Source organism: Glycine max, chromosome 17, assembly GCF_000004515.6.
Source record: "Glycine max cultivar Williams 82 chromosome 17, Glycine_max_v4.0, whole genome shotgun sequence".
NCBI lineage: Eukaryota > Viridiplantae > Streptophyta > Magnoliopsida > Fabales > Fabaceae > Glycine > Glycine max.
Window position 1 is genome coordinate 26,738,472 of NC_038253.2, and position 72,089 is coordinate 26,810,560.

General features: G+C 37.2%; 2 protein-coding genes and 1 non-coding gene across 4 annotated transcripts; all 3 read right to left on the reverse strand.

Annotated features, from left to right (window-relative positions):
* Positions 1-13,286: 13,286 nt before the first annotated feature.
* LOC100794026 (D-amino-acid transaminase, chloroplastic) lies at positions 13,287-17,186 on the reverse strand. The gene is made up of 5 exons (XM_003551070.4): positions 16,961-17,186; positions 16,810-16,856; positions 15,271-15,449; positions 14,508-15,187; positions 13,287-13,708 (listed from the first exon to the last, which is right to left on the reverse strand). The coding sequence occupies exons 1-5, from the start codon at positions 17,106-17,108 to the stop codon at positions 13,614-13,616; spliced, it is 1,149 nt and encodes a 382-aa protein (XP_003551118.1). The 5' UTR covers positions 17,109-17,186; the 3' UTR covers positions 13,287-13,613.
* MIR9741 (microRNA MIR9741) lies at positions 16,332-16,442 on the reverse strand. The gene has a single exon (NR_126778.1). It is a non-coding gene; the product is annotated as a microRNA MIR9741 (primary transcript).
* A 3,696-nt stretch (positions 17,187-20,882) lies between the features above and the next one.
* LOC100794559 (transcription factor MYB3R-1) lies at positions 20,883-30,177 on the reverse strand. 2 transcript variants are annotated; one of them, XM_041010978.1, is made up of 12 exons: positions 29,937-30,177; positions 28,649-28,850; positions 27,903-27,957; positions 27,636-27,693; positions 27,114-27,208; positions 26,782-26,885; positions 24,733-24,861; positions 22,588-24,400; positions 22,135-22,466; positions 21,915-22,017; positions 21,591-21,824; positions 20,883-21,151 (listed from the first exon to the last, which is right to left on the reverse strand). In XM_041010978.1, exons 2-12 carry the CDS (start codon positions 28,723-28,725, stop codon positions 21,032-21,034), a joined length of 3,120 nt encoding a protein of 1,039 aa, XP_040866912.1. In that variant the 5' UTR covers positions 28,726-28,850; positions 29,937-30,177; the 3' UTR covers positions 20,883-21,031. The 2 variants fall into 2 exon arrangements, with proteins under 2 accessions (XP_040866912.1, XP_040866911.1); XM_041010977.1 differs by having other exon boundaries at positions 28,649-28,854.
* Positions 30,178-72,089: the final 41,912 nt, after the last annotated feature.

Here is a 72,089-nt window from a genome sequence, read left to right on the forward strand (position 1 = left end):
ATAAGTGAGTCAGGTTGGACTGGCCTGTTTAAGGGGTGGGTCAAGCCTAACGGGTCAAGCCAACCCGTTTTGACAACTCTAGTTCTCGCAATGAATTGTTGTTTAATCCCGTCGACGATTTGTACAAAGATTTCAAAATAAGTTACATCTTCCATTGTCCTACTAAAGCAACACATGATATTCTTTTCAATAGGGATTAAGACGAAATTATTCAATCTCGTTTTCCCTTTATTGTAGTCTTGGACACTACAGTCGAGATAAATCTTATTACGTTACTCTGAAAGAAGATATTTCTTCATAAACACTTTCTTTAGCTGAACGGACTAAGGAAGTTGTTAAATCAGAAGGCGAGTCGGGGATGGATTTGGTTTTCTTTGTCCCCGCAAAAGGAGGGATGGGAATGGGTTCGGGTAAAAAAGAAGTTGGTTTAAAATTTTAGTACCCATCCCCATCCTTGTCAGGTTTTATTGGGTTCGGACACTGCACTCTTTTTTATAATTTAATTTACTTATATTTTTTAAATAAACTATATATATATATATATATATATTAAGTTTTAAATTATTTTAATTCAAACAATATATAAATATAATGAATAACAAAGAAATTAAAGATAAAAAATAAGAATTCAATTATACTTTTAACTTTGTTATTTAATTATTTAAAAAATTATAACAATAAAATATTCAAGATATATTCTGTAAATATATGTTGTGACAAAAAAATTATAAAAAAAATGTAATGGTGGCAGGTATGGCTATAAGTATAATTTGATACACGTCCTCATCCCCATCCCCATCCCCATCCACGCTTAAAATTTTCGGGTAATACCCATACCTATACTCGACCAAAACAGGCACTCCTCGTAAAAGTCAGGATGGGTTCGGGCCAATACCCACGGGAATTGGGATATTTGTCATGTGTCTTTTATTGTTTTTTTATGATTTTATTGCATATCTTTAATGCCTTGATATGAGCTAATTTTTGTGGCCCATTTCTTATCAAGTTTTTATTTTGCTATGTTCAGTTTGAAATAACAAATATCACACTAGAAGTGGGATTGAATACTATGTTAGATAAATCTTAAAGCTTCTTGAAAGATACAGAGTTTGACAAAACACATATATCAGGTTTGAAAAGAATGCTTCTAATAAAAGCATCCAAACTTTAAAAATAGATTTTCACAAGGACAGTTTTTATAAAATTTTGTGCGTACAAAGATAAGTCTGAAGCAATGCAAAATAAGCAAGTTATGACATAAGCTACTGTAAAAACACAATGTTCATACTAGTTCACTCAACATGAGTTACATCTCGTTCTCTTTCTCAAGTTCCACTAATCACAATTGATTAGAAAGGAGATTTTACTCTATCACTCTTGGCTACAACAAGTATTGTCTATGTCACTTCTGATACACTCTTAATCTCCCCTTGAGATTAAAAACACCCAAGTATTCTTTTATCACCAAGCCACTTCTGACTTTCCAAACAACAGTTTGAATGAATACAATATTCAAATATCTCAAAGAGAGGATATACAATTAAACTTGAATAAGCAAAGGATAGACTTTATGTTCTGATGTTTTGAATGTCCAATACTTTTGACAAAGTTTCAGCACTTCTGAATTTTGATTTAAGTTTCATGCTTTGTGTTGATCCTTGAGGTAGCTTTTATAGGTTTTAGGAACATACTTGTGGGATTTGTGCCTTCCTCAAATAATTATGTTATCAACTTGTTTTTTATGCTACATGGCATCTTGTTGAGGAGAAAGATAGGGGACAAAGGTACAATACTTTTGTACAATACTTGAAGTTCAAATGTTAGAATAATTTCACAACATACATCAAGAAGGAAAATTTAAATATTAGAATGTTCTATTGAGAGAATCAATCTCGAGATGCTTTCACATGTAGGCAAAACATGTGGATGTTAACTAATTGAGTATAAATGTTTGGTGTAAGTTAGTTATGTCCTTTTGGATGTGTAAAGGCACTCGGTACATAAGTACTAGTTTTCACAAAACATTAGACGCTTGTTTTATAATTGTGTGTTGGACACTAAATAAGATAGTTAATAAAAACAAATTCCTATAGCCTTTGTATGAAAACATGTGAAAGCATAAGGATAAGGATTTTTACCATTTGAGGGTATACCAAGTATGTCATGTTTCACTTCATATAAACCATTAGTCCATTAACAATTTATATATTTCTTATCATCAAAAACTTGGATTTAGCTTCTAGAGTTTGCAACATGCTGAAAAAGAATGGTTTTGATTCATTTAAACCATATTCTTTTGTTGTTTCAGAAGGGCATGTTTCCAATACCAAACCAAAAGCAAAACCCCAAATAGTAAAGCTACCCCCTATTTTTGAAGGTGAAACTACACATGTTGAAGCTAACAAGGTTACTCAAGATGATGTTTTAGTTGTTCAAAAAAAATCTTTCTACTGCGAAAATTGTACAAAATGAGGTTGACACACTTGAGTAATTGTTTCTCACAAGGATGTGGTTACCTCTACTCATGATAAGCCTACACAAAAGGAACCACCCTCCAAAAAGGCAAAGTTTACTTTTCCTCTAATAACTCCAAAAAGGCAAAGTTAATTGGGATTGGGAATTTATTGAAATGAAGAATTTTGATGATCTTATTGTTGATGGTCAATGGAAGAATGTCAGTAGTGAATCAAAGCATTAAGTAGTTATTCTATGAATGTTACTTTCAACTTAAGGACCCTTGACGAGAGAATGTAGTCGACTTATGAACAAGTTTTTCACTATAGAAGAGCTTATGGCTGCAAAACACCTTATGATCTTTTGAAGCAGGAGAATGCCAAGATCAAGAAACGTAAGTTGCTTATGGTGGACATTACCAAGGATGTCATTTTAAAGAAATCTTGAGTATCATATAGCTAAATATGCCAAGAAGGTTGAAATGATTGCAAAAATAACTTCATTGAAGGATCAATGAAAGACTTGTTTTTTTGAAATAGCAGCTACGTTCTCGTAATTGGAACATTTAAGCATAATGAAAGGCACTTAAAGTGGAAAACGAGAAGTTGTAGGCAGATAACAAGAAATTGAAAACTGACTGCAAAAGTTGGGTTTTTGCAAATGAGCAGCTAAAGAGTGATTGTAGAGCTTTAAAGTCTTCAAATGATAATCTTAAGGCCAAATTTGATGCTCTTAAGTTTTCTATCCAAAAATCAGTAGATGATGTTGATGCTTAAGCAGAGAAACTTTTGCAAATTGAGATTGAATTTCAAATGTTGAAGGAAAAGTATGATGATTTAAATGCAAATTATACTAATTTTGGTAATAAATCCTTCAACAATGCTCTTAACCAGGTGCGGTATTTACTTAGCCTAAATATGAGGCTTGAGTATGTCACCTTAACAAATGAAGTGGGTGAAGATGGAATCTGGAAGAGTTATAATGGTGTGGTTGTTGAAGAGTCTCCACCCCTTTCTCCAATTGCTGAAGAAATTTCAAACCTTTTTACATTTGTCAAAGATACTCAACACCCTTCTCCTAATGGAGAAGATGCAAAATCCATGGCAAATGACTTTATTTCTTCTCCCCTTATAGAGAACCAAGTTGTTGAGTCGATAATTGAAGTTGTCACTTTAACTGAAAATGTTCACCAGGTAAAGGCTGATGGAGTTTCTTAACTATAGTCTTTAAGTCATAATTCTTTAAGGGTCGGTATACTAGTTTTGATTGTTACATTTTGACAGTCTCACTATTCAATTTCCCTTTTTGTTTAAAATTTTTTCGCTTGTTACATTCTTTGCTTTTTAACTCAGTTTATTAAATGTCTAAATTTACATTTTCATTACTTATCTTATTTGATTTCAGGATTTATATTACGATTATTACAATGATATTTTTTATTGGAATGAAGCAATGACGTATATTCAATCGTTGCCTTGCTGGAGCGATCTTATGATTGGCTTAAGAGTGAGTATGACTTTTTCAAAAAGTCTAATTTGTTAAAGATGAGTCTTTAAAACAAAAGCTTGAAGATGTTAAAGAGGACACTGCAAAAGCGGTGTTTTTAAAGGTGGTTGAGTTTGTGGAACAAATTAAACAACATAGAAGGAATGTTTATTATTATCACATGGAGGGTTGCCAAAAAGAGAGAACTATTACTTAGTTGACGCAAGATTTGGAAGACATTTGGCAGATTGAATGTTAAAATGTAGGCTAATTGTGATAAAGCAAATGTTGTGTTAATTGTTGTCGATGTACCACCTATAGATGATACATCGTCTTTAGAGTGAATTGTTACTCAATGTCATTATTGCCTTATGTTATTTTAACTTTTCCCTCATTTAATGTTTCTTTTGTTGTACTTACCAAGAACAATAATATATGCTCATGTCTTTTCTGTATCCAATCTTTTATGACATCTTCATTATGATCTTATTTTTCCCTTTTGCAAGTGTAATCTAACTATTTCAAATTTGAATTAAATCTTATCGTAACTAACGCCCTCGCTTTTAGCTTGTATTGCATGTCAACATAATCCTTTGGCTTTGTACGTATTTCATTTATTATTCTTCAATTGTTTTTCGTTATTTCCCCTATAAATAGGGTTCTTGGTTATACCTATTCTCAACCTGAAGCCTCGAGTGTTTTTCTATGAATTAGATATTCAATGGATCTTGATTTGTTTTGTTTGCAACACCAAAGACCTTGAATTTCTAATTTTTAAAATGCATCTACCTTGCTTTATGGGTATTTCCTTTTCTTTTGTCGGTTTTCTTGTCCAAAGCACTTCTTCTTTGGAATGAATCCTGCTCAAAACTCATTAAGTGTCTCAAATGTGTTGTTGGCAATAAGAATGGGATTCTACATCAGCACTTCTTCCTCCCAAGGTCTTTTTGGCCTTGAGTTCTCTCAAGTGTGCACCTGCTCTAACAATGTGTAGCATCCCTTATTAGAGCTCAATGAACTTTTCTTGTCCATCCTCTTGTTTCTTCCAGTCTCCTTGAGAAGAGGCAACTTCATGGTTCTTGAATCATAGTTCTTGTTGTATTTTTGTCTTCTATTCTTGTTCGAAAAAGATTATGAATAGTGAATAAGATTATTGCCATTATTTTTCTTTTGCATTCTTTGATGTAAGCTCCATTGGAGCTTATAGGCCTAGGATCTTCTTCATCAATGAATGGAAGATGAATGGTAGCGGAATGGAGAAGGAAGAGAGAGAGGAGACACCACTTCAAGGAGAAGATGAGTCTAGAAGAAGCTCACCACCATAGGAGGTCATGGATAAGATCTTGGAGGAAGAAGGAGATAAATGAAGGGAGAGGAAGAAAAGAGCACGAAATTTTGTGTTCTAAAAGAGCTCTGAAATCTGAAGTTTAATTCTCAAATGATCAAAATTGAAAAAAATGCACACACATGACTTTTATTTATAGCCTAAGTGTCACACAAAATTGGAGGGAAATTTGAATTTCAATTCAAATTTCACTTGAATTTGAAATTGAATTTGTGGAGCCAAAATTTCACTAATTATGATTAGTGAATTTTAGTTATGGTTCAGCCCACTAATCCAAGATCAATTCAGAGATTCTCCACTAAGTGTTCTTAGGTGTCAATAGGCATGTAAAGCATGAAGGACATGCACAAAGTGTGACTATATGATGTGACAATGGGGTGTAGTAAGCAAATGCTCACCTCCCCCTCTAAAATTTAATTGGATTGGGCTTCTACCAATTCAATTAAATTTATTTCCCAACACGCATCAAATATTCACTTAGTGCATGTGAAATTACAAAACTACCCCTAATACAAAAATTAGTCTAGGTGCCCTAAAATACAAGGGCTGAAAAATCTTATATTTCTAGGATACCCTACCTACATTATGGAGTCCTAAATACAAGGACCAAATATAATGACATCCTGATCTAATATGTACAAAGATAATTGGACCCAACCTTGGCTCATGGGCTCAGAAATCTACCCTAAGGTTCATGAGAACCCTAGGGCCTTCTTCGGCAGCTCTAGCCCAATCCTCTTGGAGCCTCTTGCTCATGGATCTAGTGACTGGTCCCTTCCTAGGGAGGATTGCATCATTCTTGCAAATCTATCAAACTTATTATAATCTCGTGACCTGCTACTGTGTTGGAAGAACTCGTCTTCATAACTTGTATTGAATAATATTACCCCGCACCTTGTACTTTTACTCTATATATTCTATATGGTTTGTTTGTTTATTACGAGTGAATACCAATTTAATACTGATGATATACTAATTTGCTACCGGCTTTAGTCAAATGAAATTCTTTGTCCATTTGCCAAACTCAGTTTTATCTTCTAAATCGCATTCGTTGCAAACTTTGTGCAAATTAGACTCTATAATGAACTTCTTTGTTCCATTTCTTAGTGCAGTGACACTGGCTTAAGTCAAATTGAATTCTTTGTCCATTTGCTTAAATCATTTTTATCTTCTAAATTGCCTTTGTTGCAAACTTTGTGCAACTTGAACTCTAGAATGGACTTATTTGTTCCATTTCTTAGAGCAACGGCATCGGCTTAAGTAAAATGGAAATCTCCATCCGTTTGCGTAAGTTGGTTTTATCTTCTAAATTGCATTTGTTGCAAACTTTGTGCAACTCAAACTCAAGAATGCACTTCTTCGTTCCATTTCTTAGGGCAATGACACTAACTTAAGTCAAATGGAATTCTTCATCCATTTTCCTAAGCCAGTTTTATCTTCTAAATCACATTTGTTGCAAACTTTGTGCAACTCAAACTCTAGAATGAAATTTTCCATTTCGTTTCTTAAAGCAGTGACACCAACTTAAGTTAAATGGAATTCTTTGTCCATATGTTCAAGTCAGTTTTATCTTATCTTTCGTTGATTATTTACTTTGCTTAATAAAAAATTGCCTTCTTTGGAAGAACGTTGACTTTATTTATTAGAATAGTTGTCTTGATACATCCCTTTTTGGGAGAGAAAATTTCCTATAATAATTCTCCTATAACAGTTTATATAATTTGCATGACAAATGGTTTGTTATCATTAAAACTAGAGATGTGGATTCAAAACAATGATCCTATCAGTAGCTGACCTTAGGTTGAGGCCACTATCAATCCCCTTTTTTACCTAATTCTTCTACCTTTTTTGTTTTTGAAAGGCAAAAAAAACCATCTTATTAGAAACAAGTGCCACACACCAAACACAGAGTGTTTAAGTCTGCACACAAAAACAAATACGGAACAAAGAGAGTACAAAGGTAAGAAAACATGTGTCCCATTACAAAACCATAACCCCAAAAAAATATAAACAAGACCCCAAGAAACAAAGACAACTAACAACATAAAAAAAACCATACAACTTTCATTGCAGCCCCTTTGATCTGGTTACCCAACACTCCAACCTGTAACATTGGCCTGCAACTCCTTGAGTCTAAACACTTAAAATGTGTTCCCCAACTTAGATAGAAACAATGTTGAAGATTGTGCAAATCTTACCATGCAGTTGTTGGCAATGTTGCCCCATGCATAGTAGCGGATTTGAGAAACAGTTTGACAGAAAGTTGCCAAACTGTGGTTTACGAGCTTTGATCCAACACCATGACCAAATTTTCACATTTTCAACCAATTAAGTCTAATGCACAAATTTTTACTTGAATATGTTACCATTCCTTGCCAACCATATAGTCCATATGATAGCAAACCATATAGTTGACCCCATAATCTATCTATCTTCAACCGTTGCAGATCCCTTTGAAAATGCCAAAATTGATTAACAATATCTCTATGGATAACTAAAGAGAATCCTAGCCATTTGAGAATCACACACCACACCTTGTAGCTTACATCACAAGTGAGAAATAAATGAAGCGAAGATTCCATTTCAGCTTCACAAAAAACATATTTCAGATGTTCTTGTGAGATTATTCCCCTTCGGTATAAGTTGTCACAAGATGGTATACGATTTTGAAGCAACCTCCATGCAAAAGAAGTCACCTTCAAAGGAACCAATTTGTTCCAAACTTTTCTTATACCCTCCTCCACCCTCCTATCCTTCATCATTCTTAATAATTTATAAGCATATTTAACACGATACACTCCCCCACTACTCCCTTTTCACTACCATTTATCCTCCCTTTCTTGACTAATATGTAATTGTTGCACTTTTGTCAATAAACCCTCAAAAACCTCCAACTCCCATTGAAAAAAGCTTCACCTCCAGTCCTAGACCCCCTCCCAACAACCCTTCCCCCATCTCCCACATTCAACAACTACTACATTTGTCTTATTTGCCAAAGAAAATAACCTTGGGAATTTTTCACAGAATCTCTCCCTTCACCCATGAAGATCATTTCCTATAATGTTAGAGGTTTGGGGAGCTGAGTCAAATGGAAGGAGATCAAAGAACTTATCGCAAAGGAAAAGCTAAATATAGTATGCCTACAAGAGATGAAGATGGAGGTGTTAAATGAGAAAGTGTGTTGGGCAATATAGGGTGATACACATGTTGATTAGAGATGTGCACTGGCAATCCATTTATCCTTTGGTCTATTATGCCTTTGGGAGAAAGGTGTGTTTCAATTACTTGACCATCAAGTGAATATGAGCTTCCTTTTCATTCAAGGTATATGGAAGGGTATGGATAAGGCCATTAATCTTGTGAACGTATATTCACATTGTGCATTTAATGAGAAGCTGGCCTTGTGGGAGGAGTTGTTGCAATTAAGGAGGACGGTGGGAGAGGGACTATGGTGTGTGGTTGGTGATTTTAATGTGATTAGGTGTTTGGAGAGAGTGGGCAACAATGGAGGTATTCAACAAAGGGGAAGGGAAATTTTGGAGTTCAATAATTTCATAGAAAATATGGAGTTGGTGGAATTACCTTCGGTGGGAAGAAAGTTTTCTCGGATTAAGGAAGCGGGTAATGCAATGAGTAGATTGGAAAGGGCTTTGGTATTAATTAAATGGCTTAACCTTTGGCCCAATGCAACACAATATGTCTTGGATAGATCTATTTCTGATCATTTCCCATTTCTAGTGAACCATATAAATGTTGATTGAGGACCTAAGCCATTCAAGGTGTTCAATCATTGGATTGAGAAACCGGGCTTTGTTGACTATGTAAGACAAATGTTCACATCATACGATGTCCGAGGGTGGGGTGCAATCATACTCAAAGAAATCAAGCTTCTAAAGAAAGGTATAAGGAAATGTTGTGTGGAAAAATTGGGAGGCTTCCAAGCTATTGTGGATGGAAACATGGCACGGGTGAACTTGTTAGATGGAAAGGAAGAGCTAGGAATGATTACTCTTGATGAAGTATATGAAAGGGAAGAATTGCTATAGGAGTATTGGAGGTTCTCTAGAATTCTAGAGTCTACACTATAGCAAAAATCAAGAATCAAATGGCTCAAAGATGGAGACTTGAACACTGAGTTCTTTCATGCCATGGTGTATTGGAGGAAAAGGGTGAATTGTATCAAAGGAATAGAGGTTAGGGGGGAATGATGTGAAGAACCAAAGAAAGTCAAGCAAGAATTTAAAGATCACTTCAAGATTAGATTCTTAAAGAAAGGAAGGATGGTGGCTAGGTTGGATAGGGTGCATTTTAAATCAATTTTGGAGGAGGCCAAAGTCTCACTTGAGGCTCGTTTTTCCAAAGTGGAGTTAAAATGTTGTATGGGAATGTGATGGAAATAAAAGTCCCGGCCCAAATGGCTCGAATTTTAAATTTATCAAAGCATGTTGGGAAACACTCAAAGGGGATGTTGTGAGAGTAGTAGAAAAATTCCACACTTACGAAAGACTACCAAGAGGTGCAAAATGCATCTTTTTTAGCTCTTATTCCCATAAAGAAGAATCAACAAGGCTTGGGTGATTATAGGCCTATTTCCCTCATAGGATGCCTATACAAAATTATTGCAAAAATCTTGGCTACAAGGATGAGTAAAGTTTTGCAAGAGGTGGTGGACACTAGACAATCGCCTTTATAGGTGGAAGGAACGTCCTCGAGGGGGTGTTGGTGGTTAATGAAGTGGTTCATGAGGCGAAACCAAAGAAGTTACCATGTTTGGTGTTTAAAGCCGATTTTAAAAAGGCATACAATTCAATAAGGTGGGATTTTCTAGCATATAAGCATTTTAGATTGGGCTTTGGTGCTAAGTGGATTAAATGGATTTGGAGGTGTTTGCACTCATCCTCTATATCCGTTCTTGTCAATGGAAGCCCAATGGAGGAGTTTTGCATGAAAAAATGAATAAGACAAGGTGATTTGTTGGCTTATTTCTTATTCCTTGTGGTGGCAGAAGGTTTGAGCAGCTTGGTGAGGGAAGCCGAAGATAAAGATTTACTTGCGGGGGTGAAAGTTAGCAATGGGAACTTGAAGTTGCCATTACTCCAATATGTGGACGATGCAATATTCTTCTTTAGAAAAGGCATTAAAGATACTATCACCCTCAAAACAATATTGAGATGCTTTGAATTGGTGACCGGTTTGAAAGTTAACTTCTCCAAAAGTAGCTTGGTGAGTATCAATGTGGATCAAAGGGATTGCTTGTCTTGTGCTAGAATCCTAAATTGTAATACCATGAGCTTCCCTTTTACATACTTGGGATTACCGGTGGGAGCGGATACTAGGAAGATCTCTACTTGGCAACCAGTCATTGATAAATTGAAGAAGAAATTGGCACAATGGAGGAGGAGACATTTGTCTTTTGGTGGAAGAATTTGTCTTATGAGATGGGTACTATCCTCTATACCCTTTTATTTTTTATCATTATTCAAGATTCCTAGGAAAGTGATTATTGTTATTAATGGGATTAAAAAAAATTCTTTGGAGAGCTAGAGGGGAGAAGAGGAAAGCGGCTTGGGTAAAATGGGAGGATGTGTGCACCTTTAGAAAAAGGGGGGTTGGGAAAAAAAAAAAAAACATTGAGGCTTTTAATAGAGCTTTGTTAGGGAAATGGGTTTGGATGCTTGTGAGTGAGAGAGTAGGGCTGTGGAGAGAGGTTTTGATGGAAAAATATGGGTTTAGGGACTTCGATAAGTTCATAGGTGGTTATTATGACCACAAAGGGTCACATTACGAGAGAAACAGAGGGTTGGGTTCAAAAGAGTCTTGTTCGAGTCGTAGGGGATGGGGAAAATATGAGCTTTTGGTTTTCAAAGTTGGAGGGCGAAGTGAGGTTGTGTGCCAAATATCCTAGGCTATACTTAATTTCTGAACAAAAACATTGTAATTTGAAGGAGGTGGGAGGTTGGTGTGGGGATGCTTGGAGGTGGAACCTAGTGTGACAAAGGGATCGATTTCAATGGGAGCAACATATGGCGCCAAGGATGATGGAGGATTTGGTGAGGCTCGTCCCAAGGAACAATATAGACGATGGTTGGACCTGGAGGGGGAGTGCAACAAAAATGTTTGTGGTCAGGGAAGTATATGATGCGCTTCATACTACGGGAAGTATATGTTGGTGGTTCCTTCAAAAGTAAAAGGGATCGTGTGGAAATTGAAGTTGGATAGAATACAAACAAAGGAGAACTTGCAAAAGAGAAATATTCTATCACAGGAGAGCAATAATCTGTGTGTGTTCTGTAATTTATTTATGTAAACCTCTGCACATATGTTTTTTCATTGTCATTTTGCTGTTGAAGTGTGGAATAGATGCTATGCATGGCTTGGGGAAGTGAGAGTGTTTGTTGCCAGGGGATCTCATTAACCATTTTTGGCAACACGAGGGGTACATCATGAATCTAAAAGCGAAAATGAGTTGGAGGATAGTATGGATGGCTACTGTATGGTCCTTATGGAGGCATAGAAATGATATATTGTTCAATAAGAAACACTGTCTAAGGCACATCACGTGAAGAGGAAATGGATCTGGATAATAATGGACTTCAGCAACTTGGGATAGAAATAATATAACACCCACATGGATGTATCAGCGGGTTTTCTCTAGTAAAGGGAAGGTAATGTGTATGCGGGTCTCTATTAATTTGTTGTTTATGACATGTCCAGTGGCATTCTTGTGACCATGAACTTTTGCTTTCTCATATTAATATTATTTTGCTGTTAAAAAAAAAAGGTAAACGTGAAGAAAAATGGTAACACTTGTTCCAAAGAAAGTGTTTTGGGTAACAACGGTAAAACAAAGTTAAGTTAATTTTCTCTACTTGTTTATGTAATGAAAATCAGTTCGGTCAGATACTAAATTAGTGGGTTAGATGTCAAAATAATAGGTAATTTATTGGTTTAGTTGACCATATATATATATATATATATATATATATATATATATGGTCAACTAAACCAATAAATTGTAAAGAAAGTGTTTTGGGTAACAAAATGTAATCAATTTATATTTTTATACTCCAAAAATAAATTCATTGTAATGATCAAATTATAAATATTATATAATCATTTATTATTATGAATTATCTTGTTGGATATTATCATTAAATTAGTAAGCAAACTCTTATTTTACAGGATTAAATACAAGAAGAATCAGATGATCATAAACAAGTTGGGTGAAAATGTATAAAACACATAAATTTAAATCATATCATGAACAATATGATAATATTTAGTTATTTTAAATTTTTATCAAGATAAAAAATAATATTATAGGAATATGTTATATATTGTTCAATAATTAGCTATTAGCCATTTGACATCTTAAAGGAACTAGGAAAAAAAAAACTTCTCAATCAGATTTAGTTCAAGTCATTGAGTTGACCAAACATCAAATCCGATCAGATCAAATGACATCACTTACATTTCCAATCCTATATCTTAATCGGACCATCTGGGACATTGAGTTCTGGTCGAATTAATCCAACCTGCCAGGCCAGTTTTAAAAACTATGATCAATATTTTAACCATGAAAAGTATAAGTTTAAAGTGCCGTTTAAGTACGTACCATCAAATACGAAGATAAGCTATTGGTGGTAAAGAACTATTCTAATTTATTTAAAATTCTGGAGTTTGAGTCTTTATGTAGTTATATTTTAAAAATTAAAAGGAAAAGCATTGACAAAATCTTACTCAACTTGACTCAAATTAGTTAGAGCCCTATGTAATGTTTAGATACATATGATATTAGAAGAAAGCGTCATTCCATTTTGTCACCAATTGAATTTTATCATGGAATTTTTTAGTTGATTTACAAATTTGTGATGGAAAATCTTCAGCGTGGAGTTTTACACGGTTTGTCTGTAATGAACTTTGAAACTTTTTCTGTTCCCTCTTCGTTAGTTAAATCTTATTTGTGAAACGGCTTTTGCACTACAGTGTAACAGTATCATTGTACATAAACTCATGCTTCACAAATTTCCAACAACAAAGTCAAAGTACACACGTATTAGCAGCAGCAAGTTGTCCCTTCATAAGATACGGAAAGAAGAATGAGTCAAATTTTTCACTAACAACTAGCAAGTCTCAAAAAAAAAGTTCATGAGACCACAAAAACATTTGAAAACTAAGCTCCATGGAATAGAGTTTCTTATAACACTACAAGCTCTAAAAACCATTAGACAATGAAGTTATTAATAGTCATTCCTCCCTGTAGAAGTAGGGGCATCACAACTACTGATTAATCTTCATTACAAAATGAAGAGAAGGAAATAAAGTTGTGTCAATAAGGAACAGGTATACGAACAGTGGAGGGACCTGATTTCATGTCCTCAACAATTAGATTTAAGAGAGCCTGCGTTATAGGGCCTTCTTTGCCTACAAGGAATGCATGACAAAACCAATCAGCCCATGAAAAGGTAAATAACATTTAATCAAATAAGGATTACAAAAATGACATTTCTGATGGACCAAGCAAACTATAAATCAAGAGAGCAAATGTTAATTAAAAGGCCCCATAGACAAGAAATGCACAATGCAAGTTATCAACAATTCGTAAAAACAAGCAACATTGAATCTGTTAATGATTAAAATATTGCATGTCAAAAGACCTCGACCAAACAACATACCATGATCAGTTTTTAAGTTTAGCTACAAAGGACCAAGAAACGAATGTGTAACTTTTGGAGATTAAAATTCTGTGGAGAGAAACAAAGTAAATATCCATTAGGATTCCTTAGAATGATCAAACCGTCAACATGACACGAATATGAGGCAAAGCGAACTTGACAGACATTCCCTTAACCTTAACCCTAGCAGGTCAGGAGCCAATTCTATTACTTATTTACCAATTTGGAAAGTAGAATGCTACAGTTACAATTATTATCAACAGCACCCAAATTAGCAGTAAAATGAAAACAAGTCGGTTTAAAAAATACTGACAGGAAAGAATATGCATCTCAGTCACTATTTTAAAGAACAAAATGACAAAACAAAAAGAATACAATTGTCTAAACTCCGGTAAGAAGTTCCTATCATTTGAGTTAACTCAAGCCTTAAAAAAAACTTTGAAAAGCATACACAGAATTTACTTGAGTGCATATTTTTTTGGTACAGTTTACTTGAGTGCATATATTAAATCATATCATTTTTTGCTGCAAGTAGTAAAAGCACTTACCATCACCAATAACCTGCTCATCCCATTGCACTACAGGGCAAACAAGAACTCCGCTGCCAAGAAGCATCATTTCATCTGCTTGCTTACCTTCCTCGACAGTCACAGTTTTCACCCTTATCCCTTTAAGCTTACCCTCCCTTAACAAGCTCTCAGCAAGGGTTAAAACTCTCTTAGCTGTGCAGCCACTTAGAATTTTGTCAAAGTGTGGCATTATAAGTTCCTTATCTTTAGTGACAAAGGCCACATTCATATTAGGCCCTTCAGCAACAAAACCTTCACCATCAAGCCAAATGCCTACAAAAGCACCAGCTTCTTCAGCTTCCACCTTTGAGAGCACATTTGGAAGATAGTTCACACTCTTAGTGATAGCAAACTTGGGGTGTTTAATGGGAATAGATGAAGTGACAACTTTAACGCCCCTGAAATTAGGTGAGGATGGTGACAGATCCTGTATTACTATCGCATACAGACTTGATCGGTGGCAACAAGAGGGAGATAACTGAAAGTCGCCAGGTCCTGCCGAGAGCCAATATCTTAGTGATCCTTTTCTACACTTGGAAGCACTTACAGTTTGTATGAGTATTCTTCTTATGCTTCCTCGATCAAATGGGGGATCTATTTTAGACATGGATGCTGACCTTAAAAAGCGATCAAGGTGTTGATCTAGCTCATATAGGTATCTATAATGCACAAAATACATCATTTGACTGCTTTAAAAGGCAGAAAACAAAAGAGTAGTTATTATGAGGTGAAAATCACTGACCCATCCATTATTGCTGCAGTATCAAAGACACCGTGGCCTCTGTGGACCATGTGGTCATCCATAGGAATAACCATAGCAGCTGGGTCTGTTGTTATCCCACCAAAAATACTAGAATACATGGCAAGGAATTGTTGCTTGCCCTTTATATTTTCTCTAAATGTTTTTAGCTTTTCATAGGCCTTATAAATTCAAGAGGAAAAAAAAAGGATACGATTAGAAACACCATAGTTACATATTCAAAATAAATAATTGTCCTTTCTGATTCCCCCCTCTCTTTGGTTACAAAAAACAATTTTATGTGAGTTCCATTACTTTAGGAATGGAACTCATCAAATGGGAATGAGACCCACATAATTAGTGGAATACACAAAAATTTCATCAAATATGAGTGTTACAAAGACAGTATTAGAGAGTGTTTTACTAACACTTCTTTTAAGGAAAACCATATATATATATAGAAAGAGAGAGAGCAAGAAGTGTTAAAATATTTTTTAACATTCTCTTTGGAATACCATCACTTGATGGTTGAAATTTATGAGTCCCACATCCCAAAAAATTGACAATGGGACCCATCAAATGAAAAATGGGACCCAAAGTAGAGTCTAATGACTATGCAAAGTCAATGTAAAAACTTTTACATTGTTAACCAATTAGAGATCACGGTTGGTATGAGTTTTATGGTTGTTATTTGTAAGTCAATAAACTTATCATATATGATTTCTGATCAAATGACAATGTAAAATTAATTTACATTATTAGTGTTGTTAGTATTTTTCACACACATCATATGATATCAACGTGAAAATAATTGATATTGCCTGTATGGATATAGATATACAGATATAATCTTACATAAACTTAATCTTAAGTGAGGGGAATTTGACCAATATAGGTACTTTTTTTAAACTAAATACCACCTTCGGGTGGTTTTCAAACAATTTACCAAACTAGATGATTCTTGCCACCTAGAAAATTGGTGGTGTCAATCAACTCAACTCTATCCGGTGGCACTACTTTGAAGAGTGTAACTAGTTCAGGTGTGTAAAAGACTTGGTGGCGTCACACTGAGTGTCTTCACTCAGTTCAACACATTTTTCAACTAAGTGCAGTCATCCATGCACGTTTGACTAGTTTGGAAAAACGTGTTTGAATGGGTGAAGTCACTCAAGGTAGCGTCACCAAGTTATTCACACTTGAACTAGTGACACTCTTCAAAGTGATGTCACTAGGTGGAGTTGAGTTGACTAGTGCCACCAATTTCCTACGTGCTGGGTCAGCTCAAGAAGTGGAAGGGCGGATGAAACGATGACCCTAACTAAAGTTAGTTTTGAATCTTGCTTTATCCGAAGTGCTCAGCGGTAGAAATCACTCAGTAAATTGTTTGAAGATCACCCCAAAGTGATATTTAGCTTTAAAAAAATACCTATATCGTTCAAATTCCCCTTAAGTGAGAGTGAATTGTTATTTATTGATGTATAATCAAAATATTTCCCAACCCAATGCACAAAGAAAAAGTGTAGGTCAAAAGAGATGCTAGACCTGAGTGGAAGTCAAAAGCGGAACACGAGACACTTGAGTTTTGGAATCTGCAAAGTCAACGCCACCATATTATTAGTTTCAATCATTAGCATAAACTTAACGATGCCAATTGAATTGAACCATAACAGAGGCGAAGCCAGCAGCAGCGTACCACAAAGCGAGGGTCCGGATTGGTGGGAACTGCTGAGAGTGGTGGGGCAGTGGCGGTGGAAGCGGCGGTGGCCGTGGCGCTTTAAGGAAAGAGAATGGTCAAGCAGTTTAGAGGAAGTGTGTGGAAGGAATTGTTGGAGAGAGAACATGATGATGAGTTTTCACTTTTCAGGTGTGAGAGAAAGTGAGAACGGAAGCAGAGTGCGATTGGGAAGTGGTAATAGTAGTAGTAGTTGGCTTCGTTTTGTGCTTTACAATTAAATATACATTAATTTATTTATTATTATTATTCTCTCAATTATTATTTATATGACTGAAATTTAAAATAAAATTTACTTTTTTATAAGATTTTATCTATAATGCTTATTGTATTAATTATCTTTGGACTAAATATATTATAAAAAAAGATGAGTATTAATGATAAATTAGAAGAGAAATGAATATTAAAGACAAATATTTAAAAAGGGTAAATAGTCACTTTTGTATTTACACGTGTAAGATAGATCTGTCCTAAAAGATGAAAATATAAAATTTAGTTCTCGAAATTGTAAAAAGTGCGACAAATATACATGGGCGTTAACTTTCGTTCGTTACCATTAATAAAATCACCTATGTGGCACAAGGGACGAATTTGTTATTGAAATGATTATTAACTTGATCATCTCTAATTGTCAACACAGAAACATATTTGTCATATACTATTTTTCTTAACTTTTCGTTTGTCCACTCTCTCCGAATATGAATGGTAAATAGTCACTTTTGTCTTTGAATGTGTAATTTATTGACAAATGTATTCCTGAGAGATAAAAATATAAAATTTAGTCCTTGAAAGTGTAAAAAGTGGGTCAAATATATTCGGTCATTAACTTTCGTCTGTCACTATTAATAAAATAGTCAAGATTTGAATAAGTGAAATATGAGATATATTTATCTATTAGGGTAATTTGAAAAATTTGTAATGATTGATATACTATTACAATGTTTTATTTTGATAAACTGGTACATTGTTTATTTTGGATAATTTCTATTGTGATAGACAAATTATGGTTGATAATCAATATTATCGTTATTATTATGTTTGTTTTAAATTATGTTTGACAATATATTTTAAGCGATTATTGTAATGTTATGCTTGTAACGATAAAAAAATAATGAAAATTTATCCTAGAATTATATTTTACCCTTAAATAAAACGAAATTTTGGGTCTAATAAATTAGTCTAATAAAAATATACTGATATTTAGGTCCAATAAAAAAACTACTAACTCGTTCAATAATGGTAACTTATTAATATTTTTGGTCCAATGAAACATACTAACATTTAGGTCCAAAGAAATTACTAACATTTTCCTCCTATAAAAAAATAGACACTTTTGTCCAACAAAAATTATTGACATTTATGTCCAAAAATAATATCTTACTGACATTTTTATCCAATATAGTTAGCATGATTACGTTGGCAATCATTTCAATAACAAATTTATCATTCTGTACCACGTAAGTTGTTCTATTAACGGTGACGACAGAAGTTAACGACCAGATATATTTGTTGCACTTTTTACACTTTCAATGACTAAATTTTGTATTTTTATCTTTGAGAAACGTATTTGTTAACGAATTACACATCCAAAGATAAAAGTGATTATTTAGCCTTTAAAAAGAAAGGAGTATTCATGATAACGATAGTTTTGAAAAAATTATAAATTTAAGACAAATTTACTATTATCAACTAAATTAATCATTTTTTTTAATCTTGATTGAGTCTTATACTTCCTTTATTTTTTATAAGATTCAAATTTAAAATAATGTTGGTTCTTTTTTAGAAGACTCAATTTATAATGTTATTTATATTAATTATTTTTATATTAAAAATATCATTCGAAGAGAGATAATATATTAATAAATAATGAGAAAAGAGAAAAATATTAATGAAATTGATACTTTGAAAAGAATTATAAATTCATGATAAATTTATTTTTATAAATAAAATTAAGTATTTTTTAATCTTAATAAATTGAGTAATTAAGATGCAAAAGAGGATATACAAATGGAGGGAGTATTCATAATTGATGTTTTGGCTGTATATTCGGAAGAATCTAGTTAGCGCGGATGTAGACAAGGGAATCCACTTAAAAGAAAGATATATTCTGAAGTCTAGACTACAAGGATTTACTTTCTTCTTCTTCTTCTTTTTTCACTAAAAGAGGGCTCACAAGGGATGATAGGAAATAAAATACCTTGATCAATTCCTCAATTGATGCATAAAATATTGGTAAATATTTTTATAAGAATTTCCAAGAACGAATAACAAAGGCTTAATATTATTTTTGGTTAATTATTTTATTTAAATATGTTAAGTTTTAAAAGTTTTATTTTTTATGTTTTTGAAAATTTTATTTTGATTTTTTTTTCATTTGTTGTTAAAGTATTTATTAAAGCGTTATTGCTACGTTAACTTTTGTATTTTGAAATATTTAATTTAAAACAGTGAAGAACAAAGCCATCGCTATATGTTTTTTCTTTTTAAAAAAATATTTTATTTTTTTCTCTTCTTTTTTCATTTTACCCTCCTATTGTTTGCAACCAACAGTACTGTCTCTCAAGAGTGCCCACATAGGACAAAAAGCCCTTTTGTTCTGCACCTGAAGAAAATGAGGGAAGTTTCGTGACTCTAATCCTTTTTTATTCATATAAACAATTATGATGTTTTAAAAAATTTCATTTCATTCTTTTTTTTTTACAATTGGAAGAAATTCAATTTGTTTAATAAAATTCTCCATCTCTCTTTTTATTTGTTCACTAAGTATTATATGCAATAAAATATTATAGGGGAGAAGTATTCTAAGTTAAAAAAAAAAAAAGAAACTAAGATATGAGATTTTTTGGGAAGGGGTTAAAATATTTTTAGAATATTTATATTTCGACAAAAAACAAAAGAATAGGACTAGGGCTTTAGGAAAAGACAAATAATCTCTCCGTTTTTGTCTAACTTGTTCCCCTTTTATTTTATCTTGTTACAAGCTTAACTTTGGAATAAACATCTGGATGATATTGCAGATCGGGATGTGGTTGAAGAAGATTAACCGGGGAAGATGGGGTTTTTTTTTATAATTTTTAGTCGTTATTATGTTAATTAATTATTTTAAAATTTAAATATTAATGTGATATTAATATTTCAAACAAAAAATTGAAAAAAAAAAAACTCAAAACAACACTTTAAAAACTTTAAAAAAATGAAATAATTATGAATCATAGATTAAAAATGATATTAAGCCGATAAGAAACTGAAAAACCACATTGACAATGTTCTAAACAAAAGATGTGGTATGGATAATCAATTTTATCTTAATGATAAAGTCAATGAGAATATAAAGAACTTAGTCTAGTCCATGCAAGATACACCAAAATAAGTCCATGCAAGGTTTTTTTTTTTTTTACCTATGTAGTATTTCTAAATATTATGAATTCCTATTTAATTTTTTATTCTTCAGAGATTGCCGAAGCCAAAATCATATTTAAACTATAAATAAACAGGAGTTATGAACACGTGTAAATCAAGATTCAAATAATAAAAAACACAAAAGGGCGTTTTGGTTCGAAGACCACTAAATAAATTGACTACAAATCCACTAAATAAGTTGTATCTAATCGTCCAGTGAGCAAATTATAGTATTATAGTATTTTTTTTTGGGAAAAATATAAATTATATTAAATCCAAAATGATAGTAAATTATAGTATTTTTTTTTCCTATTATTCGGTTTCAACTTACCTTTGCTTTTTACCGTCGATCCCTTCTTCTGACTTCAGAGTCATTTTCTTTCAAAACTTTCCCAAAAATGGTGCTAGGATTCAAGCTTATTGGATCAGAAGTCTAAATCTTTTCATCTAATTGTAATTCCCTTTATTAAGAAGCATCACCGAATGAAAGGAACATTTTTATTTCAATCAGCTTTGATTGCTGAGGTGCTTCATACAAAAAATCTATTCATAAAAATGGTATACTATACACATCATATATTCATAACTCAAGATACCAAACTCTAACAGGTTTTATTTAGCCTTATTAGACAATCATCTACAACCTTTCATCAAATACGAAGAAGGGCTTGAGAAGCTCATAGCTGAGGATTTGCTGTTTTCATCTCTGCCTGGTGTTTCACATTCACTAAAGTCAAGTGTGCGTCGCTCTATCTGCAAACAAAAAATTCCATTCAACCATAAGAATCCACAAGAAAAAATTGAAGAGTCATTTAGTTTGAGAAAAATGTTCTCTATTTTCATTTTCTGAATAACAAAAAATGTCGGGTTTTTTTTTCACTTTGTTCATATTTTCAAAATTTTGCATAGAGAACAGTAAAAACAGAAAACAACATTCACTATTTTCTGAAAGTGAAAATAGAAAACATTTTCTCAAACCGATTTATCTGGAATCATCTATGTAATTCAGTGAAAATGCATAATATTCGGATAGGGATTGTCTCTTGCATGATCACAGGAGAGAGACACAACAAAATCACTTCCAACTTTAACAGATATAAAACTGTCTTTTACTCTTTCAAATAGATTTTTGTCATGTAAAATTAAAATATCCAACTATAATGCATAAGGTGATCATTAAATCCAGCTTTACCAAAGCATTTGAAGGCAACTGAGAATGGTTCCCAGACTGATTGACAGGATAATTATTTTCATGGTCCTTATCCTTGTCGTTTTCAGATGCATCTTTTGGTAATGCTTTGGGAGTTTCATTTCCTAAAATCTCCTGAGCATTGGCATATGTGGCAGCAGTTTGTTCACTGATATGTTTCAACAATCCGAGTGCATCATAGCTTCTATCACCTGGACTCATAAAATACCCAAAATCCTGTAAACATGTTCACGGATTTTAGCACAGTGAAAAACTGAAACCTAGCACAAGACCAAGAAAGTAGTTATCAAACAAAACCTACAGTACCTCAATTGTAATTTCAGTATCAAGTCTGGGGCTAGATAGAAAAGTGTTGAAGAACCAAGGGGATTTCCACGCAGAAGGTGTTCCAAAAGGTGTTCCACCAAAGCTACCATCAAACAAACAAGCAGACAGTCAATTGCAGTGAGAGAATAACTTGTGAAAATGCGAAAAAATTCCAAGAGTATTAATGCAAAAGAAGAACAAGAAATGTAAAGAATTTTACATGCTACATGTTTCAAAACCACCATCTTTTCTGGTTTGTTCCCCTGAATTGTCCCCTGGAGCTTGAACACGAGTAACAGCAACTGAAAGTCCTTCATGCTCTTTAGCGCGAACACAAGGAGAACAAGAATTAACCCTTGGGCATGGATTTTTAGAAGATAATTTCAAATGGCCACTCTGATTTGAAGCTGCTTCCAAGGACTTGTTCAAGCCTTTTGTAATTTTAGCACTTGAATCCAGACCTCTATCTGATTTTAAACCAACTTGATCAGGAGAAGACAGTGACAGGTCATTCATATCATGTTCGACCAAAATTCCAGATTGTTGTTGCTCCTGATAAATAGAATAGAATAAAGCGAAAAGTAATTTATCAATGAAAAGAGTAAATATTTCTAAATTCCACATAATAATTAATTACACCAACAAAAGATGAAGAAGAGTACCAAGAACTTACAATCTCAGTAGTCTTCATTTTAGAATCAAGAGGTCGTTGCTTGACATTATGCTGAGAATTGCCGTCAACAGTATCTCTTTGAGAGTTCTTTTCATCCAAAGTTGCAGATTTAATTGGGGAACAATTCATTAATTGTTCCCATTTATAAGTGTGTCCACAATTTTCTTTATTATCATCATCAACAGATGCCCTGCTGTTCTGTTTTTGCAATGGATATGAATATGAAGGCATATCTGCTTTTCGAGTCTCATTGTCACCAAATGCAGCAACCAAACTGGAAAAGTTTCTGGTAAACGTAGATGATGCCATGTCAGTCTCAAGTTTCTTATCCATTCTTTTATCTGAGAGTGGTGACAACAAATCTCGGGGTCGTTTCTTTAATATGGATGGTGTACCAGTAAAAGTTTTAGCAGCACTTTTTAACAGTGCATCTGGACTATCATCACAAGAGGGTGAGTCCCACAACCTAAAAGGAGTAAGACAGTTCATAGATGACATCATAAACTGGCGGATACCCAATGGACTAAACTCTTGCTGCATATCACTCCCAGATTGTACAAGATCACAACTGAAGAAAGGAATATCCAAACTTGGAAAGCGGGGAGGTTCATAACATAGAGATCCTGAGCCCTCCTTTTCTGTATGCACATTTGTTTTTTCAGCTGTTGGATTACAAGTTTGCTTAGCATCTGATCCACAGCCAAAATTATTTACAGGGACCAATTTTGAAGTACCCTTCAGAATATCATGTGGCTCTTCCATTACTGCACTACCTACCCCATCAACACAAGAACTGGATATGTTGTTGACATAAGTGAAGTTAGCACATGCTCTGGAGACAAAGTGGTGATCCTCCATCCCAAATAATTGATTGCCGTTGGCAGTAGGCCCCAACCTATCATCACTAGCAGAAAGTACTAGAGGGACAGATTGGGAGGATGAAATTCCTTTATAATTATTAGAACACTGAGGACAAGTTAGCTGTGAAGTTGAGGTTCCACCAGTTTCAGATATCTGGATATTACAAGATTGACAAAATGAAGTGCATCCAGAAAATTCAACTATATCATCACGTTTATTATAATCTACACGAGGGAAACACCCATCATTCATTGCGTCTGAAAACAGGACTCTGCAGCATTCATCATCAGATATCAACATGTGCTCTGGTTTTAGAGAATCCATAGATGCAGGTCCCATGGACGTTGAAACACCTAACTCCACTGAAGTCTGAAATGGAGCATTCACCATGTCACAGATTTCACAAGGAGCTATAAAATCTCTTTGCAACTCCGAGGATTCCTGCCCCAAGACCATTGATGAAACATTGGGTAAGGAATGTAAATTGAACTGGCAATCCCCACAAATGGAATTTCCAGGTTCATGTGACTGTTGCTCAATGAATTGAGAAGTGCAAGCCTCTTGGTGAGCAATTTCTGGGATGCATATAGTAACATCATCAATTGATACATAATATGGCTCTGAACAAGCTCGACTCGGACTATGATCCTTTCCAAGACTACATTCTTCATTTGGCCTATATGCCTCTCCAGTTTGTAAGTCAACACTGCTCGGACCTGTAGCAGATGGAAAGTAAACAGCATTAGCTGAACCTTGGCTGCAATCTGAAACTTCCTCTCCTTCAGTCGACTTGGGACCATTATCATCTCTACTACACTGCAACCTTGTTGGTTGATTCAAATTTCCAGCATGAGGAACAGATTCAAACTGAGTAAGCAGGCCTGATGCCAAATAAGAATCCAATTTCTTTTTGACAGAACTGTTCCAGTGATTTTTAATAGCATTGTCTGTCCTGTTTCAACAAAAGCACAAGTATGTCACAACTTTACACAGACGATTAAGAATGAACTAAAATTGTACTTGAAAAAAACAGGCACACCGATGCTATAATTTGGATCCTCAACAGTTACTACAGATATCCTTTTAGGAGAGACAAAAGATAAGAACTAACTGAAAAAGTTTAATTTAAATTTTTTATTGTCTTTCTCATGACCTACAATACTTTGGGGATCCAAATCCCTGGTGAAAGCCTTAACATTAATAAAATAGAATTACAACTCCACATGGAAGTGGCTTGACAGCATGTTCGCTCTTTAATAGAAAAATAAATTAATATGTAGATACCTTCCAGGAATGACCTTCGACAATTCGGCCCATTTGTTCCCAAAACTCTGATGATAATGTATTAGAGCCAACTCCTCTTCCTGAGTCCACGCTTCCTTTTTTATAGTAGGATCAAGATGATTAACCCACCTACCAAGATTTTACAAATTATATTAGTAAAAATGAACATCAACAATAACAACAATAACATATCCCAATAGATGAGGTTGGCTACATAGATCCCACAATGTCATTCGGATCAGTTAAAAACCAAATGAATGAACATCAACCCTCCAAAATTACTTCAAGAAGATAGACACTCCATCCAACATGAATTATGAATGAGACTTGTTGACAATTATTGGTTTAGGGCTGGGTTAGGTTAGGGACAAAGAAAAGAGAGAAGGTGGCTGGCTCAACTTGACAATACTAAAGATATTATAGACCAAAGCATTAACCCTTTTATATTAGTACTGAACTCTTGATCAAATAAGGAAACAAATTATGAAAAATATTCCTTAGTATAAAATACTCTATTATTTATATTATTAAAATGAGCATCAAGAACAATAGTAGTCTTATCCAAGATTCTTAAAATATTCTTAACTCGAGATTCCTACACACTTCCAAACCTCAATAGTAGTCTTATCCAAGATTCTTAAAATATTCTTAACTCGAGATTCCTACACACTTCCAAACCTCAATAGGAATACCATCTAGACCAATCATTTCACCACTATCCATCCATCATCCTCTTAAGGACCTATTTTACCACTCCAATCTGAATTCTACGGTGGTAAGCCAAATTCTGTTTGTCCTCCTACATTACTAGTCCTTCCCTATTACAAAGTCAATCCCAGTCCATCATCAAAATGCTTATAAAAATATTAAAATAACTCTTAGATCTCTTTTTTATATCTTGATTTGTGACCAAAACTTTCCCTACTTCATCCTTATTCCTTAATACATCTCACTTGATTCAAATCTCCCATTTTTCATTCTTTATTTTTGGCAAGCTTATATATCTTAATCAAGATCTTTGTAAAACTCTTTAAAACCTTTATATCATGCTTCATCCATAACTCATCTCATTTCTCGCATTTGATACCTTGACCATTTTTTTAGCATTTTTTGTTTCTAACCTTGCCTTAATACTTTCATTCCATCACCATGATTTCTTATATCTTAGCCAAAAGCCCCAAGACTGCTCTAGCAACCTTCCTAATCTTCTAAGACATCTCATCACAAATAAGGTTAGCATTAACTTGTAATTTCCAATTACCTTCCTCCAATAATTTCATCTTAAAACTCAAATGATCTCCCTTGATTCCTGAAATTGTAACTTGTTGGTTTTTCTGTTTGACTTTTGAATGAAAATGAACCTCATCCCTCTAAAATTACCTCAAGAAGATAGATCCTCCAATATGATTTATGGATGAGGCTTGTTGAGAATTATAAGTTTAGGGTTAGGGAAGAAAGAAATGATAGACGATGGCTAAAGTTGATAAACTGGAATTATTATTGATAGATAATATGTGATACACAAAATCAAAGCACTAAACCTTTTATATTTTTTTTTTTGATCAGCAAAGATAAATATATTAATAAAATTTTATATTAGTACTAGACTCTTAAAGAAAATATTTCTAGATATTCAAAAACTATCCCCACAAGCTAAAGCCGCTTACTGAGCTGAAAGCATCTCAGAGATAAACATTTTTAAAAAGGTATTGGCAGGGTGGATGGAATGAACATCAGCCTGAAGAGCTTGTTGGAATGGTGCTGCTAGAGATTAGAACCCACAGCTTATGAGGAGCAAATCCAAGTATTCAAGGGGGTCCAAAGTATTTGGTGGTACAACAATGTAGGTATTGAGAAAAGGACAATGATGTAAACTTAACAACTAGTTACATACATAAAATTCTCTTAAAAGATACAATAACGATATAATGAGATATTTTCTAGATATTCTAACAATGAGGATAAAATGATCTAAAGAGAAAAAATTATTTGTGAACAAAGATACTCCAATGAATACAGGAAAGAATTAGTAGAAATCCAATCCAATACCTTTCTCGACATTGCTTACCAATACGTCCAGGTAAATGTTGTGCTATAGTTGACCACTTTTTAGGCCCATGTTTCTTCACCAATTCAATAATTATTTCATCTTCCTGTTTATATTTGGATTAAACAAGCATGTTAATAGTAGATATCTAGCTAGAAAGTTGATAAGAATGGAGGCAACAATGATTGAATTCTAGACAATATGATCAAATAGGTTCCAATACCATGTTGATAATTATCCGTTTAGGGTTAAGAAAGGAAGGAAAAGGGAAAAAGAATAACTTCAATATGTAGAGATAAAATTAGCACAAAAAGAAATGGAAAGAAGAGAATACCTCTTTAGACCATGGACCTTTAACAAGTTCAGGATTTAAAACTTTCTGCCACCTATGTAGGCATTGCACATCAGTTCTATCCTTGAAACATTCAGCTACAAACACGTATATTTGGCAATTAGACAGGCAAACAAAAAACATTATGAAAAACTTGGATAAGCTAAAAATCAGTGTGACCACCGCGACATTGAGGTGTGACGCGACGCACCCTTCAAGAGCGGCGGCACACCTCCGCAATCATGCACGATAGCGGCACTATTAACTACTATGGGATTAGGAGAGAGTTGATATTAGAAACTGACCAGGGAAAATAAAGTGAATCCCTCCCCATAGAATACATAGGTTTTTATTTCATTTAAATCAACTCAACAAATGTCTAATTGAAGAAAGCTCATTTCAGGTATATAAAGTAAGTATTGGAGACATCCAAATTGATTTAAGCACACACTGGATGCTAGTGGCAGTGAGTCAAGAATAATTATATGTACAATCGAAAAGTACAAATTGAAATCAATATATTACCAATTTTTTTCCAATTTTTTCCTTTGAATCTCTCAACAGCATTCCGTAAGGTATCATCCTGCAGGACAAAAAATAACATGACTTACACTTTTATTTTATGTATAATTATCATTAAAGTTTAAAATCTTCAAAATTAAAAGGAAAAAGAAAGGAAAACATTACCAACCAAGCTATAGAGGGATAAGCTTAGCTACATATTTTCTAGCATAAGTAAACCATTTCCAAACTTAAGAAAAACTAATTAGATTAAACTATCCAAAAAATTACCTCCTCCGGTGTCCATTGCCCTTTTGTAGAACGCCTTGTAGGGCCAGTAGTCCTCCTACAAATAGATATTTTATGGTTGGCAAAAACTCACTTAACCTCACCATTAGTGTCTCAAAGAAGAAATAACCTAGTGTTTTTACCAACTTAACTGAACATTTTCAATTCAACAGAAAGAACAGTATAAAAAAGGCATGAAGGTAAACTAGAATTTTGAAAGTATTTCAATTTCAAACCCCAGTCGATAAATAATGTAGTAATTTTGAATCTAGAAAATAACATTTTGATAAATCTTACCCACAAAACATCCCTTTAGAAGGAATATAACTCTCTAAAGATAAACATGTCAACAGTTAAAAGGTTGAAAAGCACCAATCATTGACAAAAATTGCCTTATAGCGATAGAGACACAAAAGGAGCATCAATAATAACCTCTCACTCTAATTTTTATTGCCAAGGGTATAATTGGAGGGGAAATATAATTTATTTTATTTCTTATCGAGAGAATCCTAAAACATTACAAAATAATTTCAATCAAAATAATCTCTCAAAAGGAATGGTTGAAAGGCTGCATAATAGTCATTAGTCTCTCAATTAAAATAGTCTCAATTCAAAATGAAAGTTTTCTCCTTCCCCTCCAAACTCCCTCATCTAGACAAATCCTACTAGTTTTTGTTGTGTCCTAAGCTCAAAAGAACAAATGTATTATAAAATAGTGTAAGATTTTGAGACAGGTTTTTCAAAATTACCCATGTAATGCTCTAACTTTCTGAGCACCATCAACTTGCCCATGAGATGGAGCAGCCATGCTCTGCTCACCGTCCATAGGTTGTTGGCATAAAAATAAAAGCACATACCCCAATTCTCACGGGATTGCAACTCTCTTCAAAGTTGGTTCTCCAAATCATTATAATCCCTTTCCAAGGGGCCGCAGGAATAAACTGCACAAAACTAACTGAAGAGAAAAATCAGAACATATCTTCTACAAAATAAACTAGCCAAAAAGTAATTCAGAAATTAAAAAAATATATAAATAGATACTGGTGTCCTAATACTTGGACTGTACTAGATATTGGTGTCCTAATACTTGGACTATACTAGATATTTGAGTTAACTGAATTTTTTGTCAAACACATAATTTAGAATTTTAAAAACAAAAGAAACTTCAACCTCAACTATGAAAAGAGAAACAGTGCAAGAGTTTTTTTTTTTTCAGCAAAGGTTAGTTTGTTAGAATGTTAATTTTTGTTAGCAGAGGGGATCGAACCCACAACCTTTCCCTTCTTTCCTTCTCCCATAACCATCCAACCCACATTTACCTTATATGTCCCAACAGTGCAAGAGTTTAAACCCAAAAGGGAACAATTGACCCAAGAAGGTGAAAACAAATCCAACCTCACACCAAATTCCAGGAATTGTACCTCTCCATCACCACCAGTCACCTCTCTCTCTCTCTCTCTCTCTCTCTCTCTCTCTCTCTCTCTCTCTCTCTCTCTCTCTCTCTCTCTCTCTCTCCCCTTTTCTCTTTTCATTTTTTCTCTCACTCTCTTTCTAGGTTTTTACAATCTATCCTCAAACCCTCTTTGATTCCCCTGGTTCAATCAGAAAGTCCTCAAACAATACACAAACGGAGACGAAGTCCATTCAAAACAATACACGCAAGAAACAAAAAAGAACAAATAAAACACATTCAAACGGAAATAATCAGAAAACAGAAGAAAAGAATCGTGCAAAATGAACTCTAAAAAACTCCTAATCACAAATTCATTTTCCTACAATACCCCACATCTTTATAACAGATTAGATAGTCCAATTATTTTTTCAAAGTTTCCATAAACCCATTTCCAAGAACTAGTTAACAAAATTAGTAGTGTTCCAAGTTTCTACTTACTCCTCTCTCTGTCATCTAATAAGTTTCAAGAATCTAAAGCCCATTTATACAATACCCAGAAGAAGAAGAAAAAGAACAAATAAAACACATTCAAACGGAAGTAATCGGAAAAAAGAGGAAACGAATAAAGCGAGGCGGAGACTCACCTTAGCGAAGGATCGAAGATCGAAGCGGTAGGCATTTGCAGATCCAAGAAGAAGGTTTGAAGAGTGAACTGTTGCAACGCTCAGAAATGGAAGAAATGCTTAAGAGAGAGACAAGAGAGACAGAGAAATGGTAACGTTAGAGTGCTTTCGTTTCTATCTATTCAAACGTGAACGGGCGGACTCGCGAAGTTTCAAACCCTATGCGATGCGATATTGTTGTTGCCTCGAACAAACATAATGCTATGGTTCGTTTCGTTCCATTAATTTAAGAATAAAAGATGTTACATTTGTCGTCATGCGAGAAAATAGGTTATTTTCTGAATATTTTTATAATTATAAGGGTCAATTTTACCATGGACCACATTTATTCAGAACCATTGGATCAATCTAAGCTGTATTATTTTATTATGCACCATTTGCATCAAATTTTTCCGTTTCTCTTCCTCTCCGACAATCCCTTCATCTCAAAGTTCCCTCGCTTCTGGCAAGCCTCCACCTCCTCCAACGACACTCCACAGTTTTCCTCAATCCCCCGTCGATCCTATTGTCATCTTCGATGTTGTCACCTTCCTCACCTTCACCGTGAAGAATGACATTAATGTTTTGCCACAAAGAACGGGGAGCAACTCTAACTATAGGATTCTAAGATTCCTAAAGAAATCATAGAACACTATGCTCGTAGAATTGTCTATACCCACTAATAACTTATGTACCTCCTTGTTATTAATGAAAGTTTTCACCAATATGGGATTATCATGGTTTGGAACAACTATCTATGTCTTTGTCGTCAAATATCAAGGGCAGAGGTCATCTTTTGATCAACTCATGGTTTCTTCCACCATGTGCAACAGTCAAGATTTCTCTCGCATGCCTTTACAAGCATTGTCTGACGGTCCTCCTGTTAGAGATAGGGGGAGCAACATGAAGATCGAGATTAAGAAGAGTTTAAACTTTTACATACCCAACTCCAGATTGAGGAATTTGTATTGCTTATTATTATCCTTAGTCAATTTGTGTGCACATCATGCATCATCATATAGAAATAGGAAAATAGTTTCTAAAATAAGAAAAATCATATGTGCTATATAACTCATTGGTTTAATCGATTACCACATGCGTATAATCGATTACATAAGTCTTTGATAACTTGTAGAGAAATCATGTCTCTAGTTTAATCGATTATCATATATTCATAGTCAATTACACAACTCAAATTGAGATCATGATTGTTTTTCGAGTTTCTGGTTTAATCGATTGCGAGGATATAGTAATCGATTACATCATTCTTGAAAGTGTTCCCAAAAGTGATCAAGAACACTTAATCGATTAAATCAAGAGTGTAATCAATTACATTGTTTCTTGAATGTTTTCCAGGAACCCCTCGTCGTCCCTGTACCCGAAATAGATGGGCTGCGCTACACAGCGCATAAGCTTGTCTCCCCTACTCCTCTTTCTGGTTATGCCATTACCAATCACGGGTAACCCCCGGGCCGGCCGCCCCTGACCTAATCAGATAAGAACTATTATCCTTATGACCAAACAACAATAGTTTCACGATCCCGACCAATAACTTGATTGGAGTAGGGGCATCCAAGCTTGCCCAACCTAGACATTGTAATTGAAAGTCCTACCTATTTGTAGGCTTAGGGCAGTCCTTGGAAACCTTGTTCTTTTACTGGCCTGGGAAAGACCCGTAGGCTATGGATCCCACTAATGGAATGGGACTATAAAAGTATTTCAATGGTCTAGGTTCAAGGACAATCATGATGGAGGCTTGGAGTATCTAAGGCTTCATGGACACAATTTTTAGGGATTTTAAGGACGTCTATATGCTTTAAGAAAAAAGTTAAATGGCAAGGGTTTTCTTATGTGTTTAAATATAACTTTTGTTTCTTAATTTTAGGTTTTGAGCACTCCATATATGAAAAACAACAGAGCTCTCATTCAACACCAGCAGGTACTCCATAATATTCGTGTTTGAAGACTCTAGTTACACACATGTACTAGGCATCTTGATTAATTCATTGCAGCTGTCAAAGTCACCACAGTGAAAATGTCATGTGAGCAGTACAATAAGTCATATGAGAAGCAAGATAGAACTGAATAAATGATGCAATGCTATCAGGGTTCTTTGCCTCCATTTCCTTATTAGGCGAGTCAGACTGTGCCTTAGAGAGACGACGCAGAAGATCAAAATGTAGTTGGGCCCGAGTTGTTAGTAATGTATCCACGGCCTCGACCGGAGATGAATTGACCGAGTGTCTTGGGATAGGTGGAGGGGGCCTGTTGTAGGTGGCTTTGAATGGCGACACTTCGATGGCAGAGTGGACAACTGTATTATAAGACCATTCCGCTAAAGAAAGAAAAGAGTGCCACTGGGTGGGTTTATTGTGGATAAAGGCCTGAAGATATTGTTAAAGGACACGATTGAGTACCTCGGTCTAGCCGTCAGTTTTTGGGTGATACGAGGTGCTCATTCTCAGCTTAGTTCTGTAGAGACGAAATAATTCTCACCAGAAATGACTGATAAATATCAAGTCACAGTCAGAAATGAGGCTTCAAGGGAAGTCGTGGAGCTTACAAATGAGATCCATGAAGAGTAAAGCCACTTTGTGAGTTGTGTATGTGTATTGTTAGGCTCAGAAATGAGCGCCTTTAGTGAACCGATCAACCACGACGAGAATGGTAGAAAACCCATGCGATAGGGGCAATCAAGTAATGAAATCCAGGGAAAGATCTTCCCAAATGGTGACAAGAATGGGAAAAGGTACGAGCAATCCCGTAGGCTTCTTGGTCTCATATTTGGTTAGTTGGCAAACAAGGCATTGTGAGGTGAACTGACGGGCATCTTTCTTCATGGAAGGCCAAAACACAATTGTCCTGTAAAAGGCAAAGTGTTTAGGCTGAGCCCAGGTGACCTACCACAGGTGTAAAATGAAATTCTTCAAGTGATTCGTCGCGAGGAACAAATCTTGTGCTTAAAGAAAATTAGACCATGTTGAACTATGAACTCATGGTGGTTCATCAGAGTGTCGTTGATGCTTTGTAGGAGATCGCGAAACTCCTAGTTTTCATGAAGAGATCAACAGAGACGATCCAAGAATTGGAAATGAGGGATGGATAAAGAGAAATTATGGCCTAAAGTGACATCGATACACAAGGCATCCATCGTGACGTTGTCGGAGCCTGGCCTGTATTGAATGGAATAGTTGTATCCCAAAAGCTTGGCCAGATAATGTTGATGTTCCGACGTTTGTATGACTTGACATATGAGGTCTTTGAGGCTCTTTGTGATCAATGATGATAATGAAGTGGTAACCAAGGAGATAATGTCTCCATTTGCATATTGTCGTCGTAATAGCATGTAACTCCTTAATGTATGTCGAAGCAGTTTTCAGTCATGGGAAAAGACCTTGTTAAAGAAGGCAATGGGATGCGATTGTTGTTAGAGAATAACCCCCATGGCATTACCAGAGGCATCAGTCTCTAAAGTGAATGATATTGCGAAGTTTGTGGGCACCAATACAAGGGCTTCTGTCGTAGCCTTTTTTAGGTGAGCGAAGGCTTGTTGGGCTTCCTTAGATTAAATGAACTGGTCTTTACGCAGGAGATTGGTCAATAAGCTGGCAATTGTGGCATAGTGCCGAATAAAACTTCGGTAGAAATCAATGAGGCCCAAAAAACCTCGTAAGGATGTGGTGGAGGTAGGGGAAGGCTAGTCGAGCATGGCATTGATCTTGGATGGATCTGGGGCAACACCATTGGCAGAGACGACATGACCTAGATACTGAAGTTCATGTTGGACGAACAAGCACTTATTCTTATGCAAGTGAAATTTGTTTTGTTCTAGTAATTCGAGGACCTTGTCCAAATGAAGGAGGTGTAATTCCAATGTCGGGCTATAGATGAAGATGTCATCAAAGAACACAACCATGAACTTCTGCAGATACAGCTGAAGCACTTTATTCATGGTTGCTTGGAATGTTGTCGGAGCATTGCATAGGCCAAATGACGTTACTCTATATTCATAATGCCCCTGATAAGTTCTAAAAACAGTTTTTGGCACATCCTTGGCCAGCATACAAATTTGGTGGAACCCCTGATAGTCCACACATCACTTCCAACTGCCATCCTTCTTCTTCACTAGAAGAACATGGGAGAAGAATGGAGATGGAGATGGATGTGGTGGGAGATGAGGCATGGAGGAGGTAATTTTGTTGGCTCTTGAAATAGTGATGTGTAATGGGAAAGGAGCTGAGTTAGAGGGTATGGGTTGGTAGGGGAAGATGGGGGTGGTAGTGATTGGGTTGGTTTGGGTATGTGGGTGAGTTGGCACAGAGCCAAAACTCCATTGGTTTGGACCAGACGATGCATCTCATGGGTGGAGGCAGGGCTGGGCTGGAATGGAGCATCAGCGCGCAATAGAATCTAGCGGCCCAAAAGAGAGAACGACCTTATGAGGGAGGTGTAATCAGTGATTACATGGCCGAAGTCCTGTAACCATTGGACACCAGGGATGATTTCTATGCCACTAGGGCCCAAGATAAATAGGTTTGGCGTAAATGAGTGACCCTATATGGTGAGTGGGGTATTAGGGCAGGCACGATTGCATAGAAGGGTTGCATTGTCGCCAACCATGGCCTTAATCGGGTTGATGGTGGTGGGAGGAAGAATGAGAAATTGCACAACTTGAGCCTATATGAAATTATGAGTACTCCTACCATCCATCAGTATCGTGACTTGGCAATGGGTGAAGGTCCCATAAATGTGAAATGCGGTCGAAGCTGGCATGCCCGACATTGCATGAAGGCTTAGGAGAGGGGGGCTGTCGGCTACGATTTCCGAGAGAGTGGTGGGGAAGTCAAGGGAGGCAAGGGGTGGTGCCAGCTCCAAGTCTTCATTGGCGATGAACGAATGTAAATGGGGTTTACACTGACAGCCTATTACCCATTTCTCGTCACAATGGAAACAAAGGCCTCAATCTCGGTGGACGACCAACTCCTCAGGTGACAAGCGGCAACAAGTAACTTGGGTGAGGGCTCGGACAGGAACCATTGGAGAAGAAGTAGGTGCTAATGGTGGAGGAATTCAGGGGGCCTATCGACGGTTAAGAAGTTTGTCTTCTTGGAGTTTGGCAAGCGCTATAGCTTGCGGCAAGGACAATGGTTGTAATGCCTGCACCTCCCGGTAAAGATTTGGAAGAAGACCTGATACGAAGCATCTCAGGAGAAAGGCATGAGCTAGGCCCACCGTCCGATTGGCTAGACGCTAAAACTCCAAGAGATAGTCGTTTATGGTTCCCTTCTGTTGGAGTTTGAACGAGGCTCTATGAGGGTCATTGTAGAAGGATGGCATGAAACGCGACTCGAGGACTTGTAACATCACCGACCAAGAGGTCAAAAGATCGTTTCGTGACATCCACTGATACCAACAGAGTGTTGGGCCCTCCATGTAAAATGACGGCACCGTTAAGCGTTTATTATCCAATACTGCTTGGTAGTCAAAGAATTGAGTGATTTTAAAAACCCACCCAAGGGGATCCTGTCCATCGAAGCATGGAACGTCCAGTTTCATGTATGGACGAGATGGTGGAGGAGTTGGGGTAGTATTAGAGGGGATGAGCACTAGGGAGTGCGGGTGATTGTGACGGTGGCAAGATGCTCCAAAACGGAGTCAATCTTGCTGTCCATGGTGGGTTGGGCCTGGGAAAGGTTCACGTGGTTCTAGGCAAGAGAGTGTTAGCTTTGAGTAAGGCGAAGAACAGCCTCCTCAAGGTGTTCGATAGAGGCTTGCCGAGTGTTATGCTCAGGCATGGTAGCAAGCCCAAGGGCAGGTCAAACCAAATTGGTAGAGCTAACTATTGACTATAGAGAACAACTAGAGAGAAATATGGATGAATTCATCTTTGCCTTATTTCCATTTCTATTTAGTATTTATAATCATTCTACTAGGGACATAGATTGGCACTGTTGGCCATAGCAGACAACATAACAGAAATACAAAACAAATAAGTAATGGGTGCTGCAAGGTTGTTATAACTGTGAGATATTTGTTAGCAAGGTAATATCCTAAAGGGTTGAATTTAAACATAGTCCTGGAGGTGTGTTGGTGGTTTGTGCACCCTCCTGGGTCTAGGATTGCTATCAGAATATATAATCAACGGGTCCACCACAAAACCTAAGTTCAAATGTTATTAAAATACACGTAGATGCATGCTTTGTTAGGGTCATTCAACAGTGGAAACTGGTCTGATTCTAAAGTCCTTGATAGTACGGGACTAAGTTGTTGTGCTATCACGAGGAATCGGGGTACAAGAACTTAGTTGTGTATGTGTGTCTTAATGTGGTCTTGGTTGAGTTTAGTCTTACAAGAGGAATCTGCGGATGAGGCTTGATCAGGACTAGGCTAGGCTATCATGAGGAATCGAGGTCTAGCAGTCCAGGAGACAACATAGGAACACATGAGCATTGTTAAATAGAGAATATCCTTTTTAGCATCAGGAACCTATGAGGATGACCAACACATTCTCTACTTGTTTTTACACAGTATTTCTCTTGCGTGATTTTCTTTCTTTTTGCCTAGATAGTTTAAATACCTGTTCATAACTACAGTCATATTTTCATACCAAACAACTATTTATCAAAATAGCTTGCCAGATAACACAAGTTCCCCGAGAGTTCGATACTCGGTTCTTACTGTTTTATACTACTTGTGCGATCCGGTACACTTGTTGGTTGCGAACAAGTTTTTGGCACCGTTGCCGGGGAACTTCTTTTTATTTGGGAAGTTAGCTCGTTTTTAGGTGTCTATTCTTTATTTGTTATTCTTTGATTGCTTCTTTGAATATTTTTTCTTTAATTTATATTATCTTTTCTACTTGAAGTGGATAACCACTGCTCTGTTAGTACTGTTTATGCATAGATCTCCTATAGGCACTTTATTTCCTTTGGACTTAGAAATAAAAGCTACACTAAGAAGGAACAGGGCTGAGAGGAGAAGGAAACTATTGCAAGACAGAACAGTTGCGTCCATTCTTGAGGAGGAGACTCATTTTTCTGATTCATTATCACCTGATTCACCCTTGAGGACTATTCAAGTGGCTCTGTACCACAATTTTTCACTAGCATTGCACGTCCTTAAGTGCAAGCGCACAACATCACCTACCCACATTCTTTGATCCATCTGATACAAGGGAATTTATTTCAAGGATTACCCAATGAAGATCCCTATACACACTTGGCAACATGTATAGAGATTTGCAATACTGTTAAGATTACTGGTGTACCAGATAAAGCTATCAGACACAACCTTTTCTCATTTTCACTGGCAGGAGAGGCCAAGAGGTGGCTCCACTCATTCAAAGGCAACAATCTTAAAACCTGGGAAGAAGTGGTGGAAAAATTCCTAAAGAAGCACTTTCCAAAATCTACGACTGCTGAAGGGAAGGCAACAATATCTTTATTTCATCAGTTCCCTGATGAATCCTTGAGTGAGGCATTGGAGAGATTCAGAGACTTATTGAGAAGAACTCCCATCCATGGATTCTCCGAGCCAATCCAACTGAATATGTTCATAGATGGGCTGAGATCACAAACCAAGCAATTACTAGATGCTTCTACTGGAGGGAAAAATAAAGCTGAAAACCCCAAAAGAAGCAACTAAGCTCATAGAGAACATGTTAGCCAATGATCATGCCATCCAGAGGGACAGAACCCATCAACCCACAAAGAAGAGCCTATTGGAACTAACATCACACGATGCCTTGTTGGCACAGAACAAGTTGCTATCTAAGCAACTTGAGATCCTAAAGGAAACACTTGGTAAGTTGCCAACTAAACTGTCGATTGGACAACCTACACATTCTTCTATTTTGTAGGTAACAGGTTGTAGCATTTATGGTGAAGCTCATGAGATAGGCCAATGCAATCCCGCTGACGATAACACTCAAGAAATTCATTTCATGGGGAATCAGCAGAGGCAAGGGTACACTCAAGGAGGGTTTTCAGGCTTCCAGCAAGGTCCTTATAATCAGCAAGGATAATGGAGGACACACCCTAACAACCAGTTCAATAAAGACCAAGGTGGGTCTTCAAACAGGCCAATTCAACAAGGGCCTAACATCTTTCAGAGGACAACTAAGTTGGAAGAGACCTTGACTCAGTTTATGCAGGTAACAATGTCGAATCATAAGAGTACTGAGTCAGCACTAAAGACCCTTGAAGTACAGATGGGACAACTGGCCAAGCAGATAGCTGACAAGTCATCAAACAACTTTGGAGCACATACAGAAAATAATCCTAAGGAGGAATGCAAGGCTGTGATGACCAGGAGTAAAAGGTTTGTGGAAGCTGAGGATGAAGAAAATCTGGTAGACAAGGAACAATTGAGTGAAAAGACAGGTGCTGAGGTTAAGAAAAATGATGTGAAGGATAAAGAGAATCAGGAAAAAAGGAAGAAAATAATGGTCCATAATAAAGATATGGAGGACCAAGCAAAAGAAAAAGAAATAGAAAATGAGAAAAATGAAAATGAAAAAAATAAGGTTGTAGAAAAAGAGTAGATATGGAAAGGCTGTGGAAGAAAGTGTGGAAGTACCATATCCTATGGTGCCTTCCAAGAAAGAAAAAGATTGTCATTTGGCAAGGTTTTTGGATATTTTCAGGAAACTAGAAATAACCATGCCCTTTGACGAAGCTCTACAGCAGATGTCACTCTACTCTAAATTTTTGAAAGATATGTTGACAAGGAAGCACATGTACATTCATCAGGAAAACATCATAGTGGAAGGAAATTATAGTGTTGTAATCCAAAAGATTCTTCCACCCAGGCACAAAGATCCTGGTAGTGTAACCATTCCTTGTTCAATAGGAGAAGTCAATGTGGGAAAGGCTCTGATTGATCTGGGAGCCAGCATTAATTTGGTGTCACTCTCCATGTGCAGAAGACTGGGAGAGTTGGAGATTATGCCCACTCGAATGACTTTGCAATTAGATGACCGCTCCATTACCAGGCCCTATGGAGTGATTGAAGACGTGTTGGTCAAGGTAAAACATTTTATCTTCCCAACAGACTTTGTGGTCATGGATATCTCTGAAGATATTGACATCCCTGTAATCTTGGGAAGGTCGTTCATGTTAACTGCAAGCTGCATAGTTGACATGGGGAAGATAAAGCTGGAGTTAGGTTTTGAAGACCAGAAAATTGATTTCGACTTGTTTGTGGAAGACAAGCCTGCTCTAGAACACAATGTTTGCTTGCAGGTAATGGGAGAAGGTCAAGAGGTTCTGAAGGTGAGAACCAAAACATGAGATTGCCCAGAGAGGTAAAAGTGTCAAGCTAATGACGTTAATGAAGTGCTTTCTGGGAGGCAACCCAATTTTAATCTTTGTTGTGTTTGTTTTTCATGAATTTGATCATTAGGAACTTGCTTAATAATCTTTACATGGAGCATACCAACCTCTCTTTGAATGTGAAATTAAGGGTTTTAATTTCTTGGGAAAGGAATAAGTTATAACTTAGAAAAAAATCTTTTTGAAAATTAGTCCTTTCGCTAAGCGCCTGCTTCTCGCTAAGCGCATAATCACTCATGCGCTAAGCCACGAGTTCAAGTGCTTAGCGCACCACCCTGACACCTGAGGTTGATTATTTCCTCTAAGCCAGCCAAGGTTTAGCTAAGCCAAAATCAATTCAAGTTGAATTCCGCTAAGTGACAAACTGATCGCTGAGCGATGGCTTCACCTTGGCTAAGCGAGACCCTATGTCGCCAAGCGCTATTCATTGCGGTCAGAATTGAGGGCCATGGGGCTGAGCGTGTAATCTGCTGGCTAAGCGGATATTCATGCGGTTTAAACTAGATTCACTGTAGCTTAGCGCCACTCATGGTCGCTGAGCTCAATCGCTTGTGGTAGTATATGCGCTAAGCGATGCTATTGACTGCTCAGCGCCAACTTCTCTGTACCTAAATTGCATAATTTTAGCTAAGCGGACTAAAGCCTGGCTTAGCAGGAATTGCAGGTTTTCTAATCTGCATATCTCGCTAAGCGAAAACATTCTCACGCTAAGCCAAATTTTGTGTGCTATATAAAAAAATCCAAACGACTCTCCTACTTAGAGCGAGCCCCGCTAAGCGGCTGGCCTTGGAGAACCAAATGACTCTCCTGCTTAGCAAAGCGTTTGCTAAGCGGGAGCGTCGAAAAAGCATTGGTTAAGTGTAACTTCATCACAATGACAAGTGTTGAGTGTAGGGACAGCTGGAGAATTCTGCATAAACCATATCATGTCTTTCTCCCTCTCTCATCTAATCCAGCATCTGCATTGGGTCAACTGTATCAGTGATTCAAGTAAGTTCCTCATGATCCTTATCTTTGTTATTTTGCTCAACCTTAGGATATACAACTTTTAAAACTAGCTTTATGAATTATAGGATTGTAGTACGTGTAGGAGTAGCTTAAGTTTAGGTGTCTATATAGGGTGTCTGTTGATAGGTATGTTGGAAACTTTGCATGCGTAATCTACCTATTAGAGGTTTCAATTTTAGAAGAATATGAACTGTGTTTTCTACTGTTTTCTAGAAATTTGCAATGAACTCGCTCAGCGAGCCTTCAGTGCTCAGCGAGTTCATCTATACTCATTGCATACATGCATTTTCGATAGAATTCGTTGAGCGTATTTGTCACGCTAAGAGATCAGATTTGTAGAGGATGAATACTCATCCTCTGGATAAGTACTTGTGGCTAAGCGAGGATGATTTGCCAAGCCCAAGTAACTTAGAATTTTTTTTATCATGATAGTCGCACTGAGCCAATAGCCTTGCGCCACGCGAAGTTCTTTACGACAGTGACTGAGTTGAGCAACCCATTTCGCTAAGTTCCCATAACTCAGTAGAATTTGTGAAAATTTTACTGTGTAATACCGCTAAGCGTGGCTCAGGGAGAGCTAAGCGCACATCATTACGACAAGTTTTAGGCTTAGCGAGATCTATAGGCGCCAAACGGGTATAGTGTTTTCTGTGAAGACTCGCTAAGCGAACCCTTTTTCGCTAAGCGGTCTATATTGTTTTGTAAGGACCGCTAAGCGAATGTTGTTTTGCTAAGAGACCTTTATCTTTCTTCTAAATTGATTTTCTTTCCAATGTTCACATTCTTTTCTTACAGATGGCCTCAAGAAAGAGAGCAAGAGCTAAAGACATCCCTTCATTATCCAACCCACCTCCTCCAAAAGCAACCATGGAACCAAATGGCCTACAAGCACAACCTATAGTTCCTATGTTGCAGAGCCTATTCCGGGGGCAGCTGATTATTGTCTACAACCAGCAGCAGTTGGCTCATAATAGGCCAATAGTATCCATGGAGCAATTTTTAGATAAAGTGGCCTGGCCTGAAGCTCAGCTGCCGTTAGGAAGATCTCCCGAGGTTGTGCCCCCAGTCCCATACCAACAAGGATAGAGCCTGCACCAGCTGAGCTGCAACCACCAATAGTAGACCCACCGGCTTCCCCGAAGGTTGAGATTCTACCACCTCCACTAGCTCCACCGGCACCACCTTTGATACTCATTCCCGATGACTCAGATAATGAAGTTGCAGCTCTTCCTGACTCACCAGCCTACTACCTAGAGGATGGTTAAGCATTTTCTGACTGGATGGACTAGTGAGGAAGTTGTGGTCCATCTTGACAAGAATGTGGATATTTCTGGAGATTTTATGCTTCTTTTTGTGTTTTTGAATTATTAGTATAACTTTGATGTTAGTACATTAGTTACTTTTTGTTAGTCTTGTGCATGAGTAGTATAGTTGCTCATCTTGAAGCATCGTGAATAGTTTAACTTAACTTTTGATGGTTGTATGCCTTGTTTTAAATTGAATGCATGCTTATGATGAAATGTGTGTTTCCTTTCATGAATTTGAGCAAATGTGCATGTTGAACAAAGAAAGAATAAGAGTGTGAACTTATAATAGAATGGTTAGTCACTAGACAGACTGATTGTGAAAGAAAAGCTTGAACCAAAAACCGGTGAGAGTGTGACCTTACTCTGTGAGTGAACGACTAACTGTGAATAATGATCTTTGCATAAATCTATGAATTTTAGAATGATTTGTATAACTCAGAACATGATGAAGGCCATGAATTGTATAGACATAAGCTCTTTTGACCAAATAGCTTACCTTGAATGATACTTGTATCTTTTGCTCCCTTGTATAAGGCTTATTGATTTGTCATGAATTGAACCCTGAACTTTAAATGATTATCTCCTAATACCTTGTTTAGATTCTAGGAGAGCATATGGTTCAAGGCAAACTTACTCTAAATTTGGGGGAGAAAAGTTGAAAAGAATGAAAAGAAAAAGGTTAAGCATCAGAACACACAACAAATAAGTTGTATGTTAAAAAAAAGAGAAAATAAGTTGTGTTGTTAGAATAAGTTCAAAAGCAACTTAAGAAAAGGGAATAGTGAGAATGCTATTTGTACAAAACAAGAAAAGATCATTGGGATTAGTCTAGGACTTGTGCTCTCTTAGAATCTAAACTTTTGAATCCTAGAAAAACCAATGAAATTTTTGTAGCCACAACCTCACTACAAGCCAGAAAAAGTCCTTCTGATTTTGTTTATATATTTATGACTTGATGACATGAGATGAAATGCAAAGATTGGACCTCCTGTTAGTTATTATCAATAAATAGCTTAAACACTTGTGCTTGAGTGAGACAGTAGCCGTGAGACTGTGGTTTGAGCTACTTTCCTTGAATCTGTCTTATGATTAACCTCATCTAATTGTATTGTTCACATTTTGTTCTCCTCTTTGTATAGCTGCATATTCTGTGAAAACAAGGGATAGGTACACATTGCTTCATCTTTATCATCATGCAATCAATGAATTTTGATGCATACACTCCTGTACATAATCACTGCATGTTTTACCACTTGAGGACAAGTGAGTTGTTCTCTTTTGCTTGAGGACAAGCAAAACTGTAAATTTGGAGTGTTAGTCGATGAATACGACTAACTTTTGTGTATAAAACCTGTGTATAATGTATCAAACTTTCCCAATTTATGGTTGTTTTGTAATACTATAAGTACTTTTTGTTAAATATAGGTAATAGATAATTTATACTTTTGTTTTGTGCGTGTAATAATCAATTTCTCTCAATTTCAGGTTAAATAGGCAACTTTGGCAAAGTGTTGTTTTTCACTCTTTCGCAAAGCCAAGCTGCTGGCTTAGTGAGAATTCGCTAAGCGTAACCTTCAGTGGCTAAGCGCGAGGAAGAATCCAAAAGAAGATGAGCTGTCAAGTTCGCTAAGCGCACCGGTCCAGGTCATCAAGCGCACTGCTTCAGCTCATCCGCTAAGCGAAACAAGCACGTTAAGCCAAAATCCACTTATGCGCGCTAAGCGATCCAGATCTGCGCTAAGCCCATGAGCACAAACAAGACCACCTATTTAAGCCTGAAATCAGATTTGCAAAGGGAGTTTGGCACTCTTCTTGAGAAGCTCTGCATGCACGAAGGTTCTTGAGAGAGAAAGGTCGAAGTTCCAAAGAGTTCTGAGAGATTTTGTTATGTGAAGATCTGCAGAGACGCGAGTTCGAAGCGGAAGCCATTTTGAGAGCTTGAGATGAGTTGTGAGTGATTGTGAGATCCTAGAGGTGAAGGAGACATCCTCACCACTTGTGTTTTTGCAGTCTTTCATCTTGTTCTTCTCTTTGTTGTAAAGGAGGTTTCCAGACTATGGAAAGCTAAATCCTCTGTTGGATCTTCCCTGTAGGTACCTTATGTAAATATATTCCTATCTATGTAATGATGTTTTGTGTGTTCTCTGTGCTATCTACTTTTCATTCCAGTGTGATTTTACCTTGATCACGTAGATGCATGCTTTGTTAGGGTTATTCAATAGTGGAAACTGGTCTGATTCTAAAGTCCTTGATAGTACAGGACTAAGTTGTTGTGCTATTACAAGGAATCGGGGTACAAGAACTTAGTTGTGTATGTGTGTCTTAATGTGGTCTTGGTTGAGTTTAGTCTTACAAGAGGAATCTACGGACGAGGCTTGATCAGGACTAGGCTAGGCTATCATGAGGAATTGGGGTCTAGCAGTCCAGGAGACAACATAGGAACACATGAGCATTGTTAAATAGAGAACATCCTTTTTAGCATCAGGAACCTATGAGGAAGACCAACACATTCTCTACTTGTTTTTACACAGTATTTCTCTTGCGTGATTTTCTTTCTTTTTGTCTAGATAGTTTAAATACATGTTTATAACTACAATCATATTTTCATACCAGACGCCTATTTTTTGAAATAGCTTGCCAGATAACACAAGTTCCCCAAGAGTTTAATACTCGATTCTTATCGTTTTAGACTACTTGTGCGATCCAGTACACTTGCTGGTTGTGAACAACTTTTCACTACTATATTTATTTGGAAAACTGAATTCAGCTCCCAATAAATTGCAAGTTTAAACACTTATATGTATACTTTTGGAGTTTTATTGAGAAGATTCAAAATTATGATCCCCACAAAGGGTCTTGTTAACTACTATTCTAAATTACATAGTATATAGCATACTTTTTCAAGTTAATTATTAAAAGGTTTTAAATAAATTTTGTATTTTTTATATGATGCTTTTTTTTTCATTTTTAGTTTTTCCTTAATTAGCATTTGTATTTTTTTCGTAATTAACACGAAGGACAATTAAGAAAATTTAGGATTTGCATATAGATCCACATACATGACCAGTGTGATGTTGGTTTCCTAACGACTTGTTTCACAAGGAAAAAAGGGGAAAAGGTTTCAATTCTCATAATTGTTACAATGCCAAGAAATATCGCATCTAACAAATTAGACATTTAAGTCAAGAAATATTTTATCAACTAAAAATTAAGTATTTCATACCCTTGTTTGACTAAGGAATTCGAGATACGAGTGAATTCTTCCAACCAAACTTCCTTACATGCACAAGATATATGTACTGACAACTTTTTCGCGGAGGAAGAGGGTTTGGGGTTGGGATTGGATGAGGGAGGTGAGATGGAGAATTATGGATGCATGGCTTCTTGCAGAGCTCCATTACTCTGTCGAGTTCGGGCACTCTGTGGTACGTTTTCTTCTTCGGCCTTCTTTCGCCGCTCGATTTCCGCCTTATGGAGAAACTAGCGTTTTTAGAGTGGCGAAACGAAACACTGTGGCGAAGCATCGCATAGAAATGCAAGACCTTGTAGTGAGGTGTAGTGTCCGATAACCTCATATAGGAAAATAATAATAAATGAATGATGTAATATCCAATATGGTGAAACTATGTTGTCACTGGTCAAGAGTTAAGATTACGAGAATAAACAAAGTCTTAGAATTGCGTAGGTTTTGAAGACATTACTAGGTGGAGATATTTTTTTATAAATTTATTATATGTTTATTTTTCCGGATGATGATTGTTTTGTTTAACATATGGCATTGATTATATTTATGATATTTATACAAATATAACTTTAAGCATATAAATCAAATAATGGATAGTTATTATTGTAACTTTGTGGAAAGATATAAACATTTTCCCTTTCAACAAGATGTTTTCAACATTATATGTGGAGAATGTTAAAGGGAATTGTCACAAACTTTTAACATTTAGATGAAAGATAGATCATGCCTTCTATCATCTTATATATAATCATACAATTTATGGTTCTAATATTTTTTTATTATCATTTTAAATATGTCCATTATTTTTAAAATGATTTATAACTAAATAATTATAATTTTTGTGTAATATATATTTTATTAATAATAAAAAATTATTAATATATTATTATTTTTTAAATTAAATACACAAAATGTTTTATCAATTTAATTATGAAAATTGATTAAACCAAGCATATTTTCCATGTTTTCATTTTCCGAAGATAAAGAATAAGAAGTAAAAAAAACACACACACACAGACACATTTTTTAAATCTTAAAAAATGTGAAAATAAAAACTATTTTCAGGAGATGTAAAGAGGATATATATTTTTAGGTGTGCAAAGTTAAGCAAATTAAAGAGATCAGATCTTGAAGCAGCATATCTAATTGTAGCTTTTTGTTACTCTACACCGTATCCTAAAACCCTAAAGCCTACAAGAAGTGGTCAAAGCTAGATTATAGAAGCTCAATTTAAAAAAAGAAGGTATATATCAATCATCATAATAGAAAAAGATCATCAAACTTGCAATTTAATAACAACTAATTAGTTGTCTGCATGAAACATGACTTGACAGAACTAAGCTAAGAAAAACATGAATTAATTAAAGAGCTACTCCTCCATTAATTAAAGATCTCTAGCCTGCTTAAGCCTTATAATACAAGGTTGAAGCAAGTCTACAAGCCCATCATCCACTTGGGTAAACCTATCTACCTCCCCTTGGCAAAGCTCATGAAGATTGTTTTCCAATTTCCAGTATTCATTCATTCCAAGCAGTATTGAGCACATTATTTTGCAACACATTTACCAACGTGCTTATCAAATAATCGTCTGGAAAGCATCCATGAACTCTCCATATTAGTGCCATGTGATGTGAGTTGTCACATCCCCATCCAGTAGTTGCAGCGTGGTGTAAGTGCGGACAAGTCTCAGAAGCTGTGCTAAGTACATGTATGCCACTCTCTTGGCATCACTACAAAACGTGTAGAGAACACGTCTTTGTTGTAATTCGCGACAATGTAATGGATCAGCAGATTAATTTCTTTCTCAGGGAGTTCTAATTTAGCCAGTTCTTTTCGGGAGCTTTCTAGAGGTGGCTTCATCTGTGCCTGCCTGTCTGCCATAGAAAACAAATAAAAAGAAGATAAATGCAAATGAACACAGATTCTTTTTTCTCTTTAGCACAAACCCTAAATTACCAACGTGGATCACATCTCTTTGACTTGGATCAGGCAGCAAAAATAAAAATAAAAGAAAAAGATCAGCAAATAAGTTTAAAGTAATAATAATAATACATAGAAACAAGTGCGACGAATACGTACATGCAGAAAAAATGAATAGTAGCTGGTTAAAAATCAAAGAAAGAAAAGGTGTATTATCTGTGATGAGAGTTAGATGAAGAAAGGAACAAAGAATTGGGAATAGATTGGCCTAAAGAAAGGGCAAATCGAGATGAAAGATGTTGTCGTGTTGAGGCTGTTCTCTGTTGTGACTAGGGTCATCACTGGATCCAGAGAATATGTTTTCTTAGTAGATATAAAACATAGTTTGTAATATTTTTAATAAATTATCATTTTGATTCCTTAAATATGTAAACTGATAATAATTGTTTTTTGGAATAAACTGGTAATAATTTAGTCCTAAAAGAACAAAAATTATAATTTAATTCTTAAATATATGTAAAAAGTGTGACAATTATGTCTTATTATTAAATTTTATGGGATCATTTTGCCATTAAGATATAATCTTCAAGTTTTTTCGATGATCAATTTGACATTAAGTGAACATAACACTTAATTGTCACTCATTTTACTTATTTATGGACTAAATTATATTTTTCTTTCTTTCAGAGACCAAAATGATCATTTATATGATATTTTCGGGTACATGTTGTTCGAAGAAACCAAAGGTTGTTGTTGTTGTTGTTGAGGAGGAGGACTTAGTTGTTGCTGAAGTTGTTGTTGTTGATCTTGGGGGAGGGGTGGGAGAGAGGGAGAGGTCATGTTGTGAGAAGGGGAAGGGGAAGAGATTGGAGGGTTGGAGTTGGAGTTGGAGTTGGAGGGTGCGGGGTTTTGAATTTGAGGGTCCATTGGTGAGGGTTTGGAAGATGGTGAAGCGGTTTTCGCCATTGATTTTTTTTCTTTTCTTTTCAATGTGATGATGATGCTCCCATTCGGGGTTAAGAGGGTGCAGAGAGAGAGAGATACAGCTAAATTGAATTGAATACAAGGAAGGTTGAACTAGAAGGAGACTTAGGAAAGGAGAATCGATCTCGGCCCTACACGTCACCACTTTCGAGATTCTATTTTTTGGAGAATCTATTTATCTTTTTATTATTATTATTATTGGAATAAGACCTTGTCAAAAGAAAATTTGTTGGAATAAGGGGAAAACCCAACCAAAAAATGGCAAACTTCTTTTTTAAATTAAAGTTTGAATATAGTTTTAGCCTCTATGAAATAAATGAGTTTTCATTTCAACCATTCTAAAAAATATATATTTTTCTAAAATTTTAAATCTTTATTTTTGGTTTATGTAAAAATAATAAATTTGGATTTTGGTCCTATGAAAAAGTTTAGTAACTTTTATTCCTCTAGTAAATTACTATTTGATCCTTAATGTTTATGTCGTTTTAGAGATCTAGAAAAAAAATTCAGAATGGAACATTAGAGAATGTTAACTAAAATCTTCATTAAACATGTAATAATTAATGGGTTGGCCACTAAAAAAAGTATGATTGAAATTAATCACATATTTTATTAATAATATGGTAATAAAAAAAAACAATAGTTTCATATTTTTTGAGGTATGAAAATAAAAAATAATAATTTTATAAAAACTAAAATTTAAACTTATTCATTTCATAAGAATTAAACATAATATTTAAACATGAAATTTAAATACGGGAATTTTGACTAATTCATAATCCTATGTATTATTCATATAAGAAACTTGGAGGTAAGCACAATAGATTTCACAAATAGTATTAACTTAACTTTTTTTACTGCATTAATTTAACTTATTTAAGAAATAGACATAATTTGATTGACTTGGGTCTAATGTGAGTGAAGTTATAGGTTCACAATGAGTAACTTAATATATTTTCATTACTATAATTAATTTAATAAAACATTAGGTAGTTCAATAATACCTATTTATCTCACTCCCAAGAATTAGAACTCAAATTTGTTATACTGGAGTATAGTGTAAGCTATGTTCCCCTCTCTGTCATCTATGTTGAGATGTAACCAAGTTTATCACAGCAAAACTTCTCTTCAATTTAAAAATTGGTGTGGGGTCAATAATGATGGTGAAAATAATGTGGAATTCAGCTTCCCAACTATCCTATTATTTTTCTCTGGTAATCTTCCTACTGCCCTTTTTGTTCATTTCGGGAGATCTTCCCTTCTATCCTTTTAAAATACCAAACAAAACAAAAACATAATAGAAACATAGACTATAAGAATATGAGATTCCCTAGCTACAGAACAATAGCTTATGCTCACTGCTCTTCCTGCCTTTTTAGAAGTGGCAAACACAAATCTAGGGTCATCTCTTGCATTGCATGACATTGCTGGTACATTGATTTGGCGAGTTCTGTCCTAAATGAACATGATTAGAAAATGCATAACTGTGAGCACTAAAAATAATCATGCAGACAATAGGAAGAGGCATGTCAAAAGAGGATTTGCTCCTTCACTTTATTCCATTTGTTCTCTATCACTAAATTCTACCTACTTTCACTATTATCATGGAAAGTAAGGCATCAAGTAGTAAAAGTAAGAAAACTCAACATTTAAGCACCATCCAGATTGACCAATACTTAAAAGACAAAACTATATCATGTGTGGACATATATCAATAGTCTATACATTCAATATGAATGTATAAACTGAATCATCTCTCATGCACAAGACCAAATAATCAAACATAATTTTAAAAATCATTCTCCCACTAAACCAGAATATATATCTTTCAAAATAATTGGATAGCAAAAAAATCAAATATTAACATGCAACCGCGCAAGTTGTTTGCATTCATGCGATCCAGTATAAAAGAATACTACTAAAAAGAAACTAAAGTATTAACATTCAACTATGGAAGTAGCTTATATTTGCAAGATGCAGTATAAAAAGTACTATTAGAAAAGAAACTAAAGCGTGTAGACTAGAACGACAAAAGGAAGGCCAACCAAACAAACAATTTTTGGGGTTTATTTGGGAGGGGGGATCAAATACCTGAAAAAAGAACATTTGAAGCAGATGTGCAACACCTAAACTCTATAGCATAATGGTTTACCACATCCTTTGGGGCATACATGCATCTTCATAACAAACCAAGGTGATGGGCACATTGCACCTAAATTAATGTAGGATGTTAATTTCTTTCTTTTGAAATAATGCGCACTGAGTTGTGATTTGTTTTATTAGTTGCACGGTAACACATGCAATTAGCAAAAACCACACAAAGTTGATTGACTTCTTGCTTGCTATACTTAGGATAACTAAAATAATGGTTACGCATTTCATGCAAACTAACTTTTTATGGATGTGTCGTTGCAGGCAATGGCTCCAAAGAAGCTTCTTACTAAAAGGGCTAGGAAGGACACCGCAGGGGAGGGATCCAATGCAGCCCCGCAAGCAGAGATTGAGTTTGATGGACACCATTTTCGAAGTGAGGAGCATCAGCGTCGTTTCAAAGCGATCAAGGGATGGTCTTTCCTCAAAGAAAGATGGGTCCAACTAAGAGAAAGGGAATACACTGAGTTCTAGGTAGAGATTGCCAGGAGGCAGTTGACCCAATTGACAGAGCCCATGGCTAAGTATGACCCTGAGATAGTCATGGAGTTCTATGCAAATTCCTGGCCCACTGAGGAAGGAGTCATGGATAAGCACTCTTGGGTGCGGGGCCAATGGATCCCCTATGATGAAGATGCTATCAACCAATTCCTGGGGCATCCTTTGGTCCTAGAGGAGGGGCAGCATTGTGGGTATACCGAGAGAAGAAGCCAGGTCTTAGGTTTTGATGAGGAGGCCATAGGCCAGCTACTGTGCTCCCTGGGACAAGATTTTGCACGAAGCGTGACAGGAAGGCGGGTGCGGATCATGTGTACTAACATGACCACCTTGACCCAGATCTGGATGATGCTTCTCCTCAGCAACATCCTTCCCAGGGACCATAATTCTGATCTCCCGCTGCCGTTGGTCAATGCTATCCTGACCTAGATCAGTGTTCATGTAGCCTAGCTTATCTCGGATGCCATCTACCAGTTTGTAGGCATCACACCTCCGAGACACCTAGTGGACCCAGAAAAGTCCAATAGGGAACTGGGATTTCTAGCTTTGATCACAGGTCTCTGCCAGTTCTATGGGGTACCGGTTACACCCACAAAGCTCATTTGGGCTCCCATTAATAAGTCTTTCATTGAGAAGTACTGCATGTCAAGGCAGGAACAACAGCTGGGGTAGGACCAGTAGCAGCAACTGGCTGTAGACGCACCACCGCCACCTCCATGTCAGCCACCATCTCTGGAGTCCATCTTAGCTCACATGCAGAGGATGGAGCTCTACATGCAGCATTTGGCTGACCAGCAGGCAGCGAACCGTAGGGGCCAGGTGCAGTTGAACGATAGTTTCTATCAGTATACACTGCACCAACAATGCCAGGACCCCAGCCCTTACCCGTGGCCTACTCCCGAGTAGTTCAGGACCACTGCTCCATGGCCTTGGGACAGGCCTAATTTTCAAGAAGGGGCAGGTCCCACAGAGGCCCCAGGAGATGAAGATGGAGCTGAGGAAGATAGAGACATAGCAGATGTGATGGATTTCTTCCTTTGAGGAGACTGCGCCTCTTGACCAGGACCTTCTAAATTTGTGAACTTGTCTTTATATTATTTATCGCTTTCAATATTTTGTTATGTTATTTCATTGTGAATTTGTGATGATTGTTTGAAACACAAAAAAACTAAACCAAAAAAAAAACTTACATGTGGTTTCATTTCTATTGTAGTATCGGATTACAACTTTGTCTAGGTTTTAATTTTTTCTAAAAAAACTAACATGTTTTTTTAAAAAAGAAACAATCACCAGTTTTCTTCGGAAAGTTTGCGGATCAAAAAACAACAAAAAGGGTTTTTTGAAAAAAAACAATGCGTATCTTGAGGGTGAAAATAATGAAAGACTTTCCTGAATACCGAAATGAACTCGGATGTTTTGCATGGACCTAATAAAAGAACAATTGTTGAAACACTAGTTTGATCTGAATGTGGAAGCTGACCCTAAGCCTTAGTTATTGTGTGACCATAAATTTTATATATTGAGTGCCTGCATGGATATGTGCTATGATTGATTTTGCATGAATTTCTAATTGTCATAACATATGCTTCATGGAAGTGATCTGGGCATTCCTTTCTTTCTAAGCCATTGACGAAACAGCTGTCCTAATATACGCTATTTTCTGCCACTTGCAAGCCCTTTGAGCCAGACATTTGATTTTTATCAGAACCCCGACCTAGGATGGAAATTTCCTACCTTACCCTAGGATAAGAGAGCAGGGATATCTTCCAAGGGAGATTTCTATCATCTTTTGGTTAGTCATGTTCATAAAAAAAAAGAAAAAAAAATAAAGAAAGAAAGGAAAAAGAAAGAAAAAAAATCAATCAATCAAAAATAGAAAAGAGCAAAAGGAAAATAGAAAAGAAAAATAAGTTCTTTGGAACAAACAATATTTGAACCATGTATAGAGTTGTGTAAGGAGTAAAAAGAAGGGGGAACAATAGTAACTTGGTTAAGACATGAGGGGATAGGAAGTGATCGTCCATTTAAGTTACTAGCCAAATCTTTGTGCATGCTCTCCTACTCACACAAAAAAAAAGAAGGGGGAAAAACCAGAGCAACCAAAACCAAAATTTCCCGCAAAGTTGGACCTTAGAAAGTCCTATTGATCCATGATGATTATGCATATTATCTTTTATTTGATGGGAAATGACTTGCAAAATCGATTTATGACATATCTATGATTTGGAATTAAGATGAAACACTTGCATGTGTGAAGCTTTATACACCTTGTGCGGTTTTCCTCTATTTGGTTGGACCTAGTGTTTCCTCTAATGCTCCCTTAGAAATGAAATGCAAATGTCTTAATCTCATTATTGGTTATGAGAAATTCTATCGGTATACTTTCATTCCTCATGCGTCGCATTTTTTTTTAAAATGTGTGTTTGATCTGATCGGTTTGGGGTTTGTTTCTTTACCAAGCGTGTTCGCATTTTAATGAAATTTTTTAGAGACTTTAATGTCTTCTGTCTTTTACATTTCAAGACTTCAATGTCTTTAGTCTTTATATTTCTAGACTTCAATGTCTTTTGTCTTTACATTTCAAGACTTCAATGTCTTCTGTCTTCTACATTTCAAGACTTCAACGTCTTTTATCTTTTACATTTCAAGACTTTAATGTCTTCAGTCTTTACATTTCAAGACTTTAATGTATTTTGTCTTTACATTTCAAGACTTCAATGTCTTTTGTCTTTACATTTTGAGACTCCAATGTCTTTTGTCTTTACATTTTGAGACTCCAATGTCTTCTGTCTTTACATTTCAAGACTTCAATGTCTTCTGCCTTTTACATTTCAAGACTTTAATGTCTTTTGTCTTTACATTTCAAGACTTCAATGTCTTTTGTCTTCACATTTCAAGATTTCAATGCCTTTTGTCTTTACATTTCAAGATTTCAATGCCTTTTGTCTTTACATTTCAAGACTTCAATGTCTTTTGTCTTTACATTTCAAGACTTCAATGCCTCCTATATTTGTTATGCAAGACTACAACGTCTTTTGCTTAATACTTCTGATACTTTCATGCCGATATCTGTTTATTCTCTTTTACAGGTTTCACTTCTTTGGTTTTCACCAGTTGTCAGTCAGATAGCAAGATAGCTCGAATGAAATGAGTGTCGTTATCTTTACTTACCTTTTCATTTTCAATAAAAGATAAGTAACTGTCAGACCTTAATTTCGTTCGAGGACTATCATTCACTGAGGTTTTGATTATCGCTAGCCGAACTGTGTTGTTCGACACCAGTTACCGCACGAGACGAAAGATTGTTTGATGTTTTGGTCAAGGATGCGAAAGATACCAAAGGGAGGGGCAAAAGGGTCTTTTCAGGCAATTTTCTGAACCCTAGCTCGTCCCGGCTAGCCTTTGGCTCGCCTGGGCCCTCAAATTGCTTAGGGCTGAAGGAACTAGCTCACCTAGGCGAGCTAGTTACTTCAGGATGAAGAATCAGCTCGCCTCAACGAGCTGCCATGGTCCCAAAGGCCATTTTTTGCTATAAATAGGCATGAGGTAGGCTGAGTAAAGGGTTCTAGCATTGAGCATTGAGAGATTTTGAGAGAAATAAAGGAGAAGAAGAAGAAAGAAGAGAAAATGAAGCCGAGGTGCTGCCGAATCGTGACTGTAATCAACCTCTACATCATTCTTCGTTCTTCATCTAGTTAGTGTTTGTTTTTAAGGATTTGAACATGATCTATGCATCTTTAGGGGTCCTCTTTGTTGTTTTGTGCATATTCATCTCCTTCTTCTATCATCGGTAATCTTTTTTATTTTGTAAAGTAAATTTTAACCAATCATTAGTGTCGTAAGTCATCTTTCAAAGAGCTTGAAAGTTAATAAACAAAGCCGAGATAAAATCAACATATAACTTAATTGCTCTCCATTTAAGCCACTTGAGATCGTTTAAGGTCCAACGCCTTAACGACCTCTCTTTTGTTTTTGTCAATTAAAATGAATCTTTCAAAAGCCTGAAACCAATTCAACACACAACTTTCTCACTTTAAAGAACTATATAGGTCTGAATTCCTCATCGAACCTGAGGGTACGTAGGAGCAAGGGCAATACCTTTGTCGACCCCAAAAAAGCAAAAAAAAAAATATAAAAAAGGGAAAATAAATAATTTTGAAGTCACGTTATACACACTCGATTAAAGGTTGCCGCCCCTTGTGGCGGGCGTGTGGGGTGCTAATACCTTCCCCATGCGTAAACAACTCCCAAACCCTTATTCTCAAAATTCGCAGACCCCTTTGGGTTTTTCTAACGTTTTTCTCGAATAAATGTTGGTGGTGACTCCCACGCGTTTTCCTTTTTGGAAGAAGCACATTCTTTTTTATTTCGCTTCGCCCTCCCGTCGAAGGATAGGTTGCGACAATATATATTGATCCTCTTGATATCAAAGAGAATGGATGGAACATTTTCTGCTTTATAAAGAAGCAAGGGTGGACTGGGCTCTTTGAGATCTATGAACCAGTCTATTCAAGGTTTGTGTGGGCCTTCTTTGTTATTGCTGAGGTGGATACCATTAACTTCACTTTGAAGGCCACTCTAAAGGGTACTGGGATCTTAATCTTAAAAAAACTACTAACTAATTTGTTGGGGGTCCCTTCTAATAGTGAAAGACTTTATGATGATTGGCTGGAAGTTAGGGGATAAAAAAGAAGAAAATCCAAAGAAAATTTCTGGAGGATAAAGAGCAAGATTTCAGATTTCTAGTCAAAATCCCTAACTTCGTTTGGAAGGATAGTCTACTAGATCAACATTCTTTTTGTGTTGCCCAGGGTTGGTACCTTTCAAGAAGTAAATGACCATGATCTTTTGGTCATTTATTGTCTCTGAAGGAAAATCCCTCTTAGTCTCCTTTTTTTATCATTGACCATATGATTAAGGCTACTAAGAATACTAAGTCTGCTTCTAGTGTGCCCTATGGGATTCTAATGATTTTGATTTTTAGATGCTTTGGAGTGTCTATGGAGATGAATCCAGAGATAATGAAGTGCTCTCTTGGGATGGAAAGAATGTTGTTGCTGTAACGATCCGTCTCGTCGCTACGATATCACCACTCTAATATGCGATAATTTCAATTTTTAAATGAAAACTTCCCTTAATTTGCTTATGAAAATAAAAGTAAATTTTCTTTTGTCTCGGCAAACATTCACCAAACAACACGCCATTACTTAAGTGAATATATATATATATATATATATAGGAATAGAAACTCCGTACACATCATACACATAATAGAAATTAAAATCTGTTCATACATATAATTAAAATCTAAAATTTTTATCTTTAGTTTAACAAAAGGAATCATGAACCAACTATGGAGGAGTTGATTAACAAAACACAACTCTCTCCCAAAATAATCCCAACGTCATCACGTCGGCTTGGCGACTCCTCAACAGAATCTCATTCCTACACCCTACTACTGTCATTCTGCTCCCACGAACAAGGTTCGTGATCATCACATGTATCAACCACACAATACAAAATTGCAAGAGTGAGTTCATTATAAAAAGAACCAATGCTAAATCCAAATAATCACAATTAGCAAGAAAACATAGGCAAACATCATGAGCTTACACAACATTCTTTATTCAACACCCACATTCAACAATTATTCATCATCCATCCATGGATCCAATCAAGACTGCTCAGAATGATGCATGCACCTGTCCTCAACTCTCAAATGCAATACGGTACGTACCGTATCCAATTCCAAAGAAATAGCATAAGCGTGTCCACACGATACCTCACTTAGGAAACCATGCAGTATTTGTCGAGGCCTCCCAGTCATGCACCGTAACTCCCCCCCCCCCCCCCCTCAGTGATAAGCTTGGGCCACAAGGGAGTTTCCTACCAGGTGAAACACCCCCTAGTACAAAGTACATACAACCACAATTTATACTATTTCTTGTTTCATATGAGGCATGAACCATGGGCGTCATCAAGTACTTGAGCATGGATGAATTAAAGTGCCTAAGCATCCCCTTATAAATGCTTAAATCCTTTAACCACTCTATTTTCCTTCACAAGGGACATCCGACAAGGTCAGCGCATCCCCATATGAACATACACAACATACGACGTATGAACGTGGGCATTGTCAAGTACGTGACCATTGATGAATTAAAGCGCCTAAGCATCCCCTCAGAAATGCTTAAATTGTTTAACCACTCTAGTTTCCCACACAAGGGACATCCGACAAGGTCACTGCACCCCCCCACGAACATACACAACATCCAACGTATGAAACATGGGCATCGTCAAGTACATGACCATGGATAAATTTAAGTGCCTAAGCATCCCCTCATAAATGCTTAAATTCTTTAACCACTCTAGTTTCCCACACAAGGGACATCCAACAAGGTCACTGCACCCCCCCATGAACATACACAACATGCACATCTCAATGCATTTCCAACATCATCAACATTTCATTTCAATATCATTCTCAACATAAACATCATCTTATCTTAATGATGTTATCAACAACAACAACCTCATTTCATATTCACATAATCATCAATAATAACATCAATTCATGTTGACATGATCTTCATTGGCAACGTCATCTCAAATCAATATCATCATAAATATCAACATCACCACATATCAATTAAAGTCATCAATAGCATCATCAACAGTAAGTCGCATTCTGCATATACATATTTCCTTCATGCCTGAGATTCACACTCCCCAGGTCTTCAAACAACACAAGTCAAATAAAGACAATAATTTCATTCATCAACAATAAATATATCGCATCTCATTCGTCCAAAAATATAGTTTTTCTTGAAAACTAGCATGCACATCAATAACAATTATATCACATCCCATTAGTTAAAAACGTTGTTTTCTATAAGGGAAAATCAGCATGCAACAGGGACAGACATATATTCTCATAGCTAGGTTCCCTGACCCTAACTATAGTGTCAAAACGGTAAATTTTATAATAAACTCCCCTCACCTATCATGAGCTCCCCATCGATTCCTCTTTGTGTCACTTAGAGGCCTCTCTTTCGTTCACGCTTATCGGTCCAACGCGAGTCTCTATTACGCCAAAATGAAGGAAATTACTATGGATTTCAGAAATAAGGTTAACAACAATATTCTGAGTCAAATACTCATGTCACTACATGAAAAGGCTAAGGGCATTTCGGATTCTACAAAAGGAGCATCATTTTGAAATTCCAGTCACGAAAATAACACCCATTTCATAAAAAGATAACTTTTACAAAGTCTTTTTCTCTAGGGTTTTTCAAAGGAAGCGTAAAAACATACAATGGTGGTTCCAAAGTAAGAAAAGATGCAAATACAAGCTGAATCTAACAAGGAACAAGCATAGAGTCATAGTTACCTAGAAGAAAACCACGAAGGTCAGGTTGGGCTTCGTTCTCTAACGAAACTGCGAGATAAGTTTAGAAGATTCCGCTCCAATTGAAGGGTTCCTCTCGGTGTGGGGTTTCAATGGAGACCTACGGCGGTTCGTGGTGGCTACTGGTGGTTGTAGGTGGTGAAGAAGAAGCTTGGGACGTTGGGGAAGGGTTTTGGAAGAAAGAAGGAGAAAGGAATGGCTGTTTTCCAAGGCTGCACAAAAAATAAGACTTGAAACACTCAAGTGTTTCTACTCTCGGGAAAAGAAGCGTTTCTCACCAACCATATGACACATCCTAGATCGCAACGGTCAGATCGTGGATATCTGTCCTATGAACCCCCAGACCAAATTTAGAGAAGATCCAACGGTTAACAAATGCAGGAGGGTGCTTTTACCGAGACAGCTTCAGGCAGCTTCCTTAAGAAGCTTTCTCGTGAGGCTTCTTTGTGAAGCTTCCTTGAGAGGCTTCTTTGAGAAACTAAAGTTTTAACTACCCACACCCCTCTAACAACTAAACTAACCTCCTTGAAAATAAAACATGGATAAAATAATACAACAAATAAAATCAAACATCAATTATAATTACTAATAATATTTCAGGGTGTTACAGTTGCCTTAAGGTTTAACCCTTAACCCAAGATGAAGACTGCATGCACTTGTTCTGATGTTGAGGATGCTCAGAACAAGGAGAAGAAGAAGAAAAAGAAGAAGGAGAAGAAACTTAAAGAAGAAGAGATCTTCACCCCTCCTCATTGAACTTATCAGTGTTGAGCAGGGATGACAATGAGGCACGTGGGGGGAAGGTTTGTCTTTCCCATCCTCGTTCCCATAAAAGGTAGGGCAGGTTCAGGTTCGGGTTTATAAAAGGTAGGGGTGAGAAAATATAACCAAGCTCCATCCCCATTAGGTTTAATTGGGTTTGGGGAAACCAACAGCGAACCTACCTGACATTTAAAAAAAATTATTTATTCCTATACTTTAAATAAATAATAGATTAAGTTATTAATTATATTTAATTCAATCAATATATATATATATATATATATATATATATATATATAATTTAATAAAGAAAAATAACATAAACATATTTAAGAATTAAATTATATTTTTAGTTAATTATATAATTTTTAATTTTCTTATACTTAGTATGATAATTATAATATTATTTATTTAACTATTAAAATAATTATTCCATATTTTTAATAATTATAAAAATAAATATGAAATGATTACATAATTAACTATTACGTATAATATGTGTAATAATAGAATTATATATGACTTCATTATTAATAATTTTTAAAAAATATGTAGCGGAGCAGGGAGTGACATACCCGCTCCCGTCCCCACTTCCCCAAGTCCGAGAAAATCAAAACTCGAACCCATAGAAAGCAAGTTTTCCCTATCAAGCACGAGGCGAGTACCCATTAGTTCGGTTTTTATTGTCATGCCTAGTGTTGAGTCCAAAACCCTTAGTGTTTTAACTATGACAAACCTTCTGAACACGAATCATAATCCTTCTAAGTTTATGCTTACTGATGATTTTGCTGAAACATATTAAAAAAAGACAAGTTTTGTAAAGAACAACAATTGAAGTAAACTCAAGTTTGTCATGAGTACTCAGGAAGGATGATAAGCTTGAAAGCTCAAAAGAACACTCAAAGTGTCCTTGGTTGTATACTACAATGAAGAAGTCAACATCCTTATTGGATGAAGAGAAAAATTTCAAGCCATGAGAAGTAATCAACAACTGAAGGGCAAGAAGAATGTTGTTGACATGAAGATCTGCACAATGAACATAACATGGAGAACAACACTACTGCAACACACTCGACATGAAATTTCATCAACATGATGAGTTAATTCTAGACATTGTATCTGGAGTTCTAAAAATACAATTGAGTTGTTCTTGGTGAATATGGAAAGCTTGAAGAAAGATATTCAACTTTCATGAACAATTCATGGTCTGATACACCCTGGATCATGGACAAAATTGAACCTAAATCTGCAAACCCTAGTATGCTTGGACAACTTGATTTGTGCCCAGTAATTTGAAGACTACTTGATTTACAAAAGTGCAGTTGAGATGAACTCAGTGGCTGTGGAAATCTAAAAGAAAGATCTACATATTTCATGAATAAGTCATGGGCTAATATAAGGCTTTGATCTTGGAAGAAATGGATTGTGAAGATAGAGATGTCATTTTATCCTCACAATATAATACAACTACAATACTTTGAAGATTGCTTATATTGTAGTGGTCCAAATGCCATTATACCAGTTCCTGAATGTTAATGATAGAATTCTCTACAACTATCATTAAGACATTGAAAACCAGTTTGGCCATTTAAAGGGTCAAAGAATTAAAAAACAGTAGCAAGCATAACATGCTACAACAAGCTCACATTAGAATGTTTGGAATACAAGTTTGTCATGCAATCTCATCAAAGTATTCATATAAGAAGAACATTCATCGGGTTTCCACCTACATCAGACAACTCTCTCTAAGTTGAACATCATATGCAAGAAAGTTACGCTAGCCAATAGATCTACAAATGATACACATACGAAGAGCAGAACATAGCAAGTGTTCTGATGAGTTCCGAACAAGCTTAGAATGGATGTCTCAATTATGCTTTCATGTGAGAAGCTTTAGAAGATTTGAATGAAGCCCAACCATGTGATGAATTCATTACTTTCCTTTGAAGATCTCAAGCTTACCATGTTGCAAAGACATCAAGAAGGCCTTACATAGAAGATTTATCTAAAGCTACAAAAAGGAAACAACATCAAAATGAAGTTGTATCAAACTCTACATCAAACTAGTGAAGACCTTGATTCTAAGTATCTGAACATCAGAATGGTTTAAAAAGTTTCAAAATGCATCAATTGTACAACATCAGAATCACTTTACATATGTTGCCACATTCACTAAGGGCACATCACAAAATGAAAGTTATTTGCATAAGCAGATGCAAGTTTGTTGAAAGTTGTAGTTGTCCATGAGAAGCACTGATGAAAAGCATAAAAAATAAATTATTGAAAAATACTACTCAATCTGACCTTGGATAGAACACGAACACACCAAAAATTGAACTTTCACTTTGTGAAGTAATCAACTTCAGAATGCTTGGAGTTATGAAGAAATGTTAAAGTAGATGAAGTTGTACTACTTTAGAAAGGTATATTAGTTGATCTTCATCAAAAGGATCTACTTCAAGTATGCTTATTAGAAAGGTTCCTCAGAATGCTTTAGAAAGGTATATCAGCTAACCTCATAATGACTATTCTAAAGTTACATTAGAATGCTTATTAGAAAGGTTCCTCAGAATGGGAAGCTCAAAATGTTGAAATGTTTGGATTGATGGAGCTGAGTTATCTACATTGTCATATCATGTTATCTTCATCAAAAGGAACCTACATCAGAATAGGTCCTTCCTCAGCAACATTAGAATGTGTTTCTAAGAGACCATAAAAAAGCTACTCAGAAATTGATCATCAGAATGGCAACATCAAAATGGAATGATAAAAAAGGAGCTGACAATTGTAGAGTTAAAAGCAATTTGTGTACTTCAAAAAGAAGTCACCCAATTGTCATAAAAGTTAGATAAAGGCTAGTTTGACATGTAGGGCCTATAAAAGGACAAATGACAACTGCAAAACATGAGAGAGAAGGTAGGAGACAACCTACACTATGAAAAAACAAGATTAAACTCCTTTCCCAACTCCTGATGCATTCTGAGCTCATAATGGTTGCAATAGGAGTGCTGTCGCAACCTACCCTTTGGCGGGAGGGCGACGCGAGACTCGCGGGATGCGTGTTCCACGAAAGGAATACGCGCGGAGTCGCCACCAACGTTTATTTGAGGAAAAACGTCGGAAAAAACCGGAAAAGACGCGATCTACGAACTTTTAAGTGAAAGGTTCGGGAGTTGTATTTACGCACGGGGAAGGTATTAGCACCCCACACGTCCGTCACAAGGGACGGCAGCCTTTAATCAAATGTGCAAACATGACTTTGATTTTTACGTTCCCTTTTATGTCCTTATATCCTTTATACCCTTTTTATATTTTTTCTTTTTTGTGGTCGACAAGGGTGTTTCCCTTTGCTCCTACGTATTCCTCAATTTGCGATGAGGAAATCAGACCTACGTAGTTCTTTCTTATCAAGTGATTCTTTTTTACTTAAGTGGTGATCATTTTAAGGTGTTGGACCTTAAAAATGATCCATTTTACTTAGTGAGAAATTGAAATGACAAACTTCAAAAGCCTATTTTTATGGACGAGCTTGACTAGGCGAGTTGATTTTAGCCTTTAGTTTCACTTTAGTTATTAATCAATTCGATTAAGTGAGAAATCCCAAAGAGAAAACGTCCGATTGATTTTCCGCTTTATTTTACTAAAAGATGTTTTTTGATTATTATATTATTTTTTACTTCTTTTTTGATTTCCAACGTGGTTACGGCACGACCGAACGGTCGGAATTCATTTTAACCGAAGTTAAAGGATAATACAATTCAAACGTTCGGTGGAAATTTATTTTATTTTTAAGTTAAGCGAGAAATGACTTAAGTAAAATGGCTTAAGCACGTCAAGAGGGGGTATAAAAAGTAAATGAAATGAGAATAGAAATACACAAAACACAATGTGGACCACTAAGGGTACATAGAATGAATCGAAAAGCTTGGTTCGAGGTACTTACCCGTTGAAGATCGAAGAACGATGAAGAACGAATGAAGAACGTCGAAGAACGGTTGAAACCTTTGCGAAATTCTTCACGGAAAACGTTACGGAAACGTTTTGGAAGCGCCTCGGCTTAGATTTTCTTCACGGAAACAATTTTTCCAAGCAAATTCGAAAGAGAGAGAAGTGCCTAAGGGGCTGAACCCTTTTCTTCTTCACTTCCTCCCCTATTTATAGCAAAATAGGGGAGGTGGTTGCCGCCCAGCTCGCCCAGGTGAGCTCAGCTCGCCCAGGCGAGCCAGGTTGCTTCCTCCAGAAGCAACAGCCTTCTGGAGGAATATTCTGGAGGGCCCAAGTGGGCCTGGGTGCTATTTTCACCCCAATTTTTACTAAGTACACCTCCCTCTGCTTTTTTTTGGTGATTCTTTTTTCGTAAAGTTACGGAAACTTACGAATTTCGTAACGATACTTGTTTTCTTTCCGTAATGTTACGGAACCTTGCGGATTACATAATCATCCCCTTTTTGACTTACGGAATGTTACAGAATCTCACTTAATTATACAACGATGCTTCCATTTGATTTCCGGTGTGTCACGGAAACTTACGGATTGTGCATCAATATTTTTTTGGTTTTCAGGCATGTCCTGGAATTTCACAAATTGCCTAATGATGGGTGCCAAGCACCTCACAAGGACCAAAGAAAGGTCGCATGTCATCAAGCAAAGGTCCCCGGACGAAATTAGGGTATGACAGTTGCCCCTCTTTACTTGTCTTTTATTGGAGATAAAAGGAAAGTAAAGAGAAGACACTAATTTTGTTCCTCTCGATTTGACGAGAGTAGCGGGTGACCATAAAATCTCCACATGCAAATGACTTGTTGTTCCCGGAATTTCACAAATTGCCTAATGATGGGTGCCAAGCACCTCACACGGACCAAAGAAAGGTCGCATGTCATCAAGCAAAGGTCCCCGGACGAAATTAGGGTATGACACTAATTTCGTTCCTCTCGGTTGACGAGAGTCGCGGGTGACCATAAAATTTCCGCATGTAAATGACTTGTTGTTCCCGGAGGAACAAAAGGTGCAGAAGACTATGTCAGTCTCTGCATGTCATCGGGCCCGCTGCCTCTGGATGACAAAAGGGTGCGGATAACCGTAAGGTATCTCCGCGTGTCATCGGGCCCGCCGCCTCTGGATGACACAAGGGTGCAGAATGACCAAATTTTGTCTCTGCGTGTCATCGGGCCCGCCGCCTCTGGATGACAAAAGGGTGCGGATAACTGTAAGGTATCTCCGCGTGTCATCGGGCCCGCCACCTCTGGATGACACAAGGGTGCAGAATGACCAAATTTTGTCTCTGCGTGTCATCGGGCCCGCCGCCTCTGGATGACAAAAGGGTGCGGATAACCGTAAGGTATCTCCGCGTGTCATCGGGCCCGCCACCTCTGGATGACACAAGGGTGCAGAATGACTAAATTTTGTCTCTGCGTGTCATCGGGCCCGCCGCCTCTGGATGACAAAAGGGTGCGGATAACCGTAAGGTATCTCCGCGTGTCATCGGGCCCGCCGCCTCTGGATGACACAAGGGTGCGGATAACCGTAAGGTATCTCCGCGTGTCATCGGGCCCGCCGCCTCTGGATGACACAAGGGTGCAGAATGACCAAATTTTGTCTCTGCGTGTCATCGGGCCCGCCGCCTCTGGATGACAAAAGGGTGCAGATAACCGTAAGGTATCTCCGCGTGTCATCGGGCCCGCCGCCTCTGGATGACACAAGGGTGCGGATAACCATAAGGTATCTCCGCGTGTCATCGGGCCCGCCGCCTCTGGATGACACAAGGGTGCAGAATGACCAAATTTTGTCTCTGCGTGTCATCGGGCCCACCGCCTCTGGATGACAAAAGGGTGCGGATAACCGTAAGGTATCTCCGCGTGTCATCGGGCCCGCCGCCTCTGGATGACACAAGGGTGCGGATAACCGTAAGGTATCTCCGCGTGTCATCGGGCCCGCTGCCTCTGGATGACACAAGGGTGCAAGTCATATGACCTCAGGGTCAGTATGACAAAGATTATGGGGCGGCCGACAAAAGCAAGGCTCTTGCTCCTACGTATCCTCCAATGAGGAACTCGGACCTACGTAGTTCTAGATAACTTGTGAGACTTGAAAAAGTCTCCACCAGAAGATGCCTACATCTCTGGAAAGGGCGCAGATGACCATATTGGCCTCCGCTTATCAATCACACTCGAGGTGCGGATAACCATAAGGTGTCTCCGCGGGCTACCAGCTCTTGGGTCATGGTAACAGAAAGCAGTGTGGTCGACAAAAGCGAGGCTTTTGCTCCTACGTATCCTCCAATGAGGAACTCAGACCTACGTAGTTCTGGATAACTTGTGAGACTTGAAAAAGTCTCGGTGTTTTCTCCACTAAAAATGCAAACATGCTTTAGCAAAGAGACAAATATTCCGACTGATTAGAGCAGCATATGCTTTTTTGAGTGACAAACAATGCGTCTACCAGGGAAGGAGAGTCTGCTGATGAAATCCCCCATAGCCATAAATGAGATTTTGGATATTAGCATTTCGTTTCTAAATGACCATTTAGAGGAAACACTGGGTTCGACAAAAAATAGAAGAAATCCACTCAAAGTGTATCAATCTCGCACAGGTAAGTGTTTTATCCTAATTCCGAACCATAGATATGTCATGACTTGACTTTGCAAATTATTTCCTATCAAATCAAAAATTACATGCGTGATCATGGATCAATAGGACTTCCCTTGGGAATGGGTTTTCTTGATGGGTTTTTCGGCTTTTGTGTGTTTTTGGCTTTTGATTTTTTGTTGGCTTTTTCCTTTTCTGTTTTGGTTTTGCGCGAGGCGAACAAGCCCCCGACGCACAGGATTTTGGTTGGTAATCAGAGGGAGAAGACCACTTTAGGTCATGGTTTCCTTTCCTTCTTTTTTGTTCATTTGGTGACAATTATGTATATGCTCAGATATTGTCTGGTCCAAGGACCTCTCTGCACATTTCTTCTGGTTTCTTTGACCAGGAGCTTTCTTCTTTTTACTTTCTCCCATTCTTTGGTTGGGAATTTTCTTTCTTTTCTTTTTTCTTTCTCCCACTCTTTGATTGGGAATTTCCTTTCCTCTTCTTTTCTTTCTCTTTGATTGGAAATTTCCTTTCTTCTTCTTTTTTGTCTCCGAGAGTAAGGATTGACATTCTCACCCTGGGCCAAGGCTTATGGTGAGTCAGGATTTTGGCTCAAGATTTGTAGAATGACTGGGCATGATACATGGCGGGGTTTGGTTTGGTTCAAGGATAGAAGGGGTGCCCCACATTATTTCCATGACACAAATGCAAAAATGATGATTTGGAAATTTTATGCAAAACTGGTCATGCATGCACCTATGCGGACACTCAAGTGTCAAATTTTTATGGTCATGTGATGCTAGGGCTCAGGATTCATTTCCTCTATTTTAAATCAACCCAATGTTTCCAAAATATGTTCTTTTATCAATTTGTGCATTCATCCGAGTCCATTTCGGGCGTCCGGGGAAATTTCACAGTATTCACCCTTCAGGTGTAGACACATTTTTTTTTTTCAAAAACTAGTTATGATCAATGAATTTTTTTCAAAGAAAAGTTGGAAGTCATCTCTTTTCAAAAGCATGTCGGTTTTTCAGCTAAACAACTTATTATTTTTTTCTTTTTCCTCTCTTTTTCTTACTTGCTTTCTTTTTCCTTATTTGCTCTCTTCTTTCTTACTTGCTTTCTTTTTCCCTTTTTTAATTTTTATTTTTATTTTTATATATTATATTATTTTTTTTTTTGACGATGTTCCTAAACGAAGAACTCTACACGGTTCCAAAATTTCAAGCATCATTGATAGTAATGATATATAGACACTAACGCAACAATCCAAACAAAAATGTATGCGCTGTACAAATGACAATCGAAACAACAAAAACAAACATTAGTCTCTCAAGTCAAAACAATAACATAACATAAAAATGATAAAAGAAATATGAAAGAAAACATGAATCTGGGGATCTCCCAGTCACGTATCTCCACTCCCTCCCAAGAAGTCAAGCAAATCGGCCATCAAACGGGATCCACTGACCCCTTACCCAGGATCTCATGTCACGCACACCCTCCTCTGTTGGCCAAGCATTGGCATAAAACTCAAGGGCTATTTCTGGATCGAACTTGGCCATGGGAGTAACCAGTGATGTCCACCGCCGGCGCCCTATTTCCTCCTGGAAATCAGTATACTCGTCGTCCCTGAGCTGGACGCGTCGCTCCTAGAGAAACGACCATCCCTTGATGGCCTCGAAGCGCTGCTGGTGTACAGCGCTCCTAAAGCGGTGACTGTCGTACTCCGGAGCGGAACTAGTTCCTTCCGCCGCCTTGTCCTTCCTGGACCTCTTTGAGGCAAGCTTCCTCGGGGCCATTCCTGCGAAGGCAAACATTTGGAAAGTTAGTTTTTACCAAGAAATGCTACCCTTAAAACAAAAATGGCATACAACCCCCTCCAATAAATACAAACATCAATGTAAATTTAGAGCAAGCTTATGCGCACACTTCTTTACAAACATTCACTTGCACAAGACATTCTTATAACTAAGAAAAATGCACCCATATACAATCAAGGCACCTTCGTTACCTAGATTATTCACATGTACTTCCAAGGTGTATTTGTTACCTACATCACACACATTTCCTTTGCTAAATTCACATACATGCATACTCTAAGCACTTTGGCTATCAAAAATTGCATACGTGCACATCTTGGTATTTCTAATACCTATACATACACAAACTTCATGATGAATCTTGACTATCTACACAATAAGGTGCTACATTTCATGCTTTTTTCAAGTGTTTTTACTACCTAAAGCCGCATGCAAATTCAAGTATATTTTCTTTTGCTTACTAAAATTGTATTCAAATTAAAAGGTATTTTTGTAATGTATTTTCTTTACATAACATGCAACATATTTATAGATTTTTGTGAGACATTTTGACTACCAAAAATTATATGTACATACATCCAAGTATTTTGCTACCATACCCAAAGTGTAAATTGCCAAAGGTATTTTGATACCTATTCTAAACCTACACATTTATGATGAGCAAAATTCCTAACCATCTAGGCATAGGGAAAATATTGTAGCGTGGCCCATAGCTGATCGCTGGCCAAAAAAAAGGGTAACTTTACCCAACATGCACCTCCTCTTGTGTTCTTTTGCATAAAAACTTTGGTTCCTAGGCCTAGTATATATGTGAGGCAATTATTCTAGCCTTTTTCGGGAATGAATACATGTCCCAAAAAATAGAAAATATGTACAAACCAAAATGCCCCATGGGTTGTTTCCTTACAAAAGTCACACGCTAATGCCATTGAGGCATTTCACCGAACACTTGGTGGGCGCGCGTTTAGGCATCAATAGCAAGAGAACGGGGACAATGTGGCATGCCCCATTGCTTCAAAATGCATTATAGGCCTAGGGCCATCCCATACAAACCCCCAATTCAACCCAATCAAGCAAGAAAACAAACCAAAATTGCCCCACATATTTGAGCACATTCCCACATTTTAGAGCATCAAAAGGAGATCAAAATACACCAATGAAAAGCTAGAAAGCTTAGGGATGGAAAACTTACTTGTTGGTGATGAACAAAAGCGCGAAACGGAATAAAAAAATGCGAAAAATGATGACCCTAGGGCTGCTAACTCGTAAATCCCGTGGGTATGGCTTTTGAAAGGGGGAAAAGAAGTTTTTGAATGCAAAAACGTCCCCCCTCTCGTCATTCTTATATTTTGGTGCAGGGGTGGCTCGCCTAGGCGAGCTAACCTGCATTTTTTTTTTGAGAGGAACATTAACCATGTCCCCTCCTTCCTTATGGTTTAGCGTCTTGCTTAACTTGAACTTACTTAAGTTAGAGTTAGGCATTGATTACTTATTTTTAAAACAAACAAAAAGTAAAAGAAAACTGCGAATACAAAGGATACGGGGCTGCCTTGCAGCGACGTTCTCCGCTTGCTTAGCGTGGAGAAAGGGGCGATGATCAGTCGGTCGTGACCCCATCCCCACTTGCATCCGTTCCTGTGTACCTGCAAGTAAGAAACAACCTGGTGTGGCCAATCTTGACCGCATCGCTGTCTTACCTTGATTGGTTTTTGCTGTTCATGTTTTGTCTCTACCCCAGAAGGTAGCTCAAGATGATCCTGCCCCTGTTTTACCACAAAAATATGCATGCGTATGCGTATGCGTATGCATGAATGTTTTCAAACACAGCAAATTTTAGGGAAAGTTGGTTCAGGTTCAATTTTAATTAAGCGCTTGGGGCATCCCATGAACTGAGCGGAAGGGCTCAGGTGATCACAAATCAACGCAAGGTTTGAAACTAACGTGAGGACTAAAGCCTCGAATCCACGTTCATTTCTTTGAAAGATTGTAATGAGAGATACAACAGACAGGAAATCCTTGGGGGAAATCCAGAAAACGCATAAAGATAAAGAACATGCAGCGACATCCTTAATTGCCCCAGCTTCTAAGCATAATATCGTTTGACGACATCAGAATTCACGGGTGAAGGTAACTCTTCACCATCCATGTTGGTAAGCACCAGGGCTCCTCCGGAGAAAGCCCTCTTCACAACAAAAGGCCCTTCGTAATTCGGGGCCCATTTCCCTCGATTGTCCTTGACAGCATGGGACATTTTCTTTAGCACAAGGTCTCCCTCATGGAACTTGCGCAAACGTACTTTCTTGTCGAATGCATTCTTCATTCTTTGCTGGTATAAGCGCCCATGACTCATGGCCGTTAAGCGCTTACCCTCGATGAGGTTGAGCTGGTCATAGCGCGTTTGAGCCCACTCTGATTCCTTTAATCCGGATTCTGCCAAGATCCTTAATGACGGGACTTCCACCTCAAACGGTAACACAGCCTCCATCCCATATACCAATGAGAACGGCATTGCCCCAGTTGACGTTCGCACTGAAGTTCGGTAACCGTGTAATGCGAATGGGAGCATTTCGTGCCAATCCTTGTATGACACGGTCATCTTTTGGATAATCTTTTTGATATTCTTATTGGCCGCTTCCACGGCTCCATTCATCTTTGGCCAGTAGGGTGTGGAATTGTGATGCTGGATTTTAAACTCCTCGCACATTTCCCCCATCATCTAGTTATTCAGGTTGGTGCCGTTGTTCGTGATAATCTTCCTTGGCAAACCATATCGGCAGATGATCTCTTTCTTAATGAACCTGACTACCACACCCCTCGTGACGTTGGTATAGGAAGCTGCCTCGACCCACTTGGTAAAATAATCTATCGCTACGAGGATGAAGCGATGACCATTCGAGGCCTTGGGCTCAATGGCCCCGATGACATCTATTCCCCACATGGAGAAAGGCCAAGGGGCGGACATGACATTCAGAGGATGTGGTGGAGCATTGACATTATCTGCGAATGCTTGACATTTGTGGCATTTCCTCACATGGACATAACAATCACTTTCCATGGTAAGCCAGTAATAACCTGCTCTTAGGATCTTCCTGGCCATAGCATACCCGTTGGCGTGTGTTCCAAACGAGCCCTCATGGACTTCCTCGATCATGTGATTTGCCTCCCTGGCATCCACACACCGCAGGAGTGTCATGTCGTGATTTCTCTTATTCAGTATGCTTCCGCTCATGAAGAAACCGGCTGCCAACCTTCTCAATGTCCTTTTGTCATTGTCGGCAATCTCTGGCGGGTATTCTTTGCTTACGACATATCGCTTGATGTCGAAATACCAAGACTTTCCGTCCCGTTCCTCTTCCACTTGGCAACAATGCGCGGGTTTGCCACGACACCAAAATTCAATGTAGGGTAGATCCCCGTGCGGTGTTAGCTGGAACATAGACGCCAACGTAGCAAGTGCATCCGCCATTTGATTTTCCTCGTGGGGAACATGATGGAAGGAGATCTCATCGAAGGTCTTAGCCAATTCCTTGATATAGGCTTTGTAGGGTATCAGCTTGGGATCTCTAGTTTCCCATTCCCCTCTCAGCTGATGGATTACCAACGCTGAGTGGCCGTACACCTCGAGTAGTTTGACATTGGAGTCAATTGCTGCCTGGACGGCTAGGGCACAGGCTTCATATTCGGCCATGTTGTTGGTGCAGTCGAATCCTAGCCTGGCTGTGAAAGGTACACATTGATTGTCCGGAGAGACCAACACTGCCCCAACGCCATGACCTAAAATGTTTGACGCTCCGTCAAACCATACGGTCCATTTGTCCCGATCTTCGTCCAATTTTTCCTCAAACAAGGCCATGATGTCCTCATCCGGGAATTCAGGATGCATGGGCTGGTAGTCGTTAAGAGGCTGTTGAGCCAAATAATCTGCTAAGGTGCTTCCTTTTATCGCCTTTTGGGTGACGTAGACTATATCAAACTCGGATAGCAGGACTTGCCACCGGGCGATTCGTCCCGTGAGAGCTGGCTTTTCAAAGATGTACTTAACCGGGTCCATTTTGGATATCAACCAGGTAGTATGGCTTAGCATGTACTGCCTTAGGCGATGGGATGCCCATACTAAAGCACAACACGTTCTTTCGAGCAAGGAGTAATTCATCTCACAGGTCGTGAACTTCTTACTTAGGTAGTAAACAACGCGCTCTTTCTTCCCGGATTCGTCATGTTGCCCCAGCATACACCCCATTGACTCGTCCAAGATTGTCATGTACACAATGAGAGGCCTTCCAGGTACTGGTGGCATAAGCACGGGAGGATTCATAAGGCACTTTTTGATCCTTCCAAAAGCTTCTTGGCAATCCTCATTCCAGCGATCAGTTTGGTTTTTGCGTAAGAGTTTGAACAACGGCTCACAAATGGCGGTGAGCTGCGATATGAATCTGGCAATATAATTCAAGCGTCCCAGGAAACCTCGGACTTGCCTCTCTGTACGGGGTTCTGGCATCTCAAGGATAGCCTTCACCTTTTCGGGGTCTACCTCTATCCCTTTCTGACTTCCAACGAAACCAAGCAATTTCCCTGATTTGACCCCAAAGGTACACTTAGCGGGGTTCAACCTTAATTGATATTTCTTAAGCCTTTCGAACAACTTCCGCAGGTTGACAAGGTGTTCTTCCTCAGATTTAGATTTAGCAATTATGTCGTCCACGTAGACCTCGATCTCTTGATGCATCATATCATGGAACAAAGCTACCATGACCCGTTGATAAGTTGCCCCGGCATTCTTGAGTCCAAAGGACATTACCTTGTAACAGAACGTCCCCCACAGGGTGACGAAAGTAGTCTTTTCCATATCCTCGGGCGCCATCTTTATCTGATTGTAACCAGAGAAACCGTCCATGAAGGAAAATAAAGCGAAATTGGCCGTGTTATCTATGAGGATATTGATGTGTGGTAAAGGAAAATTGTCCTTGGGACTGGCCCGATTCAGGTCCCGATAATCCACACACATTCGTACTTTCCCATCTTTCTTAGGAACCGGTACGATGTTGGCAACCCATTCTGGATACCGAGCGACGGCCAGAAATCCAGCGTCAAATTGCTTCTTCACTTCTTCTTTTATCTTCAAGGAT

Coding starts and splice junctions, on each gene's coding strand:
- LOC100794559 (XM_041010978.1), bottom strand. CDS start 28,725: ATGGACGGTGAGCAGAGCATGGCTGCTCCATCTCATGGGCAAGTTGAT. Junction 27,209..27,635: donor AAAAAATTGGAAAAAAATTG/GTAATATATTGA, acceptor ACGTGTTTGTAG/CTGAATGTTTCAAGGATAGA. Junction 24,401..24,732: donor TCGAAGGTCATTCCTGGAAG/GTATCTACATAT, acceptor TTGTTGAAACAG/GACAGACAATGCTATTAAAA.
- LOC100794026 (XM_003551070.4), bottom strand. CDS start 17,108: ATGTTCTCTCTCCAACAATTCCTTCCACACACTTCCTCTAAACTGCTT. Junction 15,450..16,809: donor CGCTTTTGACTTCCACTCAG/GTCTAGCATCTC, acceptor TGAATTTATAAG/GCCTATGAAAAGCTAAAAAC. Junction 15,188..15,270: donor ACTGCAGCAATAATGGATGG/GTCAGTGATTTT, acceptor TGTGCATTATAG/ATACCTATATGAGCTAGATC.